The 72089-nt window shown below is 43.2% G+C and overlaps 1 protein-coding gene across 1 annotated transcript; it reads left to right on the forward strand.

Moving 5' to 3' along the window:
• The first annotated feature begins 1004 nt into the window (after nucleotides 1-1004).
• LOC121579946 (SWI/SNF-related matrix-associated actin-dependent regulator of chromatin subfamily A member 5) lies at nucleotides 1005-36644 on the forward strand. Its single transcript, XM_041894956.1, has 24 exons — nucleotides 1005-1145; nucleotides 2021-2110; nucleotides 2537-2703; nucleotides 2883-2983; nucleotides 3192-3292; nucleotides 13819-13998; nucleotides 14123-14278; nucleotides 14413-14544; nucleotides 15110-15178; nucleotides 15901-16010; nucleotides 16129-16355; nucleotides 16888-17009; nucleotides 17297-17449; nucleotides 27033-27165; nucleotides 28320-28465; nucleotides 30764-30892; nucleotides 31315-31425; nucleotides 33110-33223; nucleotides 33846-33968; nucleotides 34115-34247; nucleotides 34424-34542; nucleotides 34797-35009; nucleotides 35652-35762; nucleotides 35960-36644. The coding sequence occupies exons 1-24, from the start codon at nucleotides 1089-1091 to the stop codon at nucleotides 36026-36028; spliced, it is 3066 nt and encodes a 1021-aa protein (XP_041750890.1). The 5' UTR covers nucleotides 1005-1088; the 3' UTR covers nucleotides 36029-36644.
• Nucleotides 36645-72089: the final 35445 nt, after the last annotated feature.

Consider the following 72089-nt stretch of genomic DNA (forward strand, 5'->3'; position numbering starts at 1 on the left):
TCCTACACCATCCACTGACACCTCCTCCTCCCTCAGGCCTACTGTGCATACTATGGGGTAAAGATCACTCCCTACATCGACGACTCCCAAACATTCCACTCACAGATTCTTGCCATCATACTAAATACCAGAGTGTGGTCCAAGACAGAATCATTCCCTGTGGCTACATTAATCCTGGTCCCTCAGCCATCATTCAGGCACACCAGCTCTTTCACTTCTATGAAAGTGGCCCATGTGCCCCCACCAGAGTGTGTTGTGGGCATTAAAATCGCCACACCACATCTATCTTATATCCTCCCCAAATAGCTGTATTGTGCTATCATAGAGAACTTTGAAAATTTTAAAAATTGTCAGAGGTGGAAGTAGATTTCTGCTGAAAAAAATAGCCTAATGACACAAACTTTGATGGTATAACACTGGATCCTATTAGTAGTGTCTGAGGATTCCAAATCACCCCCTTTATTGGAGACAACTTGTATAGTTCCAATAGTACAGTAACAAATAGCTGTATAGTGCTGTAATGAAAAGACGGTTTTGGTAACAGTTGACAGTAGGTTTTCCTCAAAGAAACTTTCGAATGACGCAAATCTAGCCGTGAAAATGATCAATACTTTGTAGTTATATACCTTTTGTAATGTTGTTTTATTTTCCCTTCTTTTTTTTCTCCGTCTGAGTGGCAGCCCACAGGTACAATGTATGAAATAATGAATTGAAAATATATGGAATATTAAATGATATTAATTGACATATTGTATGAAATAATGAATTGAAAATATATGGAATATGAAACGATATTAATTGACATATTGTACACCCCCCAACGAAGAAAAGGACGAAATATATATATTTTTTACATGTTTAAGTCACTTTAAACTGTAACCGTTGTGATTTTAAATCAGAAAAACGTACTGCAAGTTTGGTAAAAAAAATTCAGGGGGACTTTTATTATGGAATTTAGCCGTTTGATCATGTGACCTTAATATCGCTAGGTTCACAATGCTCTATCTAATGACGTACAAAGCCTATTTGCTGTATAATAACTTACACAGTCTGGTCTAAAAACTCATGATAAAAACAAAGTCCACAGAATGTCAGATGAAGAGATTCCTTCAACTTCCAGTGAGCCTTTACCCGAGGATGAAGAGGTGAGCATTTGAAAGCTGACATTTTATTTTCTAGAAATATGAGATAGAGTGTTAGTAGCTAGCTAGAAGTTTGCAGTATTGTTGATTTGGGGGGGAACATGGCGGGAAGGAGGCTTGCACATCTGCATAGCTCTCTACAGATGTTAGCTAGCTAGCTAGCTAGCTAGCTACCAAGATACCACCAGGTCAAACGCTGGCCAGAAAACATTAGCTACAATGCTTGTCGTCGTGCAGTTCAGAGAAATGTAGCCAATATTCCCGTAGACTTTTAAATGCTGCCAATTTCAGCCTGACAAGCCTTGGAGTCCCAGAGCAACCCAACTGACTGTATCTGTAGCTTGTTGTCTGTTTCACTTATCCCAGGCAGCCCACAACACGGAACAGTCGCATGCAGCCTAGAGCAAATCAGCTGTCTCCTTTCAACACTAGCTGCTGGGGACTGTCAAGTTTGGCTACAGTAGCTAGCAATTTAATGTATACGAAGAACAGGCGTGGTGAGGTGTACCTAACTGCTTGAACTTGAACTTCAGTTCAATTGAAGGCATAACTTTTTGCACATTTTATAATCAATAATATGTGAACGTGCTCAAAATGTATTATAATTGATTGTGCAACAAGCATCACATGAAGCAAACTTTCTCGACCTCCAACCATAAATCTATATTGATTAAACATATATAATAATGTTGCATGAATTCAGAGGAAATTATAAATTAAATACACAACACATTCCCTGTATATGACCACTGAAATAGCCATATAAAATGGTTTTAAATTGCACATTACATTGATTGAATGTTACTGAATCATATGCCAAATAAAAATGTACAATTCATTGAGCATGTCATAAAGTAGTCTACTGTGTTTGTGCTCAGGCAAAAGACCCCCCATTTCAGCTGAAGCCACCTCCGAAGGCTTTGCCCAAGGCGGAGGGTGAGGTGGATCCAGAGTATGAAGAGAAAAGGGTGAGACAAATTGCTTTGTCACAAACTCTCTCTATGGATATCTAAATAGGATTCACTTTTTTTAAATGCAATTGCAAGTTGAAAGATTACAATAGGGAGTATCACATGACACAGAGTAGTCACAGCATTGGTTGAATTCTGTGCCAGATATTTGAGAAAAACATCTCATTTTTTCCCAACTTTTGCAATGAGCTCCCCGCTGTGGTAAATGTGGGGAATTGCAGTGTGTAGTGAGACTAGTGAGACTGCAGAGTTTAGTGAGACTGCAGGGTGTAGTGAGACTGCAGTGTGTAGTGAGACTGCAGTGTGTAGTGAGAATGTAAATGGCAAAATTACAGTTAAGCATAACATTGATCTCATATCCTTACTAGTCAATAACAACTTTTTGGTGTATTTTTGTATTTTCCCCCTGTCTTTTTACGATAGAAAACAGATAGAGCAAACCGGTTTGAGTTTCTGCTCAAGCAAACAGAACTCTTTGCCCACTTCATCCAGCCTGCGTCTCAGAAGTCTCCTACTTCACCCCTGAAAGTGAAACTTGGACGACCTCGCGTTAAACAGGACGAGAAACAAAATCTCCTCTCTGTTGGCGAGTATGTGGCTGCTGACTTGTTTTAAGAGTCTTGCCTTTATTTACAATTTTCTAAATGACAGGTCTATGTTATTGTAAATAAACAAGCTATATTGGTGAATAAACCAGGAATAATAAACAATACAATCTGTTTACCATTGTAGCAAGACATACTATTTGTCTGCCACCTGTGTTTTACAGTAACCGCCACCGACGCACAGAACAAGAAGAAGATGAGGAGTTGTTATCTGAGAGCAGGAAGGCAGCTAACGTCTTGGTTCGCTTTGAAGAGTCCCCATCCTGTACGATGTTTTCATATAGCTTTTAAATGCTCATTTTAATGCTCAGCCCTCCATGTAAATTAACTGTAGCAGGTGTAACTCAGTGTTGTATTCTAGCAGGTGTATACCTTAAATCCTAATTAGCTCCCATTTGAGAACTGCTGACGATTGATAAGAGTATAATTACATTTTTTTCTCCATTAATTACAAAAAGTTTTTTCTTTTACAGATGTAAAAAATGGAGAGCTGAGAGATTATCAAATCAGAGGTCTCAACTGGATGATCTCCCTTTATGAAAACGGCATTAATGGAATCTTGGCTGATGAAATGGTAATAATGACTGTACCTTAAACATAGAATTAACAATAGTTGCTGTTTACTTGCCTACATTAAGTGCCAGAGCCTTATATTGATATCCAAGTGTAAAGGGCCATCCACACCAAGGACGATAATGATAAACTATACATAACTATAAAACTTTGGCAAGCATCCACACTAGAGGAAGGTTTATCATTCTGCAGCAGGGGATGGCAAACTTTATGGCTTGAGGGCCACATCGGGATTTTGAAATTCAACGGAGGGCCAGAAAAAGCAGTTATTTGAAAATATATAGGTCCACTATAATTTCTACATACTTTCTATCTAGTTTTAGATGTTCAAGTGTGGCCTGGAGTAAATTTTTTACCCAAAATAATAATTTCCCAACTCATCATTTTTACTCAAACCTCCCGCCCGCGGGCCGTAGTTTGCCCACCCCGTTCTACAGTCTAGGCTACACCTGTCAATCAACTGATCAATGCATCCTACTGCACGCCGTAGGCTTATTAATAAGGTGGTAACACAGACCATTCATTGCTTTCAGGGTGTGTTCATTTTCAAAGTGACAACTGCAATTAATACTTTAATGTAGATAATAATATAGAAACACATATTTAAATGTAGCAATTCAACAACAAACGCTGTTTAGCCTGTGCACCTTCATGTCATGCTTGCCTCGTTGCTCTAGTGGTTTGCAACTGATTTCAATTTTTCTAATAGTTGCCAATTCATTTGGATCTTCTTTTTCACTGTGCTCATCTGTCTGTCCTGTGCACCATTTGCAATGCATCAATGCAACAATGTTATCATCACCAGCTAAAGTAATCACACCAACACTCTTTCTCCTCAACTTTTTTTACATTCAGCAATTAGCAAGAGCAAGCTTGCTTCTCTCCTCGAATAGGCTGTTAGGCCTACTATAAAAAATGCAAAAAATAAATGTCATATAGGTTTTGTAGCCTATAGCTTTTCCTGGGATTGCGCACGGTAACAGCTGGAAGAGAGAGGCTAGTAGAGATGTGTCAAATCAAATCAAATCATCAAATCAAATTGTATTTGTCACATGCACCGAATACAGCCAGTGTAGACCTTACCGTGAAATGCTTACTTACAAGCCCTAACTTACAATGCAGATTTTTTTGTTGTTGAAGTAAGTAAGAAGATATTTGATACTTTTTTTCTTACTTTAGTTTATTTTTATTTTAAAAAATAACACAATAAAATAACAATAACAAGGCTTTATAGAACGGGTGGGTCTAATCCTGAATGCTGATTGGTTAAAACCGCAGTCCAGCCGGTGTCTATTCCACAAGTTACTACCATTTACTCTGTTCCACCTGACTGCGCAATCCATTGTCTCATCAGCCCAGCCAGGTAATTTATAAACTTGATCTCCACTATAAAAAGCATCTAGACATTATCTCACATTTCTTTTAGACTAAATAAATAAACCTTGCTGTCTGTCTCTCCGACATTTGCAACATTGTTTCAAAATTCAAATTCGATCTCCAGCTGTCCCATAGTAATGAACGTGTTGGGATGAGACAGACAGGCAGCGTTTCTCAGCCAGTCTAAATCATGAATCAGCTGGCATAATTTTTATGGACGTATACAAAGCAATGTCAATTGAAAAAAGGTCAAATGAAACGAAGTGCAGCTAGTTTGCAGTCTTTCCAGCTTCAGTTCGAAGTGATTGTGTTAGATCTGTTGTTGGCTAGCTCCTCTGAATAACAGTGTCCTGACGAGAGAGCACATTTTCTATGCCAGGCGAAATCACGCCTCATTGTTATGGATGTATCCAAATAAATGTCACTAGAAAACAGCTTAAACAAATGCACATGCAGCTACTGTTGTTATTCTGGCTGCACGGTTTGACATGACTGTAAATTCGCTGTAGGGATAAGAACGTTGCCAGCCAGTATAGCAATGGAACATTTAGAATGAACGACTGGGTCGCGTCCATCGATACAGAACAAAAAGACTGGGTTGCGTCTCTGGCAACCGAACCGATAGAACGAACGACCAGCCGGCTTGGGTAGCAACCCTAGATTTGTGTCGGGGCTATATCTTGTGGAATGATGAGATAGTATTAATAAATTCATCAAAATAATGTTTTTAATGAAAATATGTCAATAATTATTTGAAAATGTTGGTAACCCGTTCTATAAAAGTGATAATGTCTCGGGCCTAACAACAGCCGTGCCGATATATCCTCCAAACACCGGCTTCTTGGGCATTATCACTTAAATATACAGGGGGTACCGGTACCGAGTCAGTGTGCGGGGTACAGGTTAATCGAGGTAATTGAGGCTATATGTACATGTAGGTAGGAGTAAAGTGACTATGCATAGAAAATAAACAGCGAGTAGCAGCAGCGTAAAAAAGGGGGTCAATGCAAATACAGTAGGGGTAGCCATTTCATTAACTGTTTAGCAGTCTTATGGCTTGGGGGAAGAAGCTGTTAAGGAGCCTTTTGGACCTAGACTTGGCGTTCCGTTACCGCTTGCCGTGCGGTAGCAGAGAGAACAGTCGATGACTAGGGTGGCTGGAGTCTTTGACCATTTTTTGGGCCTTCCTCTGACATCGCCTGGTATAGAGGTCCTGGATGGCAGGGAGCTAGGCCCCGGTGATGTACTGGGCCGTATGCACTACCCTCTGTAGCTCCTTGCGGTCAGATGTGTAGCCGAAATAAGAGGCTAGATATTAGGCCATTCATTACAGGTGTAGGATCTTAATTTGAGCCAGTTTGCTACAGCAGTAAAATAATCCTGCAGAAACAGGAAATGTGGACTATAATGAATGGACATTTTTGTAGGGGTTGATGCATTATTTATAAGGGAAAATCAAGTCTGACATTTCAGAGTGGAAATTGCAAACTTCTGAAGCCTTTTTAAACCTCAAATACACTAGAAGTTTTACATTTCGAAAGTTCTCCTGCAACAGGGTGATCAAATTAAGATCCTAAATCTTTAGCAAAATATTAGGGCTATAAATATGAATGCCTACCTGTCAAAGAGCAAGAAAAAAGTTTATAGATTATGAAATGGCAGATCTGTGCATTTCTCCAGGCTGCGCTCTGCAGTCCCTTGGCACGTAAAGCTCCATAATTGATTAGGCATACGTTTTTAGACATGAAAGTTATTCTACCTAGGCTACAACAACACAGTACGATGAGGAATTTATTATTCTTATAAAGTGAGTACACTATTGTCTAGGCTGTAAACTGCAGTGATGTAGGCTAATTTGAATAACCGCTCAAACGTCCTATTTTGGGTGCATGTTTTATGCTGAAATAACTGCCCTAGGCCTGATTATGCAACCATTTGGATCAGTTATGGGTCTGTTCTCTACAGTTTACAAGGTCCAGAAAGGTAGCAGGCCATTTACAGTTGATGTCGGAAGCTTACATACACCTTAGCCAAATACATTTAAACTCAGTTTTTCACAATTCCTGACATTCAATCCTAGTAAAAAATTCCCTGTTTTAGGTCAGTTAGGATCACCACTTTATTTGAAATGTCAGAATAATAGTAGAGATAATTTTTTATTTCAGCTATTATTTCTTTCATCACATTCCCAGTGGGTCAGAAGTTTACATACACTCAATTAGTATATGGTAGCATTGCCTTTAAATTGTTTAACTTGGGTCAAACGTTTCGGGTAGCCTTCCACAAGCTTCCCACAATAAGTTGGGTGAATTTTGGCCCATTCCTCCTGACAGAGCTGGTGTAACTGGGTCAGGTTTGTAGGCCTCCTTGCTCGCACACATTTTTCAGTTCTGCCCACCAATTTTCTATAGGATTGAGGTCAGGGCTTTGTGATGGCCACTCCAATACCTTGACTTTGTTGTCCTTAAGCCATTTTGCCACAACTTTGGAAGTATGCTTGGGGTCATTGTCCATTTGGAAGACCCATTTGCGACCAAGCTTTAACTTCCTGACTGATGTCTTGAGATGTTGCTTCAATATATCCACATAATTTTCCTTCCTCATGATGCCATCTATTTTGTGAAGTGCACCAGTCCCTCCTGCAGCAAAGCACCCCCACAGCATGATGCTGCCACCCCGTGCTTCATGGTTGGGATGGTGTTCTTCGGCTTGCAAGCCCCCCTTTTTCCTCCAAACATAACGATGGTCATTATGGCCAAACAGTTCTATTTTTGTTTCATCAGACCAGAGGACATTTCTCCAAAAAGTACGATCTTTGTCCCCATGTGCAGTTGCAAACCGTAGTCAGGCTTTTTTATGGCGGTTTTGGAGCAGTGGCTTCTTCCTTGCTGAGCGGCCTTTCAGGTTAGGTCGATATAGGACTCGTTTTACTGTGGATATAGATACTTTTGTACCTGTTTCCTACAGCATCTTCACATGGTCCTTTGCTGTTATTCTGTAAATTGATTTGCACTTTTCGCACCAAAGTACGTTCATCTCTAGGAGACAGAACGAGTCTCCTTCCTGAGCGGTATGACGGCTGCGTGGTCCCATGGTGTTTATACTTGTGTACTATTGTTTGTACAGATGAACGTGGTACCTTCAGGCGTTTGGAAATTGCTCCCAATGATGAACCAGACTTCAACTGTATATGGTGTATTTTGTCAGGCTGTAGGCCTATCGGCGTTAACAGATACACTACAGTATGTGAACACCTGCTCGTCTAAACGTCTCATTCCAAAATCATGGGCATTAATATGGATTTGGTCCCCCCTTTGCTGTTATAACAGCCTCCACTCTTCTGGGAAGACTTTCCACTAGATGTTGGAACATTGCTGCAGGGACTTGCTTACATTCAGCCACAAGAGCATTGGTTAAGTCGGGCACTGATGTTGGGCGATTAGGCCAGGCTTGCAGTCGGCGTTCCAATTCATCCCAAAGCTGTTCGATGGGGTTGAGGTCAGGGCTCTGTGCAGGCCAGTTAAGTTATTCTACATCGATCTCGACAAACCATTTCTGTATGGACCTCTCTTTGTGCATGGGGGCATTGTCATGTTGAAACAGGAAAGTGCCTTCCCCAAACTGTTGCCACAAAATTGGAAGCACAGAATCGTTTAAAATGTCATTGTATGCGGTAGCGTTAAGGTTTCCCTTCACTGGAACTAAGGTGCCTAGCCCGAACCATGAAAAACAGCCCCAGACCATTATTCCTCCTCCACCAAACTTTACAGTTCGCACTATGCATTGGGGCAGGTAGCGTTCTCCTGGCATCTGCCAAACCCAGATTCATCCGTCAGACTGCCAGATGGTGAATCGTGATTCAACACTCCAGAGAACACGGATCCACTGCTCCAGAGTCCAATGGCGGCAAGCTTTACACCACTCCAGCCGACACTTGGCATTGCGCATGGTGATCTTAGGCTTGTGTTCGGCTGCTCGGCCATGGAAACCCATTTCATAAAGCTCCCGACGAACAGTTCTTGTGCTGACGTTGCTTCAAGAGGCAGTTTGGAACTTGGTAGTGAGTGTTGCAACTGAGGACAGACGATTTTTACGTGCTTCAGCACTCAGCGGTTCCATTCTTTGCGCTTGTGTGGCCTACCACTTCACGGCTGAGCCGTTGTTGCTCCTAGACATTTCCACTTCACAATAACAGCACTTACAGTTGACCGGGGCAGCTCTAGCAGGACAGAAATTTGACAAACTGACTTGTTGGAAAGGTGGAATCCTATGCTCTTCATTAAGGCCATTCTACTGCCAGTGATTGCCTATGGAAATCTTATGGCTGTGCTCGATTTTATACACCTGTCAGCAACTGCTGTGGCTGAAATAGCCGAATCCACAAATTTGAAGGGGTGTCCACATACTTTTGTATATATAGTGTACATAGGAAAATATGGGCTTCTTCTGACACTGAGTTGCGCTGTCAGTCGTGTATCATCAGTCTTCCAAGTCTTCCTATAATTCATGTGGCCACCAATATGCTCACATGACCAGTTATTCAGGAAAGCTCACCGCACGCTCTGCCTCTTCGATCGGCTATTCCTTGCGCACCTAGAACGCTTCAATAGAACACATTTTGGATTGGTTTTTGACGTTGTACTGTTGGGGAGACAGGGATTAAATCGCTCAGAAAGTGATCCTGTCAGGTTCGAGCGTGGATGTGGTGTGGAATCAAGCGCAGGACAACAGAGGCTTCGTTCAACAGTCTTTAGTGAAGACACGAAAAACAAGACACAAGGCTAAATCCAAGCCGGAAGGCAAGCGAACATTACGCACACTGAGTACAGTTCAAAATACAAAACAAAATGCGCACACTGTGCGAACACTCTCTCCAAACAAATCACGAGAGAGAGAAGTACTAGCAGCCCTTGCTGACATAAGAAACAATTACACACAACACATGACAAAACCCAAGAGAACTAATAGGACACATAATTAACACTAACAATGAACAGGTGTACAAAACAGACCAAACCAAGCAAACATCGAAACATAGAACGGTGGCAGCTAGTACTCCGGAGACGACGACCGCCGAAGCCTGCCCGAACAAGGAGGAGGAGCAGCCTCGGCCGAAACCGTGACAGTACCCCCCCCTTGACGTGCGGCTCCAGCCGTGCGCCGACCCCGGCCTCGAGGACGACCAGGAGGACGCGGAGCAGGGCGCGTGGGATGACCACGATGGAACTCGGTCAGAAGAGACGGGTCTAAGATGTCCCTCCTCGGCACCCAGCACCGCTCCTCCGGGCCGTACCCCTCCCACTCCACGAGATATTGGAGACCCCCCATCCGGCGTCTCAAATCCAGGATGGACCGAACAGTGTACGCCGGAGCCCCCTCGATGTCCAGCGCGGGCGGAGGAGTCTCTTCTATCTCATAGTCCTGGAGTGGACCAGCTACCACCGGCCTGAGGAGAGACACATGAAACGAGGGGTGAATATTCTTGTAATCAATAGGCAGTTGTAACCTGTAACACACCTCGTTCAACCTCCTCAGGACTTTAAAAGGCCCCACAAACCGCCGACCCAGCTTCCGGCAGGGCAGGCGGAGGGGCAGGTTTCTGGTCGAGAGCCAGACTCGATCTCCCGGTGCGTACACCGGCCCCTCACTGCGGTGGAGATCGGCGCTTGTCTTATGTCGACGGATGGCCCGCTGCAGATGGACGTGTGCAGCGTTCCACGTCTCCTCCGAGCGCCGCACCCACTCATCCACCGCAGGGGCCTCGATCTGGCTCTGATGCCAAGGTTTCAGAGCCGGCTGGTACCCTAACACACACTGGAAAGGAGTTAGTTTAGTGGAGGAGTGGCGGAGAGAGTTCTGTGCCATCTCGGCCCAGGGAACATACCTCGCCCACTCCTCCGGCCGGCCCTGGCAATACGACCTCAGAAACCTACCCACATCCTGGTTTACACGTTCGACCTGCCCATTGCTCTCCGGATGGTACCCCGAGGTAAGGCTCACCGAAACCCCCAAGCGCTCCATGAACGCTCTCCAGACTCTGGAGGTAAACTGGGGGCCTCGATCAGACACTATATCCTCGGGTACCCGTAATGCCGGGAAGACGTGGGTGAATAGTGCCTCAGCGGTCTGTAGGGCAGTAGGGAGACCCGGCATGGGAAGGAGACGACAGGCCTTCGAGAACCGATCCACAATGACCAGGATGGTGGTATTCCCCTGTGAGGGGGGAAGGTCTGTAACAAAATCCACCGAGAGGTGAGACCAGGGTCGTTGTGGAACGGGCAGGGGTTGTAACTTTGCCCTGGGCAAGTGTCTGGGCGCCTTACACTGGGCACACACCGAGCAGGAGGAGACATAAACCCTCACATCCCTGGCTAACGTTGGCCACCAGTACTTTGTGCTAAGGCAGTGCACTGTCCGGCCAATACCTGGATGTCCAGAGGAGGGTGACGTGTGAGCCCAATAAATGAGTCGATCCCGAACCTCGAGCGGAACGTACGTCCGACCCACAGGACACTGTGGAGGGCTAGGGTCGGTGCATGAACGCCCGCTCGATTTCAGTATCGACCTCCCACACCACCGGTGCCACCAGACAAGACTTCGGTAGTATGGGAGTGGGCTCAACTGACCTCTCCTCTGTGTCATACCGCCGAGACAGGGCGTCTGCCTTTCCGTTCTGGGACCCAGGGATGTACGTGATCTTAAAGACGAACCGGGCTAGAAACATGGTCCACCGAGCCTGGCGAGGATTCAGTCTCCTAGCTGGCCGAATGTATTCCAGGTTACGGTGGTCAGTCAAAATGAGGAAAGGGTGTTGAGCCCCCTCAAGCCAATGCCTCCACACCTTTAGGGCCTGTACCACGGCTAACAGCTCCCTGTCCCCTACGTCATAATTTCGCTCCGCCGGACTGAGCTTCTTCGAGTAAACAGCACAGGGGCGGAGTTTAGGTGGCGTGCCGGACCGTTGCGAGAGAACGGCCCCTCACTCCTCTTGAGACAAAGGATACACATGGCTCCGCGGGAGCGCAGCTCCTGCCTGGAGGTCTATCGCACAATCCCCCTGTCTATGAGGTGGCAATCGCGCCGCCCTCGCCTTGCTAAACACGAGTGCTAAATCCTCATACTCGGGGGGAACGTGCAGTGCGGGCACTTGGTTTGGACTCTCCACCGAGGTCGCCCCCACGGAAACACCCAGACATCGCCCCACACACCGGGCAGACCACTCCTTAAGAGCCCTCTCTCGCCACGAAATAGTGGGATCATGAGTAATCAACCAGGGAAGCCCCAGTACCACCGGATACGCAAGGAGAGTCGATCAGATATAGCTGAATCGTCTCCTCATGACCCCCCTGCGTCTCCATCCTAAGTGGCGCTGTGACCTCCCTAATCACCGATCCCAACGGACGGCTATCTAGGGCATGTACAGGGAAGGGATTTTTAACAGGAAGGAGAGGAATCCCTAACTCTATACAAAATTTTCGATCTACAAAATTCCCAGCTGCGCCTGAATCTACTAGCGCCTTATGCTGGGAACGAGGTGCAACCTGTGAAAAACAAACAGGTATGGTTAGGTGCACGACAGAGAGATCTGGGTAAGTGGGGCGCCTACTCACCAGTGGACTCCCCAGTGCGTGGCCTGCCGTCTCGTCCCCCTGGAGACCCCTCCCCAGCACCTAGCCGCAGTGTGTCCTCCACGGCCACAGTTGGTGCAGGGGACGGCCCCCCTCGGACTCCTTCTCCTCCGTTCTCTAGCGCCAGCACCCCCGAGCTCCATAGGACTCGGCTCGGAGGTGCTGGAGGATGGAATGGGCGACCCCCACCCAGGACGTCCGCGGGTAGCCAGCAGGGTGTCTAGACGAATGGCCATGTCAACCAATTGGTCAAACGTGAGAGTGGTGTCCCTGCAAGCCAACTCTCTACGGACGTCCTCCCGGAGGCTGCAGCGGAAGTGGTCTATGAGGGCCCGCTCATTCCACCCTGCATCTGCCGCTAGAGTCCGGAACTCCAGTGCAAACTCTTGGGCGCTCCTCATCCCCTGCCGGAGGTAGAATAGACGCTCCCCCGTCTATTCTCCGCATATGTGATCGTTGCGGCGTCTATCCTCCTCCATTAGGCGTTGGCCCACTCCAACGCCTTGCCGGTGAGACAGGAGATGAGGGCGGAAACGCTCTCGTGTCCCGAGGGCACCGGGTGTACGGTGGCTAGGTAGAGTTCGACTTGTAAAAGGAAACCCTGACAGCGGTGCCATCATACGCCCTCGGGAGCGAGAATCCCACTGGGTTCCGGAGAGTGGACAGGTGGACTGACCAGAGGTGGTGTGGTAGGTGGAGGCGTGGGTACCCCGCTGGTCTCCCATCCACGGAGGGTATTCATCACTTCATCGAGAGCGTTCCCGATCCGGTTGATTCTGGCCTCCTGTCCACGAAGGCGCTCCTCGATTACCTCGGCGGGCGAGGCTGCTCCTGCTGATTCCATGGAATGGTGTGTAATTCTGTCAGGTTCGAGCGTGGATGTGGTGTGGAATCAAGCGCAGGACAACAGAGGCTTCGTTCAACAGTCTTTAGTGAAGACACGAAAAACAAGACACACGGCTAAATCCAAGCCGGAAGGCAAGCGAACATTACGCACACTGAGTACAGTTCAAAATACAAAACAAAATGCGCACACTGTGCGAACACTCTCTCCAAACAAATCACGAGAGAGAGAAGTACTAGCAGCCCTTGCTGACATAAGAAACAATTACACACAACACATGACAAAACCCAAGAGAACTTATAGGACACATAATTAACACTAACAATGAACAGGTGTACAAAACAGACCAAACCAAACAAACATCGAAACATAGAACGGTGGCAGCTAGTACTCCGGAGACGACGACCGCCGAAGCCTGCCCGAACAAGGAAGAGGAGCAGCCTCGGCCGAAACCGTGACAGATCCCATGATGGCTATTGTTATCGTTCTCCACTGTTTTTATAGTTATTGTTGTAGACGCTGTTGTTCACTTGAATTAGAACAACTTTTATTTTTGGATTGTTATAGTTATCGTCCTTGGTGTGGATTGCCCTTAAGATTCTGGTAAGTGCTACTAGTTGTGAGTCAAGCTTATGTGCTGTATGTATGACAAGTTGTTTATTTGTTTATTGACCACAGGGCTTGGGGAAGACCCTCCAAACCATTGCATTGCTGGGATACCTGAAGCATTACAGGAACATTCCTGGCCCCCACATGGTTCTGGTTCCCAAATCAACACTACACAACTGGATGAATGAGTTCAAACGCTGGGTACCAACCCTTAAGGCAGTCTGTCTCATCGGGGACAAGGATGCAAGAGTATGTCCTGTTTTTTCTCTTGATTGACACTGATTAAACATGCCCTTTCATAACACATGATCTGGTGGGGAGGTAGCCAAGACCTCTAATGACTCCTTTGACAAATGTTCTCCTTATTCACCAGGCGGCTTTCATCCGTGATGTCATGATGCCAGGGGAATGGGATGTTTGTGTCACATCCTATGAGATGGTCATCAGAGAGAAATCTGTCTTCAAGAAGTTCAACTGGAGATACCTTGTCATTGACGAAGCTCATAGGATCAAAAATGAGAAGTCCAAGGTATGAACTCAAATGAAAATAATTTAGGGCTAAAACAAGTTTTTCTTTCTACTTTTCAATTAAAGAAACTTGGCCTATACACAATTATTTTAAATGATTTTTATGTAATCTTTACATCAATCCTGTGTTGTCAGCTCTCAGAGATTGTCCGTGAGTTTAAAACCACCAACCGTCTCCTCCTGACTGGAACGCCTCTGCAGAACAACCTCCATGAGCTGTGGTCACTCCTCAACTTCCTGCTACCTGATGTCTTCAACTCTGCCAACGTGAGTCCTGCCTCTGTTTGTTCTCTCCATTTATTCCTCTTGTAGTGATATTCCTCTCCTTTAGATGAATGTGACTGGAATACCAAATCGAGGAAGAAAATACATTCATATATCGCTCCAGGCAAAATGAACTGCATTCTTTTGTTGTTTTGTATCAAAAGACCCTCCAGCAGTATCTTTATGTTTTTTGTTGTTCCATTTATATCACCTAGTTTCAATGCGCTTCAGTCAATCACTGAGCTCCTCAGCCCCACCTGACATGCTTCTTGTCTTTCCATGATGTGTCAGAGAGGGAAAGGTAGCCCCGAGCATAGGCTTCCCCCCTCAGGCACTGCTCTGTTCTGTTGTCAGTTCCTCCCAGTTTGTCTGGGATCCCTCTCCCCCACTCACCCCCAGAGGCTGTAACTGATCATATGTGTCCTTTTCTCTAACACAATCCCCTCTACAACTGAAGCCAAAGCAGAATAATCTTTACTGAAAAAAAATGTATTCTCTAAAATAACTTTTGTACTTTCATGGAAAATCTGTGTTAAAAACAAAAGGAACATTTTTCTTTCATTCTCAGGACTTTGATTCTTGGTTTGACACCAACAACTGTCTGGGGGACCAGAAGCTGGTGGAGCGTCTGCATGCGGTAAGCTGTGTTTCACACTTCCATTACGTTCAGAGTTCACTGCAGAATCCTTCTTATCTATATTTATTTTTATTATACATACTACATAATATACATTGAGTTTACAAAACATTAAGAACACCTTCCTAATATTGAGCGGCACCCCCTTTTGCCCTCAGAACAGCCTCAATTCGTCGGGGCATGGACTCTACAAGAAAGCGTTCCACAGGGATGCTGGCCCATGTTGACTCCAATTCTTCCCACAGTTGTGTCAAGTTGGCTGGATGACCTTTGGGTGGTGGACCATTCTTGATACACACGAGAAACTGTTGAGCGTGAAAAACCCAGCAGCGTTGCAGTTCTTGACACACTCAAACCAGTGTGCCTGGCACCTTCTACCATACCCTGTTCAAAGACGCTTAAATCTTTGGTCTTGCCCATTCACCCTCTGAATGGCACACATACATACACAATCCATGTCTCAATTGTCTCAAGGCTTAAAAATCCTTCTTTAACCGGTCTCCTCCCCTTCATCTACACTGATTTGAAGTGGATTTAGAAAGTGACATCAATAAGGGATCATAGCTTTCACCTGGATTCACCTGGTCAATCTATTTAATGTAAAGAGCAGGTGTTCTTAATGTTTTGTTCACTCAGTGTATGTAAAGAAATACATGTAATACATGGTTAAAAAAAATAGATTAATAAAAGCATTTGCCTTGTGTAATGTGCTGTTTGTTCAGGTGCTTAGACCTTTCCTTCTGCGTCGCATTAAAGCTGAAGTGGAGAAAAACCTGCCTCCCAAAAAAGAGGTGAAGATTTACCTTGGACTGAGTAAGATGCAGCGAGAATGGTATGTATTTGGTTCAAATACTTAGTCCTTCCCAGTGTTGGCCATAGCTTTTGTTGGTTTAATGTTTCTATCAATGAAATTCAAATGAAACAATGTTTTGTTGTTCTATTTTTGTTAGGTACACACGGATTCTGATGAAGGACATTGACATACTCAATTCTTCTGGAAAAACAGACAAGATGCGTCTGTTGAACATCCTGATGCAGCTGCGGAAGTGCTGCAACCACCCATACCTGTTTGACGGGGCCGAGCCTGGACCCCCCTACACCACCGACACTCACCTGGTAACCAACAGCGGCAAGATGGTGGCCCTGGACAAGCTGCTGCCCAAAGTCCAGGAGCAAGGTGCTACACTCTCTCTGATCATTCAATGCTTTTACTGTAGTTTATCCCAAAAAATAATCAGGGGGGTTAAACAAAGAATATATTATTAATGTACATTTGATGTCTTAATCTCAAAGAGCTTTGATCTGTGGTTGTTACTGTACATTTGCAGTTGTAACAGACTATGCAATAAGTTGTCTATACAAACTCTGATCGATTGAAGTACATAATGGTCCTTTAAAAGTGCAAGGACAACCTCAGAGGATGCAGGCTCAAAGGTTTGCATTTTATTGAAGAATATCAGGATTCACATGTAGAATTTCAAATGTTCTCATGAAGCTTTCATGATGAGAAGTTAATTTGACAATCAAATCAGCCATGCTCATGTAGAATTAATCAAACCTTCCTGCCATGCAAGAAACCACATGAATCATTTTCTGCCATGTTTTTTCCCTTTGTGGAGATTGCATTTGAACTAGAGAAATGTGACTTGATAGTGAATGCTGTTCTGTTCCCTAATGGAATGACTGTGTTTTGTCTCATTGGTTGCCAGGGTCTAGAGTCCTCATCTTCAGCCAGATGACCAGGGTCCTTGACATTCTTGAGGACTACTGCATGTGGAGAGGTTATGAGTACTGCCGTCTAGATGGGAACACTCCACACGAAGCAAGACAGGTACGGGGCATGACTTCAGCTGATGAGGCCTCATTGACCACAATCACAGGCTCCCATGGAAACCATTAGGAACTGTAGTGGAACAGTTCAATCACAGTTCAATCAAACCTACCATGGTCGTGTTTTTGCAGTATCTTTACTTCAAGCCACTTTACTTTGCCTACTGTGCTCGTACTGACTGTGCTTGTAATATTTGTGTAAAGTGTATTTACTTTAACTACATGAAACAGAACTGATATTTTAAACATTGTCTAACTAATGCGTTAGCTTTATGGCCATGTTTCTAGGAAGCCATAGAGGCCTACAATGCTGAAAACAGCATCAAGTTCATTTTCATGTTGAGCACCAGAGCTGGAGGTCTGGGCATTAACCTGGCAACTGCAGACGTCGTTATCCTGTATGACTCCGACTGGAACCCTCAAGTGGACCTGCAAGCAATGGTTAGAAACATTTCAGTTGTGGCTTCCTTGGAAACGTACTTCTATATCTATATATACAGTTGAAGTCGGAAATGTACATACACTTAGGTTGGAGTCATTAAAACTCATTTTTCAACCACTCTACACATTTCTTGTTAACAAACTATACATTTGGCAAGTCGGTTAGGACAGCTACTTTGAGCATGACACAAGTCATTTTTCCAACAATTGTTTGCAGACATATTATTTAATTTATAATTCACTGTATCACAATTCCAGTGGGTCAGAAGTTTACATACACTAAGTTGACTGTGCCTTTAAACAGCTTGGAAAATTCCAGAAAAGTATGTCATGGCTTTAGAAGCTGACATCATTTGAGTCAGTTGGAGGTGTACCTGTGGATGTATTTCAAGGCCTACCTTCAAACTCAGTGCCTCTTTGCTTGACAACATGGGAAAATCAAAAGAAATCAGCCAACACCTCAGAAAAGAAATTGTAGACTTCCACAAGTCTGGTTCTTCCTTGGGAGCAATTTCCAAACGCCTGAAGGTACCACATTCATCTGTACAAACAATAGTACGCAAGTATAAACACCATGGGACCACGCAGCCGTCATACCGCTCAGGAAGGAGACGCGTTCTGTCTCATAGAGATTAACGTACTTTGGTGCGAAAAGTGCAAATCAATCCCAGAACAACAGCAAAGGACCTTGTGAAGATGCTGGAGGAAACAGGTACTAAAGTATCTATATCCACAGTAAAACAAGTCCTATAATCGACATAACCTGAAAGGCCGCTCAGCAAGGAAGAAGCCACTGCTCCAAAACCGCCATAGAAAAAGCCAGACTACGGTTTGCAACTGCACATGGGGACAAAGATCGTACTTTTTGGAGAAATGTCCTCTGGTCTGATGAAACAAAAATAGAACTGTTTGGCCATAATGACCATCGTTATGTTTGGAGGAAAAAGGGGGTCGCTTGCAAGCCGAAGAACACCATCCCAACCGTGAAGCACGGGGGTGGCAGCACCATGCTGTGAGGTGCTTTGCTGCAGGAGGGACTGGTGCACTTCACAAAATAGATGGCATCATGAGGAAGGAAAATGATGTGGATATATTGAAGCAACATCTCAAGACATCAGTCAGGAAGTTAAAGCTTGGTCGCAAATGGGTCTTCCAAAGTACGTTCATCTCTAGGAGACAGAACGTGTCTCCTTCCTGAGCGGTATGACGGCTGCGTGGTCCCATGGTGTTTATACTTGCGTACTATTGTTTGTACAGATGAACGTGGTACCTTCAGGCGTTTGGAAATTGCTCCCAAGCATGAACCAGACTTGTGGAGGTCTACAATCTTTTTTCTGAGGTCGGCTGATTTTCTTTTCATTTTCCCATGATGTCAAGCAAAGAGGCACTGAGTTTGAAGGTAGGCCTTGAAATACATCCACAGGTACACCTCCAATTGACTCAAATGATGTCAATTAGCCTATCAGAAGCTTCTAAAGCCATGACATAATTTTCTGGAATTTTCCAAGCTGTTTAAAGGTACAGTCAACTTAGTGTATGTAAACTTCTGACCCACTGGAATTGTGATACAGTGAATTATAAATTAAAAAATATGTCTGTAAACAATTGTTGGAAAAATGACTTGTGTCATGCTCAAAGTAGCTGTCCTAACCGACTTGCCAAATGTATAGTTTGTTAACAAGAAATTTGTGGAGTGAAAGAAAAACGAGTTTTAATGACTCCAACCTAAGTGTATGTAAACTTCCGACTTCAACTGTATATATATATATATATATATACAGTGAGGGAAAAAAGTATTTGATCCCCTGCTGATTTTGTACGTTTGCCCACTGACAAATAAATAATCAGTCTATAAATTTAATGGTAGGTTTATTTGAAAAGTGAGAGACAGAATAACAACAAAAAAATCCTAAAAAACGCATGTCAGAAATGTTATGAATTGATTTCCATTTTAATGAGGGAAATAAGTATTTGACCCCTCTGCAAAACATAACTTAGTACTTGGTGGCAAAACCCTTGTTGGCAATCACAGAGGTCAGACGTTTCTTGTAGTTGGCCACCAGGTTTGCACACATCTCAGGAGGGATTTTGTCCCACTCCTCTTTGCAGATCTTCTCCAAGTCATTAAGGTTTCGAGGCTGACGTTTGGCAACTCGAACTTTCAGCTCCCTCCACAGATTTAATGTGCTTCTTCTTGAGCCACTCCTTTGTTGCTTTGGCCATGTGTTTTGGGTCATTGTCATGCTGGAATACCCATCCACGACCCATTTTCAATGCCCTGGCTGAGGGAAGGAGGTTCTCACCCAAGATTTGACGGTACATGGCCCTGTCCATCGTCTCTTTGATGCGGTGAAGTTGTCCTGTCCCCTTAGCAGAAAAACACCCCCAAAGCAAAATGTTACCACCTCCATGTTTGACGGTGGGGATGGTGTTCTTGGGGTCATAGGCAGCATTCCTCCTCCTCAAACATGGCGAGTTGAGTTGATGCCAAAGAGCTCCATTTTGGTCTCATCTGACCACAACACTTTCACCCAGTTCTCCTCTGAATCATTCAGATGTTCATTGGCAAACTTCAGACGGGCATGTATATGTGCTTTCTTGAGCAGGGGGACCTTGCGGGCGCTGCAGGATTTCAGTCCTTCACAGCGTAGTGTGTTACCAATTGTTTTCTTGGTGACTATGGTCCAAGCTGCCTTGAGATCATTGACAAGATCCTCCCGTGTAGTTCTGGGCTGATTCCTCACCGTTTTCATGATCATTGCAACTCCACGAGGTGAGATCTTGCATGGAGCCCCAGGCCGAGGGAGATTGACAGTTATTTTATGTTTCTTCCATTTGCGAATAATCGCACCAACTGTTGTCACCTTCTTACCAAGCTGCTTGGCGATGGTCTTGTAGCCCATTCCAGCCTTGTGTAGGTCTACAATCTTGTATTTTTATACAGGTAACAAGCTGAGATTAGGAGCACTCCCTTTAAGAGTGTGCTCCTAATCTCAGCTCGTTACCTGTATAAAAATACACCTGTCCACAGAAGCAATCAATCAATCAGATTCCAAAATCTCCATCAGGGCCAAGACCAAAGAGCTTTCCAAGAATGCCAGGGACAAGATTGTAGACCTACACAAGGCTGGAATGGGCTACAAGACCATCGCCAAGCAGCTTGGTAAGAAGGTGACAACAGTTGGTGCGATTATTCGCAAATGGAAGAAACATAAAATAACTGTCAATCTCCCTCGGCCTGGGGCTCCATGCAAGATCTCACCTCGTGGAGTTGCAATGATCATGAAAACGGTGAGGAATCAGCCCAGAACTACACGGGAGGATCTTGTCAATGATCTCAAGGCAGCTTGGACCATAGTCACCAAGAAAACAATTGGTAACACACTACGCTGTGAAGGACTGAAATCCTGCAGCGCCCGCAAGGTCCCCCTGCTCAAGAAAGCACATATACATGCCCGTCTGAAGTTTGCCAATGAACATCTGAATGAGAGGGGGTCAAATACTTATTTGCCAATGAACTTTCTGATTGAGAGGGGGTCAAATACTTATTTCCCTCATTAAAATGCAAATCAATTTATAACATTTTTGACATGCGTTTTTCTGGATATTTTTGTTGTTATTCTGTCTCTCACTGTTAAAATAAACCTACCATTAAAATTATAGACTGATCATTTCTTTGTCAGTGGACAAACGTAGAAAATCAGCAGGGGATCAAATACTTTTGTCCCTCACTATATATATATATATATATATACACACACTGCTCAAAAAAATAAAGGGAACACTTAAACAACACAATGTAACTCCAAGTCAATCACACTTCTGTGAAATCAAACTGTCCACTTAGGAAGCAACACTGATTGGCAATACATTTCACATGCTGTTGTGCAAATGGAATAGACAACAGGTGGAAATAATAGGCAATTAGCAAGACACCCCCAATAAAGAAGTGGTTCTGCAGGTGGTGACCACAGACCACTTCTCAGTTCCTATGCTTCCTGGCTGATGTTTTGGTCACTTTTGAATGCTGGCGGTGCTTTCACTCTAGTGGTAGCATGAGACGGAGTCTACAACCCACACAAGTGGCTCAGGTAGTGCAGCTCATCCAGGATGGCACATCAATGCGAGCTGTGGCAAGAAGGTTTGCTGTGTCTGTCAGCATAGTGTCCAGAGCATGGAGGCGCTACCAGGAGACAGGCCAGTACATCAGGAGACGTGGAGGAGGCCGTAGGAGGGCAACAACCCAGCAGCAGGACCGCTACCTCCGCCTTTGTGCAAGGAGGAGCAGGAGGAGCACTGCCAGAGCCCTGCAAAATGACCTCCAGCAGGCCACAAATGTGCATGTGTCTGCTCAAACGGTCAGAAACAGACTCCATGAGGGTGGTATGAGGGCCCGACGTCCACAGGTGGGGGGTTGTGCTTACAGCCCAACACCGTGCAGGACGTTTGGCATTTGCCAGAGAACACCAAGATTGGCAAATTCGCCACTGGCGCCCTGTGCTCTTCACAGATGAAAGCAGGTTCACACTGAGCACATGTGACAGACGTGACAGAGTCTGGAGACGCCGTGGAGAACGTTCTGCTGCCTGCAACATCCTCCAGCATGACCGGTTTGGCGGCGGGTCAGTCATGGTGTGGGGTGGCATTTCTTTGGGGGGCCGCACAGCCCTCTATGTGCTTGCCAGAGGTAGCCTGACTGCCATTAGGTACCGAGATGAGATCCTCAGACCCCTTGTGAGACCATATGCTGGTGCGGTTGGCCCTGGGTTCCTCCTAATGCAAGACAATGCTAGACCTCATGTGACTGGAGTGTGTCAGCAGTTCCTGCAAGAGGAAGGCATTGATGCTATGGACTGGCCTGCCCGTTCCCCAGACCTGAATCCAATTGAGCACATCTGGGACATCATGTCTCGCTCCATCCACCAACGCCACGTTGCACCACAGACTGTCCAGGAGTTGGCGGATGCTTTAGTCCAGGTCTGGGAGGAGATCCCTCAGGAGACCATCCGCCACCTCAGCAGAAGCATGCCCAGGCGTTGTAGGGAGGCCATACAGGCACGTGGAGGCCACACACACTACTGAGCCTCATTTTGACTTGTTTTAAGGACATTACATCAAAGTTGGATCAGCCTGTAGTGTGGTTTTCCACTTTAATTTTGAGGGTGACTCCAAATCCAGACCTCCATGGGTTGATACATTTGATTTCCATTGATAATTTTTGTGTGATTTTGTTGTCAGCACATTCAACTATGTAAAGAAAAAAGTATTTAATAAGATTATTTCATTCATTCAGATCTAGGATGTGTTGTTTAAGTGTTCCCTTAATTTTTTTGAGCAGTGTATATATATGTATATATATATATATATACACAGTGCATTCGGAAAGTATTCACACCCCTTCACGTTATGTTACAGCCTTATTATAAAATGTATTAAAGACTTTTTTTTGCTTGTCAATCTACACACAACACCCCATAAGAAATATTTGCAAATGTATTACAAATAAAAGTTTAAAATGATATTTACATTAGTATTCAGACCCTTTACTCAGTACTTTGTTGAAGCACCTTTGGCAGCGATTACAGCCTCAAGTCTTCTTGGGTATGACGCTACAAGCATGGCACACCTGTATTTGGGGAGTTTCTCCCATTCTTCTCTGCAGATCTTCTCAAGCTCTGTCAGGTTGAATGGGGAGCGTCGCTGCACAGCTATTTTCAGGTCTCTCCAGAGATGTTCGATCGGGTTCAAGTTCGGGCTCTGGCTGGGCCACTCAAGTACATTCAGAGAATTGTCCCGAAGCCATTCCTGCGTTGTCTTGGCTGTGTGCTTAGGGTTGTTGTCCTGTTGGAAGGTGAACCTTCGCCCCAGTCTGAGGTCCTGAGCGCTCTGGAGCAGGTTTTCATCAAAGATCTATCGGTAGTTTTATCTGGTGATCTTTCCCTCGATCCTGACTAGTCAGTCCCTGCCACTTAAAAACATCCCCACAGCATGATGCTGCCACCACCATGCTTCACTGTAGGGATGGTGCCAAGTTTCCTCCAGATGTGACGCTCGGCATTCAGGCCAAAGAGTTCAATCTTGGTTTCATCAGACCAGAGAATCTTGTTTCTCATTGTCTGAGAGTCCTTTGGGTGCCTTTTGGCAAACTCCAAGCGGGCTGTCATGTGCCTTTTACTGAGGAGTGGCTTCCGTCTGGCCACTCTACCATAACAGTCTGATTGGTGAAGTGCTGCAAAGATGGTTGTCCTTCTGGAAGGTTCTCCCATCTCCACAGAGGAACTCTGGAGCTCTGTCAGAGTGACCATCGGGTTCTTCGTCACCTCTTTGACCAAGGACCTTCTGCCCCGATTGCTCAGTTTGGCCGGCCGGCCAGCTCTAGGAAGTGTGTTGGTGGTTCCAAACTTCTTCCATTTAAGAATGATAGAGGCCAATGTGTTCTTGGGGACCTTCAATGCTGCAGAAATTTTTTGGTACCCTTCCCCAGATCTGTGCTTCGACACAATCCTGTCTCGGAGCTCTACGGACAATTCCTTCGACATCATGGCTTGGTTTTTGCTCTGACATGCACTGTCAACTGTGAGACCTTATATAGACAGGTGTGTGCCTTTCCAAATCATGTCCAATCAATTGAATTTACCACAGGTGAACTCCAATTAAGTTATAGAAACAGCTCAAGGATGATCAATGGAAACAGGATGCACCTCAGCTCAATTTCGAGTCTCATAGGAACGGGTCTGAATACTTATGTAAATAAGGTATTTCTGTTTTTTAGTTTTTATACATGGGGGATACAATCTTCCCAGCTCTGCAGATTTTGCTGCGAAGAGACAAAATCATTAGATCATTTGTTTTGGTACAGTTGAAAAATATATGGCAAATAGAAATCCAATATGGATGGTGTTACGAGATAGATGGGAGGTGTTGAATGGAGCTGAAGGATGGGACTAATAACAACAACTAATAACAACAAGATAACTAATGTAAAGCATACTGTGTCCATAATAAGTATATAGGTTATAGGTTTAGAGCTTTTGTGAAAGAGCACAGTTAGAAAAATATGGCATATAGAAGCAAACCAGATGGACATCATGAAAATGATTGGGGGAAGTTCAGGAGTAAAAACAAACAAATATAATTATTGTAGAATTTGACTGTGTCCATAAAATGTAAATAGTATGTATGGGCTGGAAGTAGAGGCCTAAGCGTTGTTGTTCACTAGTTTACTCCAATTGGGGAAGGGGTGGTGGGGTTGGAAAGTAATGAAGGGAAATATAATTTAAAAAAGGATATGTGTGTGTGTATGGATGTATGTATATATGTATGTATGTAAATAGATATGTGTGTGTGTGTGTGTGTGTGTGTGTATATATGTATGTATGTAAATAGATGTGTGTGTGTGTGTGTGTGTGTGTGTGTGTGTGTGTGTGTGTGTGTGTGTGTGTGTGTGTGTGTGTGTGTTATGTATATGTATATACAGTGGGGAGAACAAGTATTTGATACACTGCCGATTTTGCAGGTTTTCCTACTTACAAAGCATGTAGAGGTCTGTAATTTTTGTCATAGGTACACTTCAACTGTGAGAGACGGAATCTAAAACAAAAATCCAGAAAATCACATTGTATGATTTTTAAGTAATTAATTTGCATTTTATTGCATGACATAAGTATTTGATACATCAGAAAAGCAGAACTTAATATTTGGTACAGAAACCTTTGTTTGCAATTACAGAGATCATACGTTTCCTGTAGGTCTTGACCAGGTTTGCACACACTGCAGCAGGGATTTTGGCCCACTCCTCCATACAGACCTTCTCCAGACCCTTCAGGTTTCGGGGCTGTCGCTGTGCAATACAGACTTTCAGCTCCATCCAAAGATGTTCTATTGGGTTCAGGTCTGGAGACTGGCTAGGCCACTCCAGGACCTTGAGATGCTTCTTACGGAGCCACTCCTTAGTTGCCCTGGCTGTGTGTTTCGGGTCGTTGTCATGCTGGAAGACCCAGCCACGACCCATCTTCAATGCTCTTACTGAGGGAAGGAGGTTGTTGGCCAAGATCTCGCGATACATGGCCCCATCCATCCTCCCTCAATACGGTGCAGTCGTCCTGTCCCCTTTGCAGAAAAGCATCCCCAAAGAATGATGTTTCCACCTCCATGCTTCACGGTTGGGATGGTGTTCTTGGGGTTGTACTCATCCTTCTTCTTCCTCCAAACACGGCGAGTAGAGTTTAGACCAAAAAGCTCAATTTTTGTCTCATCAGACCACATGACCTTCTCCCATTCCTCCTCTGGATCATCCAGATGGTCATTGGCAAACTTCAGACGGGCCTGGACATGCGCTGGCTTAAGCAGGGGGACCATGCGTGCGCTGCAGGATTTTAATCCATGACGGCGTAGTGTGTTAGTAATGGTTTTCTTTGAGACTGTGGTCCCAGCTCTCTTCAGGTCATTGACCAGGTCCTGCCGTGCAGTTCTGGGCTGATCCCTCACCTTCCTCATGATCATTGATGCCCCACGAGGTGAGATCTTGCATGGAGCCCCAGACCGAGGGTGATTGACCGTCATCTTGAACTTCTTCCATTTTCTAATAATTGCGCCAACAGTTGTTGCCTTCTCACCAAGCTGCTTGCCTATTGTCCTGTAGCCCATCCCAGCCTTGTGCAGGTCTACAATTTTATCCCTGATGTTCTTACACAGCTCTCTGGTCTTGGCCATTGTGGAGAGGTTGGAGTCTGTTTGATTGAGTGTGTGGACAGGTGTCTTTTATACAGGTAACGAGTTCAAACAGGTGCAGTTAATACAGGCAATGAGTGGAGAACAGGAGGGCTTCTTAAAGAAAAACTAACAGGTCTGTGAGAGCCGGAATTCTTACTGGTTGGTAGGTGATCAAATACTTATGTCATGCAATAAAATGCAAATTAATTACTTAAAAATCATACAATGTGATTTTCTGGATTTTTGTTTTAGATTCCGTCTCTCACAGTTGAAGTGTACCTATGATAAAAATTACAGACCTCTACATGCTTTGTAAGTAGGAAAACCTGCAAAATCGGCAGTGTATCAAATACTTGTTCTCCCCACTGTATGTATGTGTGTGTGTGTATATATATATATATATTTGCGAGAAGAAAAACATATGGGGGATTGGAATTGATGCAGACAATTACATTGATGGAAGTTACAATCTATCTGAAATATTAAAGCTGATCTACCCCCTAAAAAATAAAAAGGGTCTGAATACTTATGTAAATAAGGTATTTCTGTTTTTTTGTTTTTATACATTTTCAAAAATGTCCAAACTTCTTTTTTCTTTGTCATTATGGGGTATTGTATGTAGATTGAGGATATATATATATATTTTTATTCATTTTAGAATAAGGCTGTAACATAACAAAATGTGGAAAAAGGGAAGGGGTCTGAATACTTTCCAAAGGCACTTAGATGTCATGCATACAAAAATACTAGTAATGTTAGTTTACAACACTGGCTTGTATCTTGTCTTGTACTTATAAAAAGTGTCTTGTTTCAAAGAAATAGACACCTCAAACACTGAGGCAATCAGTGTGTTTTGTTTTTGCCTCTCTAGGACAGGGCTCATAGAATTGGTCAGAAGAAACCTGTGCGAGTGTTCCGCCTCATCACTGATAATACAGTCGAAGAGAGGATTGTAGAGAGAGCTGAGATGAAGTTGAGGCTAGACTCCATTGTTATACAACAAGGTATTCAGCATGGTTTTAATTTGCGACTTCGTGGTTTGTCATTACATGGCTTTCAAATCCATATAGATCATATTACATTACTAGAGGGGTTATGTCATAAACCCTCAAAGTTCCATAATGGTGCGAAAATGGCAGCCATCTTGGTCAGGGAGAAATTCAAAACCAGTCTAATTGGAATTAATGGCAGTAGAGGCATAGGTGATGCATTTCCTGCTTTTACTTACACAGGAAAATAAAAGTAAGGCATGTGATGTATCAGAAATTATGTAATGGAATTATAGTCAACCTAAAATATTGTCATATAATAAATACAGTATGGCTTTTATACACATTTTCTGAACAAACAGCATCTAAAATATATGTAAACAGACCATAAATGTCTCAGATTTTGTTTTCTTGGAAAGCTGGGTGCTATTATATGATACAATAGCAGTACTTGTTGCATTTATAACTTGTCCAAGTCCTATTCAGTGCCTTGGGTGTGAGAAAAGAGCTTTACAAATTAAATTAATTATTAATATTATTATTATTATTATTATTATTATTATCATTAACTGATCTGAGCCAGTGTATGGCTGTGGATTGACTGCATTGTTTGAATGGAATGTTGGCATAGTGGCAGTTAATTCCTCTTAAACTGCCTGGCTAGCTAGCTAACACACATACAGTGCAGATTCATTCTTCACATTCATTGTTTTTACACAATATCTTATCACAGCACTGGCAAACTGTGGTTGACCAACTCCCTGACCAACATGACTGACCTTTGGACCATCATAAGAAGGTTCATGTCCATTCTAGCATTCTAATTCCTAATTCTATGTTCAAATCCCTTAAATGTGGCCTTACCTTTGTTTAAAAAAAAATTGGTCTGACTCATAGCAGACAGTAAATCAGACTTGAATTTGTAATGTGGCCCATATCATTAAAGTGTTGTTTAGCAATGGTCCTTGGGACAGGCAAGACAGACCTTGGTTAGGCTTGAGACAAAATTAGACCACACATATATGCTGTACATGCATGCATGTATACAGATACTTTAGTAGTTTATAGAATGATCTAGACCCTGAGACATGGCTGTAAGTGCCTGCTGCAGGGTCTTGTACATTCAGTCCCACACCCCAACTACTTCTCACATCTTTTCAACTTTCCAGGGAGGCTGATGGAGCAGTCCAACAAGCTGGGGAAAGATGAGATGCTGCAGATGATCAGGCATGGGGCCACTCACGTCTTCGCCTCCAAAGACAATGAGCTCACGGACGAAGACATCAACACCATCTTAGAGAGGGGGGCAAAGAAGGTGAGTGAGCACCATGTGAAGGATCAGTACACAGTGTTTGGTTGACAGACTGGCTGCTTGGTTCTCTGTGCTCACCTGTCCTTTTGACAGTGGTGGAAAAAGTACCCAATTGTCATACTTGAGTAAAAGTAAAGATACCTTAATAGAAAATGACTCAAGTGAAAGTCACCCAGTAAAATACAAAACATTTTTGGTTTAAAAATACTTAAGTATCAAAAGTAAATGTAATTGCGAAAATATACTTAAGTATCAAAAGCAAAAGTATAAATCATTTCACATTCCTTATTTTAAGCAAACCAGACGGCACGATTTTCTTGTTTTTTTTATTTACGGATAGCCAGGGGTACACTCCAACACTCAGACATAATTTACAAACTAAACATTTGTGTTTAGGGAGTCCACCAGATCAGAGGTAGTAGGGATGACCAGGGATGTTCTCTTGATAAGTGCATGAATTGGACCATTTTCCTGTCTTGCTAAGCATTCGAAATGTAACGAGTACTTTTGGGTGTCAGGGAAAATGTATGGGAAAATAAGTACATTATTTCCTTTAGGAATGTAGTGGAGTAAAAGTAGTCAAATATATGTATGTATGTACAGTGGGGAGAACAAGTATTTGATACACTGCCGATTTTGCAGGTTTTCCTACTTACAAAGCATGTAGAGGTCTGTAATTTTTATCATAGGTACACTTCAACTGTGAGAGACAAAATCACATTGTATGATTTTTAAGTAATTAATTTGCATTTTATTGCATGACATAAGTATTTGATATATCAGAAAAGCAGAACTTAATATTTGGTACAGAAACCTTTATTATGTTTCCTGTAGGTCTTGACCAGGTTTGCACACACTGCAGCAGGGATTTTGACCCACTCCTCCATACAGACCTTCTCCAGATCCTTCAGGTTTCGGGGCTGTTGCTGGGCAATACGGACTTTCAGCTCCCTCCAAAGATTTTCTATTGGGTTCAGGTCTGGAGACTGGCTAGGCCACTCCAGGACCTTGAGATGCTTCTTACGGAGTAACTTCTTAGTTGCTCTGGCTGTGTGTTTCGGGTCGTTGTCATGCTGGAAGACCCAGCCACGACCCATCTTCAATGCTCTTACTGAGGGAAGGAGTTTGTTGGCCAAGATCTCGCAATACATGGCCCCATCCATCCTCCCCTCAATACAGTGCAGTCGTCCTGTCCCCTTTGCAGAAAAGCATCCCCAAAGAATGATGTTTCCACCTCCATGCTTCACGGTTGGGATGGTGTTCTTGGGGTTGTACTCATCCTTCTTCTTCCTCAAAAAAGCTATATTTTTGTCTCATCAGACCACATGACCTTCTCCCATTCCTCCTCTGGATCATCCAGATGGTCATTGGCAAACTTCAGACGGGCCTGGACATGCGCTGGCTTGAGCAGGGGGACCTTGCGTGCGCTGCAGGATTTTAATCCATGACGGCGTAGTGTGTTACTAATGGTTTTCTTTGAGACTGTGGTCCCAGCTCTCTTCAGGTCATTGACCAGGTCCTGCCGTGTAGTTCTGGGCTGATCCCTCACCTTCCTCATGATCATTGATGCCCCACGAGGTGAGATCTTGCATGGAGCCCCAGACCGAGGGTGATTGACCGTCATCTTGAACTTCTTCCATTTTCTAATAATTGCGCCAACAGTTGTTGCCTTCTCACCAAGCTGCTTGCCTATTGTCCTGTAGCCCATCCCTACAATTTTATCCCTGATGTCCTTACACAGCTCTCTGGTCTTGGCCATTGTGGAGAGGTTGGAGTCTGTTTGATTGAGTGTGTGGATAGGTGTCTTTTATACAGGTAACGAGTTCAAACAGGTGCAGTTAATACAGGTAATGAGTGGAGAACAGGAGGGCTTCTTAAAGAAAAACTAACAGGTCTGTGAGAGCCGGAATTCTTACTGGTTGGTAGGTGATCAAATACTTATGTCATGCTATAAAATGCAAATTAATTACTTAAAAATCATACAATGTGATTTTCTGGATTTTTGTTTTAGATTCTGTCTCTCACAGTTGAAGTGTACCTATGATAAAAATTACAGACCTCTACATGCTTTGTATGTTGGAAAATCTGCAGTGTATCAAATACTTGCTCTCCCCACTGTGTGTGTGTGTGTGTGTGTATGTGTATATATATATATATATATATATATATATATATATATATATATATATATATATATATATATATATATATATATATAGTAAAGTACAGATACCCAAAAAAACTACTTAAGTAGTACTTTTACTTAAGTACTTTACACCACTGCCTTTTGACTTATCCTAGACGGCTGAGATGAACGAGCGCATGGAGGGTCTGGGAGAGAGCTCCCTCAGGAACTTCACTGTGGATACCGGAGGAGCAGAGACCAGCCTCTACAATTTTGAAGGGGAGGACTACAGAGAGAAGCAAAAGGTATCAAATTACTACATGCTTTGTCATAGCATCAAAGAGCATTTTGCATTGACATTTTATTCATTTAGCAGACTATCTTATCTAGAGCGACTTACAGTAGTGAGTGCATACTTTTTCGTTCTGGTCCACCGTGGGAATCGAACCCACAACCCTGGCATTGCAAGCGCCATGCTCAACCAACTGAGCAGCTTGATATGGTACTGTACTTTGATTAGCTAGTTCCCTTGTTGAATTTCATCTTAGTTATTGAACTTTGTGAATACTGTGTGATAGAGGTAGAGATGACATACAGAGTATACTATTCATAGATGCTTATGAAATAAACTTAATGAAACCACAGTAACCATGAAATGAGGTGTACATCATATACCGTATACTGAGTTGATTCACCTTGTGAGGGATGGACTGGTCTTTTTTTGTAGCTGAGTATGATGGAATGGATCGAGCCTCCTAAAAGAGAAAGGAAAGCCAACTATGCGGTGGATGCCTACTTCAGAGAGGCCCTGCGTGTCAGTGAACCTCGAGCCCCCAAGGTAACGCCCACTCACAGATCAATCACACAGAAACTTCAGGGGCTGCCACCTTGCTTTGCATCCCTGCTTATAAATTACATGCTTATTCAAGTGCTGTCCCCATCAAGGTTATTATACTAAACGAAAACTGAAACTAAAATAAAAACAAAATTGGAAAAACAATTTAGTAAACTGAAATAAAAATTTTACGAAAAACATTTGAAAAACTAAAACTATACTGAAGCTATTATATTTGACTACAAAACCAAAAATTGTTTATAATAATAACATCAAATTATGTTTAGTTTTTTTCTTCTAAACTTTGGACAAAAATGGGTCTTTCAAGCTTTATCTTCTAATGGGGTTTTCAAGCTTCTGAATCTAGCGGGTATATGCTGCTAGTCGATGCCGATGTTTCAAATAGGCCTAGCTTGTGCATCACTATCATGAACTATCACTAGCTAACAGGGAAGAAATCCAAAGGCGAGCACGGAGTATGACTGGGTCAAGCTAGAACTTCTTGTGAAGTTGCTGGAGCCGTTTACAACCTTCACCGACCAACTTCAAACTGACAGCCACTTGCTGTCTGATGTGGTGCCGTGCCTTCTCAACCTTAAGGCACACTTGCAGTTAACTACTGTTACAAAACAGTTGGCACAGGTCCTCCTGAAGTCACTGTGTGAGCGCTTCGCATGCATACTGAATCCTCTGGCAACCAACTTCGATCCAACCCCTGCAGCAGCTTGCCTGATGGACCGAAGTGTCTCTCTGGCACTTCGCTCCACAGAGATGGAGCCACTGATGAGTGAAGCAGAGTCTTTTGTACTTCAGCAAATCAGAGAGTACAGCCGTGGGGCAGGAGTACCCCATGAAGGTGCAAGCAAGTTAAATCCAGCAAGCATCTCAACCACAGTGCTTTCAGAAATATAGCTTCCTCGCATCAAGGATTGTGTCAGAGGTCACTGTCCAGCCGGAGAGTCAACCTGGCTGGGCATTAAGTGCCCCGTGTGAGCTGCGGAAATACCTGGAAGAAGTGAAGGGGGGCATGTTTACAGAGTCACCTCTCCAGTTCTGGCAGGCAAAGATGGCTGTTTATCCAAAGCTGTACCCTGTGGCACTGGATCTGGTTTCTGCCCTGCATCCCAAGTGTTCGTGGAGAGAATATTCTCTGTCTGTGGAAGAGTTGCTAGTCAGTAGTCAACCATTTGTAGGGTTGCAAAGTAACTACCATAAATTTGGTAACGTTCAAACTTTGGTAACTTCCAAACTGGTGGCAGTTGTGAAAAAAAGTCAATACTTGGAAGAGTTGCGGAGTTAATTTAAAATAATTCCTTTGTTGATTAGATACTTTCAACATTAATTAGGCTATTTTCTCTTTAACCATATGGTCTATCCACTAGAAACTCATGGGCAATATGGACACAGATATAATAAATTAATATGAATACATTTTTTAATAAGTATTTAAAGTATAAATTATCTAAATTACATTAGATTGCCATAGATTACCTGTTCATTACCAAAATTATAGAAGATACTGGTAACTTTGGTATATTACCGGTAGCTTTGCAACCCTAATCATTCCTCTTGTTTCCCACATCTTCCAAATAATGATGGTCAAGAAGTCAGAATGATGTCCATGTAAGGGGTGTACATGTTAATCTTGCTCACAAGAACATGATTAATAATGATGAATGTATTTCAGGCCCCACGTCCCCCCAAACAGCCTAACATCCAGGACTTCCAGTTCTTTCCCCCTCGCCTGTTTGAGCTGCTAGAGATGGAGATCCTTTTCTACAGGAAGACAATAGGCTACAAGGTAAGACAGCTGTAGTTAAGTTCATTGTCTGATGGATAAATAAAGTGTGCCCATGTTGACATAGGTAGCTTTAAGCTTAGCCATTTATAGTCATGTATTCTTGTTTCCTGCACATGGTAGTGTGACTTGAATGTCCCTTCTGACTGGTTCTACTTTACTGAAACAATTTACAAAGTTGAATATTTAAAAACAATATTTTGGAATCTGTTAGCTTGGGCTTTCACAGAGCCAACATATTACTTGTGGGATGGGGAATAGAGCCCATAGAAGTGTGTCTCAACTCTGACATTTGTTAGCAGCATCCCAAGTGCTTAACTGTGCCAAGGCAGACTGCTGAAGTGAGACAGATTGGAGCTTTTACTCCTCCATGGTGCCAGAACCACAGAACACACACACACACACACACACACACACATTCCCCCTATGCCACCTGATCCCAGGGTACATCTGCTCAGTTCTGCCCAGTTAGCCTGGTTCCCCAACAGGCCTGTCTATCGCTTCACCCAGCCTTAGGGGTCTCTCGCCCAGCCTCATAGCGAGAGACAGAGCCGTTCGGTGTTATGTCTCATCAGAGCTGTCTCTAATATGAGCTATGTCTGTCCTCTCCTTTGTGCTGCTGCAGGTGCCCAGGAGCCCTGACATTCCCAACTCTGCTCAGGTGCAGAAGGAGGAGCAGAGGAAGATCGACGAGGCGGGGCCCCTCAGTCCTGAGGAGACTGAGGAGAAGGAGAAGCTTCTTACACAGGTACTGGAGGGCGCTAGGCTAGACACAACTGTCTAGATTCCTAAATTATTTGAGTAAGATCCCTGTAGTGTTTGTCACAAAAGTGCCACATTATTAGACATTCTAAAGCTTGTAGTGCTGTGTTTATAGTGAATGTTGTTACTCAGGGGTTCACAAGTTGGAACAAGCGAGATTTCAATCAGTTCATTAAAGCCAATGAGAAATATGGCCGTGATGACATCGACAACATCGCTCGGGAAGTCGAGGGGAAAAACCCTGAAGAAGTCATTGAATATTCTGGTAAGATACCGGAGGTCCTCATCATCGTCATAATCATCCTCATCTATTATTCCATTACAGTTGTTTACTAGAGACCCTTTCTTGTATCTGTTTCAAATAACCATGGTTATTACAGTTTATTATTACTTTTTATATGCTCCACACTAGTCTTTTCATACTCTTTTTTTATTTTCAAGCCATTTTCTGGGAGCGGTGCAATGAACTCCAGGATATTGAGAAAATCATGGCCCAGATCGAGCGTGGTGAGGCCCGCATCCAGAGGAGGATCAGCATTAAGAAGGCACTGGATGCTAAGGTGAACTACTTTACAGAAGTTGTTTTGATTTTCTAAATAAGTGCTCAAGTGTGTTGGATAGTGGCTGATAAGTATTTTTGTATTGATCTTTAAAATGCAATGATTGCCTCTCTAAAACATATTTTCCCTTGTAAGCACTGTGGAAATTACATATTTGAATTTGCTAGTAGCAACCTTTATTTTGAGTATGCTCCAAGATAAATTATTATTTTCAAATTGACTAAATGGAAAATGTTGTTTTTGATTCATTTCAGATTGCGAGATACAAGGCCCCATTCCACCAGTTGAGGATTCAGTATGGCACCAATAAAGGGAAGAACTACACGGAGGAGGAGGACAGGTTCCTGATCTGTATGCTCCACAAGATGGGCTTTGACAAGGAGAATGTTTATGAGGAACTCCGACAGTGTGTCCGGAACGCCCCCCAGTTCAGATTTGACTGGTTCATCAAGTCCCGAACTGCCATGGTATAGTATGCCCTGAACAGTTTTACTATGTTATAGCTGTTAGAAGGTTTAGGTGAGCAAACATGGGGACACTTATTTGATATGACACCTGGACTGCCTCTGGGATAGTCAATAAACCCAGTTACAGTGTCTTAGTGTCCCTACTTCTTTACTTTCTCTGGATCCATCATAAAAACGTGTTTTATTACTTTTATTATAGACTATAGTACATTTCTAGTGAATTCAGAGACCATCTTGTTAGCTTTCCTCTCACATTTATAGTAGGTATGGCGGAATATAGAATTGAATTTGTTTCAATGTGTTCCTCCTTTACAAGTTGAGATGGATGAGAATTCATGGGACGAAAGGCTATCCTATAGATTCAGTTTCATGCATCACCAGTATACAGACACACTTACCTCTCTGGGGTTATATTCCATCACTTTGTGCATTTGACAAAGTGGTATGTAACATGAACGGTTTTGGTTATTGAAATGTCAATATTATGAACAAAAACTGTAATAACCACAAGAGGAGCATATTGAATGAATATAAAAAAAAATGTTTGCTTCAAACAGACTGGCTAACATAGATAGAACAGCAGACATCCATTGTACTATTGTTTTCTTGTTCTCTGCTAACAGCTGTCTCTTGTTCCCCCAGGAACTCCAGCGGCGCTGTAACACTCTCATCTCTCTCATTGAAAAAGAAAATATGGAGATTGAGGAAAAGGAGCGTGCTGAAAAAAAGAAAAGAACCCCAAAAAGCCAGACGGTAATTGATCTTACGAATTATATATTTTTTGGGAAGAAATAGGCATATTGGTTGACCATCTTGAGAATTCTGAACCATGTTACCATGACAAATGGATCAATACTCATGTGTTAGAATATTCATATTTCATACGTACATTGTAACATTTACACATAGACATGCAATTGATTTGATTCTAATGTCATTTTTATTCTAAGACTCACAAAAGGAAGGCAGATGCATCATCAGAAGCCACAGGACGCAAAGAGAAGAAAGCGAGAGCCTGAAGATGTCATGTAATTAATGTAGCTCCCACCAGGCCCAATCCTAACTTGAAAGATAAGTAATTTGATCATTTGATTTACACACACAGTTCTCAAGTTAGGATTTGGCCCATCAACAACAAACAGCATTAATCACCCACACAAAAAATACAAACACAACCTTCAATAGCTGTAGTAGTTTCTGTGGAAGTGAGTTGCTTCTCATTTTTAAGACATTTTGTATTACTATTTTTTGCAATTATTTGATGCCCTTTGAAACTCAACATGCTATATGTATCTACGGATGTGTTTTGATTGTTGTTTCATGTCTTGTGTAGTTGGCATGGTGGTGAAATAACAACCTTTGTATGTTTGTTTTTCCTCCATTTTGTGCATGGCTGTTTTTGAAGCTATGTGTTTGACACATTGTTATTATGTTACATCAAGAGGTTCCCTGTATGCACCTTATATAACCCATTGCTTTGCACATATCCTAAGCTCTTTTTATATTGAGTTTAATTTCATTGATCCTTTTAAGCTATTTTAAGTGTTGGTATTTGAACAAAAAGTTACTGTTGTATTTAGCTTTTCCTGTTAATTTTTTTAAATGTATGAGTTCATTAAACAAAATCCAACCTTAGTTATACAGTACTTGACCTTTTTTGCGAGTAACTTTTATGTCACACAAAATCCTCATATACATTATATTAAACTCATCAAACTAAAGTAAAGAAAGCTGTGAACCCAACAGTAGCAGATAGTATTACATAAGATAAGGACCATGAGTATTAGGCACTAACTACTATATACAAAAGTATGTGGACACCCCTTCAAATGAGTGGATTCGGCTATTTCAGCTGCAGCAGTTGCTGACAGGTGTATAAAATTGAGCACACAGTCATGCAATCTCCATAGACAAACATTGGCAGTAGAATGGCCTTACCAAAGAGCTCAGTGACTTTTTCAACGTGGCAACGTCATAGGATGCCACCTTTCCAACAAGACAGTTCGTCAAATTTCTGCACTGCTAGAGCTGCCCCAGTCAACTGTAAGTGCTGTTATTGTGAAGTGGAAACGGCTAGGCACAACAACGGCTCAGCCGCAAAGTTGTAGGCCTCACAAGCTCACAGAACGGGACCGCCGAGTGCTGAAGCATAAAAATCGTCAGTCCTCGGTTGCAACACAACACTCACTACCAAGTTCCAAACTGCCTCTGGATGCAACATCAGCACAAGAAGAGCTTCATGAAATGGGTTTCCATGGCCGAGCAGCCACACACAAGCCAAGTGTCGGCTGGAGTGGTGTAAAGCTCGCCGCCATTGGACGCGTTCTTTGGAGGGATGAATCCCGCTTCACCATCTGGCGAATCTGGGTTTGGCGGATACCAGGAGAACGCTACCTGTCCCAATGCATAGTGCCAACTGTAAAGTTTGGTGGAGGAGGAATAATGGTCTGGGGTTGTTTTTCATGGTTCGGGCTAGGCCCCTTAGTTCCAGTGAAGGGAAATCTCAATGCTACAGCATAAAATGAAATTCTAGACCATTCTGTGCTTCCAACTTTGTGGCAACAGTTTGGGGAAGGCCCTTTCCTGTTTCAGCATGACAATGCCCCTGTGCACAAAGCGAGGTCCATACAGAAATGGTTTGTCGAGATCGGTGTGGAAGACCTTGACTGGCCTGCACAGAGCCCTGACCTTAACTCCATCGAACACCTTTGGGATTAATTGGAATGCAGACTGCGAGCCAGGCCTAATCGCCCAACATCAGTGCCCGACCTCACTAATGCTCTTGTGGCTGAATGGAAGCAAGACCCCGCAGCAATGTTCCAACATCTAGTGGAAAGCCTTCCCAGAAGAGTGGAGCCTGTTATAGCAGCAAAGGGGGGACCAACTCCATATTAATGCCCATGATTATGGAATGAGATATTCGACGAGCAGGTGTCCACATACTTTTGGTCATGCGGTATATATTGTATTGATACTGACTGCTACAACATGTTGGACCCCCAATGTGTGTGGTTCCCCTTTTACAAATTATTGAGCAGTAATAAGCTTCACTTAGCAATGATGAATCTAAGCTGCTCACATATTATTGGGAGGGAACTCTTCGTGCCTTCATGGGGGATGAAGTTACACTATATGTCCACATGGGGGCATTTTAACGCTGTCCTAGAATAAGAGGCAGCGTCACCAGTGTTGAAGCAGGTGACAAGTCTGAGAATATACTATAGTATATTCATCATGCCATTTATAACCTGTTAAGAAACCAAAGATATTGCAAACCACCCTTCAGTATGTGGATATTTGCCTTAACCAACTCAACTTGTTTTTTATTATGTTTTCAAAAAGCTGTAATTCAAATCACACATACTTTACCTTTAATCCAATTGAAATAGAATTGCTGCTTCAGAGAGTGTGTAAACTGTGAGACTGTGTTAGCATGATCTGATGGAGACTGTGATATTAGGCCCTGCAATTTATACTGTAACTAACACTTACAAACAACTGTAGCTCTGTAGCTCAGCTGGTAGAGCATGGCGCTTGTAACGCCAAGGTAGTGGGTTCGATCCCCGGGACCACCCATACACAAAGAATGTATGCACGCATGTAAGTCGCTTTGGATAAAAGCGTCTGCTAAATGGCATATTTAATTTATTTTATATTTAGAAAAACTAAGTGAATCTTGGGAGCATGCAGATCTTTAAGGTGTTTTCTGCCTTAGCTTTAAAAGTCTGTGGAGCTACATGCAGCCTAGTTCTAATTAACACATACAGTATCTCAATCAAATTCAATCAATCAAATTGTATTTATAAAGCCCTTTTTACATCAGCAGATGTCACAAAGTGCTATACAGAAACCCAGCCCAAAAACCCAAACAGCAAGCAATGCAGATGTAGATGCATGGTGGCTAGGAAAAACTCCCTAGAAAGGCAGAAACCTAGGAAGAAACCTCTTCTGGCTGTGCCGGGTGGAGATTATAACAGTACATGGCCATTAAGGCCAGATTTTTCTCCAAGATGTTCAAACGTTCATAGATGACCAGCAGGGTCAAATAATAATCACAGTGGTTGTAGATGTTGCAACAGGTCAGTACATCAGGAGTAAATGTCACTTGGCTTTTCATAGCCGGGCATTTAGAGGTTGAAATAGCAGGTGCAGTGGAGAGAGAGAGTTGAAAACAGCAGGTCTGGGACAATGTAGCACGTCCGGTAAACAGGTCAGGGTTCCATAGCCGCAGGCAGAAGAGTGGAAACTGGAGCAGCAGCACGACCAGGTGGACTGTGGACAGCAAGGAGTCATCAGGCCAGGTAGTCCTGAGGCATGGTCCTAGGGCTCAGGTCCTCAGGGATGGGAGGGAGAGAGAGAATTAGAGGGGGCATACTTAAATTCACACAGGACACCGGATAAGACAGGAGAATAACACCAGATATAACAGACTGACCCTAGACCCCTGGCACATAGACTATTGCAGCACAGATACTGGAGGCTGAGACGGGGGGTCGGGAGACACTGTGGCCCCGTCCGACGATAACCCTTGACAGTGCCAACCAGGCAGGATATAACCACCCACTTTGCCAAAGCACAGCCCCCACACCACCAGAGGGATATCAACAGACCACCAACCTACTACCCTGAGACAAGGCTGAGTATAGCCCACGAAGATCTCCTCCACTGCACGAGCCCGAGGGAGCGACAAACCGGATCTGTGATGATCACTCAGGTGTGATAAATGTTAACAACATTACTTCCTTCCTAATGCATGGATTATCTAATTATGAGTTAATAGGAATGTTCTCATTTGTCGCTTTTCAAATAGTCATTTTTTTTAAATGATGCATCTTGCACTAATTGGTGTGAATCACTAGGAGCTTTAGTTTGTGTCGCTTAGTTGTATACACAATTTAAATTGTGACTGGGGACAACAGTAACCCTATTTATCAGACTAAACTACATACGATGCATAATGCATAATTAAAATATTGTTAGATGTATTATGTTTGTGTACATTGTCAATCAGGAACATCTTATACTGTGGGCTACTGCATCATCTGAAAGACAACATTGTGTGATACACTGACACTGTCAAATAGTTTTTTCTTTGTGCTGATGAATATGATTCCCTTACTTTAAGAGTGAGAGTCATTCCATTGTCCTCCTAGAGAATATCCCAAGGTGAACTGTTGTCTTATAAATGCTCAGTGAGAAGAAGGGAGCCATGATGCATGACAGCCCTCATAAAACTCTGGTCCCAAGTCGTAGAGCCAACCTATCTATAATTAAGAAATAATGAGGCCCTCAGAGATTGCCATCAATTGATTAGAGGAAAGAAAGGAGGAAAAACTAAAAGAAATGAAAGCAAAAACAGCCTCTCACAGGTTTCCCTCCATTCAATGTGTTTGCCTTTGATTTTCAAGTGATCTCAGTCCCAGGTGAGACAGGGCCGATGAAACACGACTTAAGACAAGTTAGAAAGGTGATGTTTTCAAGTTTACTTGTTTCTTGTCCCTGTAGATGGTACACAGAGATAATTCTCAGTCGCAAAGATAATTTGTCTGTTGACATTAACACAAAATTGACTCTGTAATAGAGTTTGTAATCGATTTCTCCAAAGATAGTCTTAGTTTATTTCATTTAATTTATATCTTCTCCTTGTGATATTGCTGGAAACTATGGTGTATCAGTGTGAACTTTCATCTGAAATTACTCAATAGAAAGTAAATTGTGTGAAATGGCCAAATTTGAATTGGAGTTGCCTTTTGGTGGTTTTAGAACAATTTAAATTATGGGTGAAGAGATTACATCTCTCATTGTACCTGTACCAACTGTTTAGATACATTTCTTGATTCACAACACTGATGTGAAAAATCCATATGTCCTTGTAATTGTATTTTTAAATCATCACTGTATGTCAAATAAATCAATGTGTGTTATTTAATGAAAATAACTCCGAAATTTCCCTGAGAATCCTTTGGCCCTTGAAATGCTCAGTCTGATCGTGTTGGCGTTAGGAAACAAATTTGAAGATATCTACATACACAGCCCTGATTGGCTGATAGGATGGTCTAGAGCCCACCCCCTTACCCAGATTAAAAGGCATTGGTCTATTATAATCATTTACATTTTAGTCATTTAGCAGACGCTCTTATCCAGAGCAACTTACAGTTAGTGAGTGCATACATTTTTCATACTGTCCCCCCATGGGAATCAAACCCACAACCCTGGCATTGCAAAGCGCCATGCTCTACCAACTGAGCTACAGGAGGCCTACAAAGATCACCTTGTGACTTCATGATGTGGGCTAAAAGTTCCATCTCACCTGAATAGGCTGAATTATTTATTTTTTTAAACAGCTCTTACACAAAAAGGGCATTATCATCATTGTCACAATTTCATTGTGTTATTTCAACTTCATAGTGTGGAAAAATCATACAAAAAAATGAAGAAAAAAACATGTTTTTAACTGCACTGCCCCTCTAACACTATTTTCTCAGTTTATATATGTGAAGTCAAAATGGCATCAGCTCTGTCTGTGAGGAAGACACAATGTTGCCCCTGAGACTCTATTTGGCCAACTAAACACCCTGTGAACAGTACATGATAATAGCTGCTATTCTCGCTGTCAGGCCCAGCAATAGAGGGGTGAGGAAACCTTGGCCTGTCTCCAAGTAATTTTCCATCGCTTGACGGCTGCCAGTCAGGTTATGAGAGATGACACCCTGCACATTTACAGCACTAACTGCTGTCTGGTGAGAGAGCAATGTTCTACATATGGCAAGATGACTATTCTGTCTTACAAATTAATTAACAATGCTAATGATGGGGTGTTTCATGATTTGTCTTATCTTCCAGTAAGTACCAGTGTTTTCTGCAGAACCTGTTCAGGACTAAAGTGACCTACTTGTTGGACCAAATCACCTCACCAATCACTCTAAATGAACAACAATCACAATTTTTTTATGAGTATTGTTTATATTTGTAATTATGCACCTCATTAGGTTGCTGTAAGAAGAGCTATATGCAGTCCACAATATCGGTATGACCTCCCAGTCTAATATCACTTCTGGTTGACAGATTTACAGATTTACATTCACACATGACCCAAGCACAATGCCCCAAGGCGACAGGCTGTTTATTCCTTGTGAGAAAAAGAAAACCATTGTGCACAGCTCTGTGTAGGCCTACTCTAACCAAGGTGCTGGTTGTGGCAAGAACGGTATGGCATGTGCAGTGCTAACATAATCACTTGATTTCCAAGTTGTTTATTCTTTTTTTTTTTTTTTTACTGTGTATTGTTTCTATGTATATCACTATCACTAGCCTATCATACGTATAATTCATATAATTTCCACAGGTGACATCAACATGACAGCAAGCCAGCTGAACTACATATAGTGTTCAATGACAGTCAACATACATCATAAAGAAGGAGAGTCTCACTTTTAAAGCCTGTAATTAATTCAGCTTACCATTCCTCCTACTCTTGACACCCAGTCCTAATATCCTGTGGCCTCCTCTGCTGCTGGCTTGTCTCCCAGTGCCTTGCCACTATGCCTTAGTGTAACTGTTAGTTCTGCTGTCAGAACTGCCTGCTGCTGCCTTTCTATTGTATTGTTCAGCCAATGCCAAGTACTTTTTCATAATCTCCATCTGCTTTCCCACCCACCCATGTGCCATTCTTCCATACCCTCCTGCATCTTGTGATTCATCTGTTCCCTGAATAGAAATAGCACGTACAGCCCGTACTGTCTTTTATCAAGCACAGCAGGTCATTCTAACAGTACACCTGTTGACCAGCTCCCAAAGCCCAGACCTTCAATAAGCCCCCCGCTGTCCTCCTGCGTCCACGCACATCTGGCCACTGCTGCTGATTTTAAATCAATATGGCTTCATGAGACCTGTGGATGTTTCACCTCTCGTACGCTGTTAAAAAGTCAGACAAGCGCTCCTGGACCTCTTACAAAAGGCACACTTACAAAAAAAAGTGGAAAGAACACCTGTGAAAAACATGATATTTTCACAAGTCACACACGTGGTTTTCGGACACGTGTGACACTTCACATGGATTTTTCACATGTATGTTTTTCACATGACTCAGACACGTGGTTTCCCAACATTTCACATGTGATATTATATGTTTGCTTATAACTGCCGGGATTAGAACCGGGGTCTCAGCCAACATCTTCACCATTAGACCAAGAGGTTCAACACTAATTTTGAAGTCATGAGCAACCATGACTGACTCATGTCCACTACACTTTCACATGTGCATTTTCATATTTTAAAGTCAACTTGGGCTGTCAAACAATTCAACAATGTAATCGAGTATATCGCAGGATTGAGCTGTAATTTCAGATTTTTTTTAGACAAAAAGCATTACAAGAATATTGACATCTTGACTTTGTCCAAAGTAACGATTAGCAAAATCAGGTAAATTGATAAACATACTTTCTTTAACCTCAAAGTCTATTTGTTTTGACATTGCATTGTTGTTTTAAACTGTATAGATTATGCATTTTGGACGTTTTCAGTGTATTTTGAACGCTTTCAGACAGTGCAATAAAAAAGACAAATTGCAATAAAATTGCAAAAAGTTAACTGATTAATAACTCTGACAGTGCTAATTTTAACATGTTAAACAGGATAAATAAGGAGACACGTAGCGCTAGCGTCTCTGTTATTTTCGCCAGGCTTCTTCCAACGGTCACTAACCAAGGTATGAAGAGAGGCGTGTGCCTGCAACAGTAACATTCCGAATGGATGGCTCAGAAATAAGAGATCATCATTTTTTATGGAGTTGAATTATTATACTCAGGTAGGCTTTTACAGAATGGCGTTACAGAATTTGCAATTCCATATGTGGAAACATTGCTACTGCGACATGTTAACACCACCTTTTCAGATGTGAGGAGAATAACATTATTTCCACCCTGGAAATGTTTCTGCAAATTAGATTTTCACATATGATTGTTTTTGACATGGGGAACTTGCAATTCCACATATGAAAGTGAGATTTGCATATCCGATTTTCACGTGAAAGTTTTTAAAATTCACATGTGAGGTGAAAGCATGTATTTTTTCTCAGATGTGAAAATATGGTTTCACGTGAAATTTAAGCTCAACATGTGCAAACAGGTATTTCACTTGTGGAAATGCTATTTCACATTTGAAAATGTGATTTTCACGTGTGGAAATACAAATTTGACGTGTTTTTTTTGTAAGGGCAAACTGTGTCACCTGTCACTTTATTTAAAAGAGAGAGCCCTGCATCCAATCTCACAGCAGATGTGTTCTGATCTGAGGAAAGGGACCTGTAGAGGTGCTTGAATAAACCTCTGTATTCAGTCACACAGTGATTCCACTACCCGGGACAGGACATGGCCCAGATTACTCATTACAATCTGAATTACTCCCAGTCCAAGAGCCAGAATGCCATTCACACTTTTTCTGCCTGTTAAATGAGCTGGAAATCCAATCTCACAATGTCTTTTTGAGGTGGGAGGAAGAATGTAGCATAACTCAATGTTCAATTTATTCTACAAAGAAAATATGACAGAAAATCAAAGTATATCAATATACGATAGAAATAAAATTATCTTTGATTTTCAGTTTTATGTAGAAATACAAACCCATGGGCAGTCATTTCTCAGTGTTATGAATAATGTGTGTTTTTTACCTTTACCACTACTTCACTGTTTGCTTGTAATGATCTAGCCTGGCTGACGCGACATGTGGTTAGGGTTGCACAATTCCTGGAACTTTCAATAAATTCCCTTGTTTTCCAGAAATCCTGGTTGGAGGATTCTGGTTTTTCTGCTTATTCTCTCCTGATTCCGGAAACCTCCAACCGGATTTTGTGAAAACCAGGGAATTTATTGAAAGTTCCCAGAATTTTGCAACCCTACATGTGGTACAATTAGTCTCCCGAGTGGCGCAGTGGTCTAAGGCACTGCAGCGCAGTGCTAGCTGTGCCACTAGAGATCCTGGTTCGAATCCAGGCTCTGTCGTAGCCGGCGCGACCGGGAGACCCATGGGGCGGCGCGCAATTGGCCCAGGGTAGGGGAGGGAATGTCCGGCAGGGATGTAGCTCAGTTGATAGAGCATGGCGTTTGTAACGCCAGGGTTGTGGGTTCGATTCCCACAGGGGGTAGGAAAAAATAAAAATAAATTATGCATTCACTAACTGTAAGTCGCTCTGGATAAGAGCGTCTGCTAAATGACTAAAAATGTACACAGCGAGGGAGAGCTATGACACACTGGTCTGGACAGGCGAGCAGTATTCATTGTTAGTGTGGTATTCACGCAGAAGTTGAGGCTTAAGCTTTGATTGGTTCTCTCAACAACAACAAAATACATCTGGGGGGTTGAGACCTCCAGTTGTTTGGATTTGAAAATCCAACAGTTGTATTGGAATGGGGCGGCGCTCAAGGCCTGTGTGTGGGTGTTTGAGTGAGAAAGACATACACAAAAAATAATAATTATGCACGCATGACTGTAAGTCGCTTTGGATAAAAGCATCTGCTAAATGGCATATTATATTATATTATTATTTATTATTAAAGACACAGAGGAGAACCAATCAGTAAAAAAGCACAGCCCCCTTCATTATCAACGCATCTTTCCTACAACATCATGGAGCCTTTCCAGACTAGTAATGATCAGTATTTTTGTAAACTATTTAAAATGTGTATTCATGGACTCTAAAGTGGTTTGTCTCAGAGTAGTTGTGGAAGACACACACCCCAAAAACTGATAGACAATGTAGATACATTTTATTATACACCCTTTGTATTTCAGTGATAGAACCAACGTTTTGGCACACTAAATTTACTTCAGGGTGAATGTGCAACTTTCCTCCTCTCTTAAAGTGGTTGATCTGCCCAACCAACCCTGGGGGGGTATAGTCATATTCTTTTGTAGTCCCCCTTTAATATCATGCAAATGCAAAGAAATGGATCCCAATTTGATATTCATGAGAAAGTGCTTTGTATTGAATTTCATTTTCAACACCCTACATTGTTTCATTAATGCAGCCCAATACAAGGTTTATAATAATGTTTAGTAAAAATGTCACTTTTGATTTCAGTTTTCCGATTCTCTTTGTGAATGGTCATTGGCAGATGAAAGGCACATTGTCTAGTTGTCTTGATTCTAACAGAAACATCTAGACTAGAGCTTGAAATTGTTCAGTGGTCCTATTATTTGAGATTAAAAGTAAATATCAAGCTTGTTTTATTCTCAATTGTATTGTATTTGATCTATTTGGACACACCATTTCTATTTTGTTTTAAATGTGGCATCCATAATAATCATCGTCATATAAATCAAGATCTGTGTGTGGGCTGGTTTTTCTCTGTCAGTCTAGTATATGCCTCATTGGATTTGACAGCAGTAAGTATTCTGGCATGCACTGCTGCACATTTTGTTTCTTAGCAACAGGTCTCCAAATAATACTGTACAAGAGTGATTTGTGATGGCTAGTTTTAGGCAAGGTGATTGAAATAATAATATTTCAAAAAAAAATGCTTAGGAATAATAGATTATTATATTTTCTTATCCGAAAACACTAGAATGTTATTACACTATAACAATCTAACCCTTTCAACTAAAAAAGATTACCCCTCTGACTTAAAATGTAAAGTATCAACTAATGTTACATTTTGTTAACTCAACTTAATCTAGTTAATTGACCAAGCATTTAAATCACAGGGGTAACATAATAAAGTGAAAAACAGTAGCTAGTTGTGATACATGACTTTGAGCAGTGCAAATCTATATGTCTAGAAATTGTTTTCCTTCAGATTATTGCAAATTTCAAATCGCCATAGAGAGGAAGTGCTGTGGCTCAAATTAGAACACCCCACTGGTATCTCTTTAGCATGCAGGCTGGTCTGGCCTGACGAACAGTCAAACTGAAAATTGGTGAGAAAATTATCCCAGCTCAGCTTCTCCAGAACCATTAGTGAGCTGTAACTACTGCATGAAAGCGGGAAATACCAGGCATTAAGAAATATGAAGGCAGTGACATTTCAGGCTTAAGGGTACTACCCAAAGTAACACTTTCTATGCCTAATGGGAGCTTTATGTATTTCTCTAGGTCAATAAGTTATAGTAGACCTCTAAAATGATACAATGGAATTAATATAACTATTTAAGTCCATCCAGGGATGAGAATACTTTGACGCCTTCTAGGCTGCTATGTACAGACTGGAAGCAGTCAAAACCAACCACACTTGAGGTGAAATTATTGACATGGCTGGTAATAAAAGGATGGCCTGTTGTAAATATCAACAGCAATACTTCAGCCATGATAAACGGTGGCCACGGCAATAGATCATACTACAATGCACAGAGCTTATTTGGGGAGAAACTCGGGAGTAAGAAAGTCCATATTTTCTCAGCTGACAATGGTCCTTTGCCAAGGCGCAAGGCACTTCTTTTAAGCAAAGCCATATTTTGCATCCATCATTCTGTCCATTTGATTTTTTAAGGGAAATTTCAATGAAAGACGACCATGCCCCAATCCCTACTGAGTAGGATTCCCTATCTGTGGGGTAATAAAATCTATCTATCTTTAAAAAATGGTGTAGATACAATATGTACTGTATGGTTATACTGCATATGGGAAACCATACAACAATTTATATTCATGCAATAGATTTCAGAGAATGATACAAAGTTTACATGTAAATTCTATACCATATTCTAATATTAAAAAATATATATATATACAAAATAAGTAACATGCAGTATTTCTTTGTGCAAAAGTGTCAATGTCAATGTCATCCTGGTGTCACGAATACTGCCGAGGCTGCTCCTCCTCCTTGTTCGGGCAGGCTTCGGCGTTCGTCGTCCCCGGAGTACTAGCTGCCACCATTTGATGTTTCGATGTTTGTTTGGTCATGTCTAGTTTAGTGCACCTGTTTCGTATTCTGTCCTGATTATGTCACCTATAAGTTTCCCTGTGTTATGTTTTGGAGTTGTGTGTTATTGTGCATTGCCGTTTGTCTTTTTTCGGTATATGTTGTGCTTAGTGTAGTTTACGCGTTGCGCGTATTCTTTGCCTCCTGTGTGTTCGAGGCCATTTATTTTGGATTGTCTTTGAGTCTCAGTAAAGTCGTTTTGACTTATCCGCTGTGTCCTGCGCCTGACTTCACCACCACATCCACAAATATACCGTGACAGAATAACACACCTTTACAATGGAGTCAGCAGGAGCAGCGGCGGGAACCGAGTCGCTGGAGGATCGGGTCAGCTACCAGGACGCCAGGATCCAGCAACTCGGATCCGCCATGCAGGAGGTCATGGACACCCTGCGCCGATGGGAGAGAGGAGGTTTGCCCACACCTCCTCCTACCTTACCACCAACATCGGCCAGCCCCACCATACCAGCTCCGGAGTCCAGTGGCATTCGGCTCTCGCTCCAGAGGGCATATGATGGCACCGCAGCCGGGTGTCAGGGGTTCCTCCTTCAAGTGGAGCTCTACCTGGCAACCATACACCCGGCGCCCTCGGGATACGAGAGCGTTTCCGCCCTCATCTCCTGTCTCTCCGGCAAGGCGTTGGAATGGGCCAATGCCGAATGGAGGGGAATAGACGCCGCCACCATCAGCTACGCGGAGTTCTCCCGCCACTTCAGGGCTGTGTTCGATCATCCCCCTGAGGGTAAAGCGGCGGGAGAGCGTCTGTTCCACCTTCGACAGGGGAAGAGGCGCGCACAGGAGTTTGCCCTGGATTTCCGGCCTCTAGCGGCGGATGCGGGGTGGAATGAGAGGGCCCTCATCGACCACTATCGGTGTAGCCTGCGTGAGGACGTTTGACGAGAGTTGGCCTGCAGGGACACCAATCTCACCTTCGACCAGCTGGTGGACATGTCAATCCGTCTGGATACCCTGCTGGCCACCCGCGGACGTCCAGAGTTGGGGCCGTCCATTCCATCCCCCAGCACCTCCGAGCCGAGCCCTATGGAGCTCGGGGGTGCTGGCGCTAGAGAGAGGAGGAGGGAGATACCGAGGGAGGCCGTCCCCTGCACCAACTGTGGCCGTAGAGAGGACACACTGCGGCTAGGTGCTGGGGGAGGGTCTCCAGGGGTTCGAGGCAGCAGGTCGCGCACTGGGGAGTCATTCCAGGTGAGTAGGCGCCCACCTCACCCAGAGCTCTCTGTTGTTCACTTTTGTATACCTGTAGTATTTCCTCAGGTTGCATCTCAGTCCCAGCATAAGGCGCTAGTCGATTCAGGCATAGCTGGGAATTTCATTGATCGTAATTTTTGTGTGAAGTTAGGGATTTCCCTCCTGCCCGTTGATGCACCCTTCCCTATCCATGCCCTAGATAGCCATCCGTTGGGATCTGGGTTGATTAGGGAGGTCACAGCGCCACTTAAGATGAGGACGCAGGGGGGTCATGAAGAGATTATTCAGTTGTATCTGATCGACTCTCCTGCGTATCCTGTGGTACTGGGGCTTCCTTGGTTAATCGCCCATGATCCCACCATTTCGTGGCAACAGAGGGCTCTCAAGGAGTGGTCTAACCAGTGTGTCGGGCGATGTTTAGGTGTTTCCGTAGGGGCGACCACGGTGGAGAGTCCGAACCAGGTGCCCGCAATGCACATTCCCCCCGAGTATGAGGATTTGGCACTCGTGTTCAGCAAAACTAGGGCGACGCGTTTGCCACCTCATAGACGGGGGGATTGTGCGATAGATCTCCTGGCGGGTGTGGCACTTCCGCGGAGCCATGTGTATCCCTTGTCTCAAGAGGAGACGGCGGCTATGGAGACATACATAGCCGAGTCTCTGAGACAGGGATACATACGGCCCTCCACTTCCCCTGTGTCCTCAAGTTTATTTTTTGTGAAGAAAAAGGATGGAGGGTTGCGCCCGTGTATTGATTACCGTAATCTCAATCAGATCACAGTTAAATACAGTTATCCTCTTCCTCTGATTGCGAGTATGACGGAATCATTACGCGGAGCGCGTTTCTTCACAAAACTGGATCTCAGGAGCGCTTACAACTTGGTGCGCATTAGGGAGGGAGATGAATGGAAGACAGCATTTAGTACCACCTCGGGTCATTATGAGTATCTCGTCATGCCATATGGGTTAATGAATGCTCCTTCAGTCTTGCAATCCTTTGTGGACGAGATCTTCCGGGACTTGCATGGGCAGGGTGTGGTCGTGTATATTGACGACATTCTAGTGTACTCGTCTACACGAGCCGAGCATGTAGCCCTGGTACGCCGAGTGTTGAGTAAGCTGTTGGAGCATGACTTGTATGTCAAGGCAGAGAAATGTCTGTTTTTCCAGGAGTCCATCTCCTTCTTGGGTCATCGGTTGTCCGCGTCAGGGATGGAGATGGAGATTGTCCGTGTGTCAGCCGTGCGTAATTGGCAGACTCCAACCACTGTTAAAGAGGTGCAACGGTTTTTGGGTTTTGCCAATTACTACCGGAGGTTTATCCGGGGTTTTGGACAGGTGGCAGCTCCCATCACTTCCCTGCTGAAGGGGGGCCCGGTGCGTTTGCAGTGGTCGGCTGAGGCGGACAGGGCGTTTGATAAACTGAAGAACCTGTTCACCTCGGCTCCGGTGCTGGCGCATCCAGACCCTGCTTTAGCGTTCCAAGTGGAGGTGGATGCGTCAGAGGCCGGTATTGGGGCAGTATTATCTCAACGCTCAGGCACGCCTCCTAAACTCCGGCCCTGCGCTTTTTATTCTAAAAAGCTCAGCCCGGCGGAACGAAATTATGACGTAGGGGACAGGGAGCTGCTAGCCGTAGTTCAGGTCCTAAAGGTGTGGAGGCATTGGCTTGAGGGGGCTCAACACCCTTTTCTCATTCTGACTGACCATCGTAACCTGGAGTACATCCGGGCAGCTAGGAGACTGAACCCTCGTCAGGCTAGGTGGAACATGTTTCTGACCCGGTTTGTCTTTAAGCTTACATACATCCCAGGGTCCCAGAACGGTAAGGCAGATGCCCTGTCCCGGCGGTATGACACAGAGGAGAGGTCCATTGAGCCCACTCCCATACTGCCGGAGTCTTGTCTGGTGGCACCGGTGGTGTGGGAGATCGATGAGGAAATCGAGCGGGCGTTACGCACCGACCCTACTCCTCCGGAGTGTCCAGTGGGGCGGACGTACGTGCCGCTCGAGATCCGTGATCGTCTCATATATTGGGCTCACACGTCACCCTCCTCTGGACATCCAGGTATTGGCCGGACAGTGCACTGCCTTAGTGTTAAGTACTGGTGGCCAACATTGGCTAGGGACGTGAGGGTTTATGTCTCCTCCTGCTCAGTGTGCGCCCAGTGTAAGGCGCCTAGACACCTGCCCAGGGGGAAGTTACAGCCCCTGCCCGTTCCACAACGGCCGTGGTCTCACCTCTCGGTAGACTTTGTCACTGACCTACCTCCCTCCCAGGGGAATACCACCATTCTGGTCATTGTGGATCGGTTCTCTAAGGCCTGTCGTCTCATCCCAATGCCGGGTCTCCCTACTGCCATACAGACCGCAGAGGCTTTGTTTACCCACGTCTTCCGGCACTACGGGGTTCCCGAGGATATAGTGTCCGATCGAGGTCCCCAATTCACCTCTAGAGTCTGGAGGGCTTTCATGGAACGTTTGGGGGTCTCGGTTAGCCTTACCTCGGGTTTTCACCCTGAGAGTAATGGGCAGGTGGAGAGAGTGAACCAGGATGTGGGCAGGTTTCTGAGATCGTATTGCCAGGACCGGCAGGAGGAGTGGTCGGGTTATATCCCTTGGGCAGAGATTGCCCAGAACTCTCTTCGCCACTCCTCTACTAACCTGACCCCTTTCCAGTGTGTGTTAGGGTATCAGCCGGTTCTGGCACCTTGGCATCAGAGCCAGATCGAGGCTCCTGCGGTGGATGAGTGGTTTCGGCGCTCGGAGGAGACGTGGAACGCTGCACACGTCCATCTGCAGCGGGCTATCCGTAGACAGAAGGCGAGCGCCGATCTCCACCGCAGTGAGGGTCCAGTATACGCCCCTGGAGATCGAGTCTGGCTCTCGACTCGAAACCTGCCCCTTCGCCTGCCCTGCCGGAAGCTGGATCAGCGGTTTGTGGGGCCATTTAAAGTCCTGAGGAGATTGAACGAGGTATGCTACAAGTTACAACTGCCTAATGATTATCACATTAACCCCTCATTCCATGTGTCTCTCCTCAGGCCGGTGGTAGCTGGTCCACTACAGGACAGTGAGATAAGAGAGACTCCTCCGCCCCCACTGGACATCGAGGGGGCTCCGGCGTACTCAGTCCGGTCCATCGTGGATTCGAGACGTCGGATGGGGGGTCTACAATATCTCGTGGAGTGGGAGGTGTACGGTCCGGAGGAACGGTGCTGGGTGCCTAGGAGGGATATCTTAGATCCCTCCCTCCTGACGGAGTTCCATCGTAACCATCCCACGCGCCCTGCTCCGCGTCCTCCTGGCCGTCCCCGAGGCCGGGGTCGGCGCACGGCTGGGTCGGCGTGTCAAGGGGGGGGTACTGTCACGAATACTGCCGAGGCTGCTCCTCCTCCTTGTTCGGGCAGGCTACGGCGTTCGTCGTCCCCGGAGTACTAGCTGCCACCGTTTGATGTTTCGATGTTTGTTTGGTCATGTCTAGTTTAGTGCACCTGTTTCGTATTCTGTCCTGATTATGTCACCTATAAGTTTCCCTGTGTTATGTTTTGGAGTTGTGTGTTATTGTCCGCATTGCCGTTTGTCTTTTTTCGGTATATGTTGTGCTTAGTGTAGTTTACGCGTTGCGCGTATTCTTTGCCTCCTGTGTGTTCGAGGCCATTTATTTTGGATTGTCTTTGAGTCTCAGTAAAGTCGTTTTGACTTATCCGCTGTGTCCTGCGCCTGACTTCACCACCACATCCACAAATATACCGTGACACTTGGGGTGAATAGTGTTGAGTGAACATTGATGTATCATGGGAGATTATATCCATGTATGTATCTTATGCCTATTGTACTTCATCTAATTTCTGACACGGTAATGTGTATCACCATGATACAGTATGTGATCTTGGGAGGTCACTTTGTGCTAACAACACATATTTTTTCAGTTTTACCCCGATCATGGTGAGCAGCAGGAAATTAAATGATAAATAATGATAAACACATAATTTGGATAAATAAAACAATTGAAGGCATATTGCTGTTGACTTTCTTCAGGACTGAATTTGTCTTTATTAGGATTCTGCCCAGATGATGTATTCAGGATGTCAGGTCTTTTTTTATCTGCCTGTTGATGAAATTATTTGATTTGCTAACTTCCCTTTTTTCTCAGGGTGTGGACTTGACAGAGGGTCAGCGAAGACTGGCAGAAGAGAGAATAATCTGTCCATACAAGATGGAAATGGAGATAAGAGCAAGATACATCTTTAGTGAGCCATGGAGACTTTCAGTGTGTCCATCATGCCGCTTTTCAGCATTGTGTGGTTGTTGATTTGTGGTAGGTCTACTATGAGCTAGTACATAGTACTGACACAGAAAGTACATTTATTGTGAAAGAACATTATTATTGCATTTAAAATATTATTATTATTAGGCAGTGTGTTGCCAGTTTGAGCCCAAATAACAACAAATTTGGCACAGTCTTTTGTCCATTCATTTGTTGAAGACTTCATCAGGATAGTGTTGTTGAGAATTATTGAGACTCTTAAACCCTTACCTAAATTCAAGAGTGAATTTCTGAATAAATATGCGATCATTTCAACTGTCTAGCACCACAACAAGAAGATCTGACATCTCAAATGAGCTTCAGAAACAGCTAATCAAGGCTACCTATATGCATGCTTTACAAGGCATCAGGAAAAGTACATCTCTTTCATCCCTTGTGAGCATAGGTTTGAAATCAACTACAAAGAGATCAACACTTCAAATTTTTTTAAAGGTATGAAAGGTAAAGGCCTGGATTTGAAAGGATATCCGACTTGTTTTTAACTGTCATATTTTTTAAAGAAATAAAACAAGAATTTTCGCAAGAATATAACTAAATCATGCAGTACGGTTATATTACATTCTCTGCACATAAACTTTTCTTTCTGTTCAGTTTCCTACCTTCCGTCAGTGTATGTACAGTAGCTATAATAATATGGTTAATAAAGTTGTCTGGAAGCAGGGAGCAGTCACTAACTAAGCGTCTAGGAAATAAAATGCATACATCAATAAAAGGGAGGGTCTTCGAAAACTAAGTACACTAATAACACTTCAAGTTTTATACAAAATCTACTTTTCTCAGCCGACTTTGCTCATGTTAATATAGCTAATTGAAAATGAGCACGGTGGCCTCAACAGAGCATTTCATTTATGGATTTCTGTTTTGTCCGATTTTAATGTATTTATTACATTCACTCACATATTTTGTTGGGTACAATGAATGTTGCTGGTTAAAAAATACTGATTTCAAGGCAAACCTATTTTTGCTAGTTAATGTTAAATGGCTTGACCTTATTAAGTAATTGATAGTGGAGATTAAGGTATGAACCAGAACATCCCACCTGCCCTTCTGGGTTGTAATTGATAGAATGGTGCTAGACAAATACACCAGTCTCTTAGGACTCCTCTAGTGATAGATTGAATTAGCACTACTCTCTGTAATTTGAGCACAAACATGTGCACTCATATAATGCTGATGCAACAAAATACAACCTTGTTCAAGTATTAGCTTGATTAAAGGAGAGGAGAAAGGCCAGAAAGACAATGTCTAATCAAGTTTTTCTGTAGCTATCTTTTCATTTAGATGGGATTGAGGCATATAGCTGGATCTACACAACAGATACCACGGGACATGAAATCATCTCGACATAACAACACTTTTGATGTCTAAAAACATCTGACAAATATGGTTTTAGAGTGAGCTATCACTTTAAATGTTAACTGCACCAGAGATTTAGAACTTATTGAGTAATTATAAATAATTTAAAATGAGGTTCTCATCGCTGCGTCTTGGTAATAATTTAATTAGAGATAGTTAACTGTATAGTATTTCTACATAGTGTACCTATGGTGAATAAGCACAGTAAAAATAAGCGTGACCTGCAAGAAGCTTGTGATTTATATTTTATTATTGGAAAATAAACAGGAGACAGCTTGTTTAGATATTGGTGATGACAAAAGGCCAATGACAGTTTCTCAGTTCAGAGGCTGGGGCAGCTGTGTTATACAGCCTTTATCTGGCCCAGCAGGCCTGTAGATCGAACTATTACAGGTCTCTATATATCTGATCAGACATGTAGCACTAACTGACCCAATTGCAATTAACAGTCCCTGGATTTTACAGGTTTCTCCCCAGCAGTTTACTCACTCACTTTACAGCTCCCTCAAGGTAACATGTTTTATTTTCTGACATCAAAATGTTTGTGAGGATAAAAGCCAGTGACATGTTTGCATTAGGGACTGAAAAATAGCAGCTGGGGTGATGATTCATATCGAAATGTCATATCAATTTCCTTTCATACTTTCGCAGGAAAACCAAACCATTTATATTGTGTGGGACATGCGGACTTAAACAGCCTCAATATTCATGGTGTTGTATAAAGAAATGCCACCAGAAGCCCAATGATAGACACAGCAAGCACCCAGTGACCTTAAAGGAGCAATAGAAAAGCAACAATGTGAAGGTGCCAGAGAAATGCCAGGGCAAAACACACTTCTGTTCCCTGTACTTCTGTGACCCATTCCTCCACAAAACCCCCTTCAGATCATGGGGTCAGATGCAGGTCGTCCGTTTTTGGAACCAGCAGATAATGGAATCCAAAAATTTAATGAAATACTCTTGGTAAAAATGTGACAGAAATATGAAATTCTCTGGGGAATTGGGAGGAACCAAATATTGATAAAAAGCTATAAAATGTGTTCTGTACTTGCATTGTAACCTCATGAGTCAACTGAAATATTGAGTTCACCTCAGCTAGTTGTGCTCAGTATAAACAACCTTTACCTATAGACCTCTTCCCAGGTAGGTAGACCATTAATTCATCATGATAGCATAGTGATCCACCCCTTCACTATGCTTTACCAACAGATGCAGCACAAAATATGCAATGAAGGAAATCCAAAAGCCCTGTCTCTTCTTAATTCTTACTTTAAATCAGGAGTCTAACAGGATGCAGTATTGGTTTTCTTAATCTATTTAGGCATTCGATGTGGTTCAAGAATAATCTTTCTAAGCCTTGGACGTGACATAGCAGAATATCAGCCTTATTTGTATTGGGGGATTAGGGCATGCATTACCTGACTGCATGACAGTAATATGCGACTGACTTGCCTGTTTGGGCACAAGGCTTTGCATCACATTCACCCTTTAAACAAAAGTTGAAATAGCCTTTAGTTTATTGTTTCTCAACAATTCCCTTAAATAGAACATTGTTGTGAGGTCAAGACTATTACTATTTTCCTCTGAATAAAAGATAACTGCCACCCTTCATCCCTCTGAAGTTAAGCAGGGTGGGGCCTTTTCTAAACCTGGATGGGAGACCATAAGATTCGGGAAGGGTGCTGTTGTTCGGATGGGATGCTAAATGGACTTTGTGACTCTCAATGGTCATTCAAAGATCGTAAAGCACTTGTCGCAAGACAATGGGTGTTAACCCCAGTGTCCTGTCTAAATTCCCAATCTGACTGCCCATGCTACCATGACCACCTGAACACCCCAGCCTCAGATTGGCTCATTCAACCCTTCACCTCTCCTCTGCAACTCTTCCCTGGGTCATTGTTGAAAAAGAGAATGTGCTCTCAACTTCTTCATCAACTTACCTGGTCAAATAAAGGTAAATAATAGTCATTTTAAATACATTCTATGTATAAATTCAACAAATCTTTCCAAGTGTGAAAAAATGATATTACTAAACATATTCTATCCTATGCAAAGAGGTGGACGGGCTGTCCATCAGCCTCTTGTCCATAGAAATGTTTAGATTAGCTTTAAGTGATAAGGGAGTGTTGGAATAATTATTGGTTGGCGGTAATCCTGAAGGGATACATAAAAATCCTTTGTTTGTCTTCTTGAGGGCAGAGAGGTCTTTGGAGACACACTGTGGAAAGTGTGGATTACTGTGGAGGTAAGGTCTGCATACAGATAGTATATGATGTCAAGGACTTTGCCGCAGACTCTTTTAATAGTAAGAGCAAACCTACAATGCTCATGAGGTCACAGAGTTAACTTATAACGTCATACTCATCAAGAGCTGTAAACACTTCTAACATTATAAATGACAGGAAAGTAAAAAGAGAAAATCTGCATAAATTCAGACAAAATTCAAACCTTTCATCTTTTTATGTTCTATAAAATCTGTAGGGGAGAGCGGGGCTGGTTCTCACATGTTTTTATATTACTCAGCAATGATTTTAAACAATAACAACAAGACATTACATTTTTTATTTTGGTTGTGAAAAACACCCTCCAGGTTTTTAGTTATGAGCACCGTGACAAGAAACAACAGTGTGAGAACCAGATGCATTCTCCTCTTCTACTAGGTGGTGCCTCGCTCTTCACGGCTCTGTATACATTATTCATTTTTCATTTTATGATCGTCACATCATCTTACAATCTAGTACCATTTTCAGTTCTGTGACTGTACCTGACTGATGATTAGGGCTGCAGGTTAATGTCAACCAAATACAATTCTTACAGTGCAACTTTCCCTGCTACCACACTATGACATGTTGAGGGTAGCCTATGGTCACAAAGTGAAAAAAGATCACCCCACCTTTTAAAACACCCTAACTGGTTTGACACTCCTAATTAGAAGTTTCCAGAGTGAATTTACCCCCAGCTGGGGTGACATGACTTAGTAAGAGTTTTACAACCACCTTCATTGATTTGCAGATTATCTCACACACTGGAGCCTGTCCTCCCTTTGGGAATAAATGTGGGAAAGAGGCTGGAAATATCCCTGTCCTCTCCAGGGTGTGAGAGATCAAGAAGGAGAAGTAAGTAGACTGGAGCCAGCCCCTGACTCTTCTCTTTGTTACTCTCTTAACCCTTTGCTATTCTGTCTTCCACAGTGATTCTGTACTCATTGTTATAGCTTATGGAGATCCACTGGAGCACGTCTGCAGTCATAATACAACCACACCCTATGATATTTTGACCCGGCTATAAAATAATTAAGGTAGAGGAAGTATGTAATAGGATTATTGGACAATGTTTTTGTGACCACATCTTTTTTTATTTTGTAATTTTCTTTGTTAGGGGAGTTTACAGGTACAATAGATACATTCTGTGGGCTGCCACTCAAAAAAGGTAGAGGAGTACAAAGTATTGAATCATTTCACTTTGGAAACAAATCATCCACACCCAACCTCCCATCCCATCCCATCCCATTCCCCCAACCCCACCCATCCAACATGTCTCCATTTAACCACATCCACCCACCACCCTTCCCTCCCCTCTACCCACCTAAACATCCAATGTTGCTTGTCAACCGAGGATGCTTTTACATCCCCCCCCAAGGTACTATACTGACCAAAAATATAAACACAACATGTAAAGTGTTGGTCCCATGTTTCATGAGCTGAAATAAAAGATTCCAGAAATTTTCCATACACATAGAAGCTTATTTCTCTCAAATGTTGTGCACAAATTTGTTTACATCCCTGTTGGTGAGCATTCCTCTTTTGCCAAGATAATCCATCCACCTGACAGGTGTGGCATATCAAGAAGCTGATTAAACAGCATGATTATAACACAGGTGCACCTTGTGATGGGGACAATAAAAGGCCACTCTAAAATGTGCAGTTTTGTCACACAACACAATGCCATAGATGTCTCAAGTTTTGAGGGATCGTGCAATTGGTATGCTGACTGCACAAATGTCCACCAGAGCTGTTGCCAGAGAATGTAATGTTCATTTCTCTACCATAAGCCGCCTTCAACATTTAGAGAATTTGGCAGTACGTCCAACTGGCCTCACAACCCCAGACCACATGTAACCACGCCAGTCCATGACCTCCACATCCGGCTTCTTCACCTGCGGAATCATCTGAGACCAGCCACCCGGACAGCTGATGAAACAGAGGAGTATTTTTGTCTGAAATAAAGCCCTTTTGCCATTCTGATTGGCTGGGCCTGGCTTCTCAGTGGGTGGGCCTGGCTCCCAAGTGGGTGGGCCTATGCCCTCCCAGACCCACCCATGACTGCGCCCCTGCCCAGTCATGTGAAATCCATAGATTAGGGCCAATTAATTTATTTCAATTGACTGATTTCCTTATAAGAACTGTAACTCAGTAAAATCGTTGAAATTGTTGCATGTTGTGAGTATACAAAACATTAAGGACACCTATTTCCATTACAGAGTGACTGACCAGGTGACTGACCAGGTGAATTGCTACTCAATATTAGGAAGGTGTTCCTAATGTTTAGTATACTCACATACGATACATATATATTGTATGTGTTGGGCTTTATAGATTGTTTATTTGTATGTGTTGGGCTTTAGATTAGATTATTCTTAACAGAGTCAAGTGTATTTGTCCGGGCCTCAATTGTTCCTTGACTAGTACCATTCATTCTCGCTGTCGATCATTCTAATGTTATAACTTCTAATAGTAACTGTATCCACTGGCGAATTGGGAGAGAGTGAGGTGACTGTCATCTGAAAGCCAACATATTTTTTGTGGCAGCGCTGCCTGCCAGCAGTAATCGTCTCTGATTGATTGAGAGATTCAAGGAGCTATTATCGTTAAGTTACATAATAGATGCAAAGCACTGAATATTTACATTCATACAATTCAAAATGAATTTTGTAACTTTGTCTCAGAATCATTTAACTGCAGGGCACTACCACATCACATGAAGTAATGTGCATACCTGATTTAGGGGACACAGTGAACAGTTGGGAGTTGGGGCCAATTTCATGGATTATTAGACTATTGAAAGTTTGCAAGCGGGATGAATTCCTCTTGGATTTTGGTCTTCCCTTACCACTTACCAGTGATGCAATGGTGATAAAATGTGAGGAAACATCCTGAAAAATTGATGCAGCAGTTCCAGTCTGTCATACTAATGGGTTCTGAGTCTGAACCTGCTGGTTCAGTCATACCTTGGGAGAGAGATCTTTATCTTCATTTACTTTTCTGACACACAACTGGGTTACACCTTATTTTGCAATCTGCTACATATCAGATATTAAATTAATTCAAATTAAATGGTAACAACCTTACTATTATATTATTGTTGTATTCTTTAAAACAAGGAACTTTAAGTATCATTTGGTAGCAAGTAGCATTACTTAAAGTAAGTACCAGAAAGTACACATTGTACAGTATCAGTCAGAAGTTTGGACACACCTACTCATTCAAGGGTTTTTCTTTATTTTTTACTATTTTCTACATTGTAGAATAATATAATAATAATAATAATAATATGCCATTTAGCAGACGCTTTTATCCAAAGCGACTTACAGTCGTGGAATAATAGTGAAGACATCAAATTTATGAAATAACACATATGGAATCATGTAGTAACCAGTATATTTGAGATTCTTCAAAGTAGCCACCCTTTGCCTTAATGACAGCTTTGCACACTCTTGGCATTCTCTCAACCAGCTTCATGAGGTAGTCCCCTGGAATGTATTTCAATTAACAGGTGTGCCTTCTTAAAAGTTAACTTGTGGAATGTATTTCCTTCTTAATGCGTTTGAGCCAATCAGTTGTGTTGTGACAAGGTAGGACCAAGTCCATATTATGGCAAGAACAGCTCAAATAAGCAAAGAGAAACGACAGTCCATCATTACTTTAAGACATTAAGGTCAGTCAATGGGAACATTTCAAGAACTTTGAAAGTTTCTTCAAGTGCAGTCGCAAAAACCATCAAGAGCTATGATGAAACTGGGTCTCATGAGGACCGCCACAGGAAAGGAAGACCCAGAGTTACCTCTGCTGCAGAGGATAAGTTCATTAGAGTTACCAGCCTCAGAAATTGCAGCCCAAATAAATGCTTAACAGAGTTCAAGTAACAGACACATCTCAACATCAACTGTTCAGAGGAGACTGCGTGAATCAGGACTTCATGGTCGAATTGCTGCAAAGAAACCACTACTAAAGGACACCAATAATAATAAGAGACTTGCTTGGGCCAAGAAACACGAGCAATGGACATTAGACCGGTGGAAATCTGTCCTTTGGTCTGATGAGTCCAAATTTGAGATTTTTGGTTCCAACCGCCGTGTCTTTGTGAGACGCAGAGTAGGTGAACGGATGATCTCCACGTGTGGTTCCCACCGTGAAGCATGGAGGAGGAGGTGTGATGGTGTGGGGGTGCTTTGCTGGTGACACTGTCTGTGATTTAATTTAGAATTTAAGGCACACTTAACCAGCATGGCTACCACAGCATTCTGCAGCGATACGCCATCCCATCTGGTTTGCGCTTAGTGGGACTATCATTTGTTTTTCAACAGGACAATGACCCAACATACCTCCAGGCTGTGTAAGGGCTATTTTACCAAGAAGGAGAGTGATGGAGTGCTGCATCAGATGGCCTGGCCTCCACAATCACCTGACCTCAACCCAATTGAGATTGTTTGGGTTGAGTTGAACCGCAAAGTGAAGGAAAAGCAGCCAACAAGTGCTCAGCATATGTGGGAACTCCTTCAAGACTGTTGGAAAAGCATTCCAGGAGAAGCTGATTGAGAGAATGCCAAGAGTGTGCAAAGCTGTCATCAAGGCAAAGGGTGTGCTACTTAGAAGAATAGAAAATAGAAAATATATTTTGATTTGTTTAACACTTTTTTGGTTACTACATGATTCCATATGTGTTTTTTAATAGTTTTGATGTCTTCGCTATTATTCTACAATGTAGAAAATAGTAAAAAATTAAGAAAAACCCTGCAATGAGTAGGTGTGTCCACTTTTTACTGGTACTGTATGTGTTACCATATTTTATTGTGGTATTCTTACAGTACATTACCGGTCAAAAGTTTTAGAGCACCTACTTATTCGAGGGTTTTTCTTTATTTTTACTATTTTCTAAATTGTAGAATAATAGTGAAGACATCAAAACTACTAAAAAACACATATGGAATCATGCTAGATTATTGTACTCACAGCAGGACTGTTGTTACAGTGGGGAAAAAAAGTATTTAGTCAGCCAACAATTGTGCAAGTTCTCCCACTTAAAAAGATGAGAGAGGCCTGTCATTTTCATCATAGGTACACGTCAACTATGACAGACAAAATGAGATTTTTTTTCTCCAGAAAATCACATTGTAGGATTTTTTATGAATTTATTTGCAAATTATGGTGGAAAATAAGTATTTGGTCAATAACAAAAGTTTCTCCATACTTTGTTATATACCCTTTGTTGGCAATGACACAGGTCAAACGTTTTCTGTAAGTCTTCACAAGGTTTTCACACACTGTTGCTGGTATTTTGGCCCATTCCTCCATGCAGATCTCCTCTAGAGCAGTGATGTTTTGGGGCTGTCGCTGGGCAACACGGACTTTCAACTCCCTCCAAAGATTTTCTATGGGGTTGAGATCTGGAGACTGGCTAGGCCACTCCAGGACCTTGAAATGCTTCTTACGAAGCCACTCCTTCGTTGCCCGGGCGGTGTGTTTGGGATCATTGTCATGCTGAAAGACCCAGCTACGTTTCATCTTCAATGCCCTTGCTGATGGAAGGAGGTTTTCACTCAAAATCTCACGATACATGGCCCCATTCATTATTTCCTTTACACGGATCAGTCGTCCTGGTCCCTTTGCAGTAAAACAGCCCCAAAGCATGATGTTTCCACCCCCATGCTTCACAGTAGGTATGGTGTTCTTTGGATGCAACTCAGCATTCTTTGTCCTCCAAACACGACGAGTTGAGTTTTTACCAAAACGTTATATTTTGGTTTCATCTGACCATATGACATTCTCCCAATCCTCTTCTGGATCATCCAAATGCACTCTAGCAAACTTCAGACGGGCCTGGACATGTACTGGCTTAAGCAGGGGGACACGTCTGGCACTGCAGGATTTGAGTCCCTGGCGGCGTAGTGTGTTACTGATGGTAGGCTTTGTTACTTTGGTCCCAGCTCTCTGCAGGTCATTCACTAGGTCCCCCCGTGTGGTTCTGGGATTTTTGCTCACAGTTCTTGTGATCATTTTGACCCCACGGGGTGAGATCTTGCGTGGAGCTCCAGATCGAGGGAGATTATCAGTGGTCTTGTATGTCTTCCATTTCCTAATAATTGCTCCCACAGTTGATTTCTTCAAACCAAGCTGCTTACCTATTGCAGATTCAGTCTTCCCAGCCTGGTGCAGGTCTACAATTTTGATTCTGGTGTCCTTTGACAGCTCTTTGGTCTTGGCCATAGTGGAGTTTGGAGTGCGACTGTTTGAGGTTGTGGACAGGTGTCTTTTATACTGATAACAAGTTCAAACAGGTGCCATTAATACAGGTAACGAGTGGAGGACAGAGGAGCCTCTCAAAGAAGAAGTTACAGGTCTGTGAGAGCCAGAAATCTTGCTTGTTTGTAGGTGACCAAATACTTATTTTCCACCATAATTTGCAAATAAATTCATAAAAAATCCTACAATGTGATTTTCTGGATCTTTTCTCTCTCAATTTGTCTGTCATAGTTGACGTGTACCTATGATGAAAATTACAGGCCTCTCTAATCTTTTTAAGTGGGAGAACTTGCACAATTGGTGGCTGACAAAATACTTTTTTCCCCCACTGTATTTATTTAGGTGGTGGTACGTTGTGGGGATATGACAAGAGAAAAGACCCAAAACACAAAAAATTTCCAGTTGTGCTGATGATTACAATGTTTCTATTAGGTTGAAAAAGAAATTGGCTGATGTTGCAAGAACATTCCCGAGAACACATTTGTTATGTTCAATAAAAGTTCTGAACAATTTTTTTTTAGGTTGTGGGAACATTGTGGGGATATGACAAGAAGTAGGTTCCCAAAACACAACATCTGTCCAGTTGTGATGACATTCTTACAATGTTTGTCCACTGCACCACTGGGATGGGACTAACACAAATATAAAGCTGTTTACACCTTTACTCTGACTTCCAGGTTGTGGTCTTTGTCTTTGCAAAAGAGAGGATAACTAAATCTAGAAAAATAAGTATCCTCTATTATTTCTTACTCTACCAATCTTCTTTATATACTGTAAAGTTGGGATGTTTTGACTTTTATTTTCCCTACAGATTGTGATGAGGTGTACAGTCGTGGTCAAAAGTTTTGAGAATGAAACAAGTATTGGTCTTCACAAAGTTCGCTGCTTCAGTGTTATGATATATTTTTGTCAGATGTTACTATGGTATACTGAAGTATAATTACAAGCATTCCATATGTGTCAAAGGCTTTTATTGACAATTACATTAAGTTTATGCAAAGAGTCAATATTTGCAGTTTTGACCCTTCTTTTTCAAGACCTCTGCAATCCGCCCTGGCATGCTGTCAATTAACTTCTGGGCCACATCCTGACTGATGGCAGCCCATTCTTGCATAATCAATGCTTGGAGTTTGTCAGAATTTGTGGGTTTTTGTTTGTCTACCCGCCACTTGAGGATCGACCACAAGTTCTCAATGGGATTAATGTCTGGGGAGTTTCCTGGCCATGGACCCAAAATGTTGATGTTTTGTTTCCCGAGCCACTTAGTTATCACTTTTGCCTTATGGCAAGGTGCTCCATCATGCTGGAAAAGGCATTGGTCATCACCAAACTGTTCTTGGATGGTTGGGAGAAGTTGCTCTCGGAGGATGTGTTGGTACCATTCTTTATTCATGACTGTGTTCTTAGGCAAAATTGTGAGTGAGTCCACTCCCTTGGCTGAGAAGCAACCCCAGACATGAATGGTCTCAGGATGCTTTACTGTTGGCATGACACAGGACCGATGGTAGCGCTCACCTTGTCTTCTCCGGACAAGGTGTTTTCCGGATGCCCCAAACAATCGGAAAGGGGAATCATCAGAGAAAATGACTTTACCCCAGTCCTCAGCAGTCCAATCCCTGTACCTTTTGCAGAATATCAGTCTGTCCCTGATGTTATTCCTGGAGAGAAGTGGCTTCTTTGCTGCCCTTCTTGACACCAGGCTATCCTCCAAAAGTATTCGCCTCACTGTGCGTGCAGATGCACTCACACCTGCCTGTTGCCTTTCCTGAGCAAGCTCTGCACTGCTGGTGCCCCGATCCCGCAGCTGAATCAACTTTAGGAGACAGTCCTGGCGCTTGCTGGACTTTCTTGGGCGCCCTGATGCCTTCTTCACAACAATTGAACCTCTCTCCTTGAAGTTCTTGATGATCCGATATATGGTGGATTTAGGTGCAATCTTACTAGCAGCAATATCCTTGCCTGTGAAGCCCTTTTTGTGCAAAGCAATGATGACAGCACGTGTTTCCTTGCAGGTAACCATGGTTAACAGAGGAAGAACAATGATTTCAAGCACCACCCTCCTTTTAAAGCTTCCAGTCTGTTATTCTAACTCAATCAACATGACAGAGTGATCTCCTGCCTTGTCCTCGTCAACACTCTCACCTGTGTTAACGAGAGAATCACTGACATGATGGCAGCTGGTCCTTTTGTGGCAGGTCTGAAATGCAGTGGAAATGTTTTTTGGGGATTAAGTTCATTTTCATGGCAAAGAGGGACCTTGCAATTAATTGCAATTCATCTGATCACTCTTCATGACATTCTGGAGTATATGCAAATTGCCATCATCAAAACTGAGGCAGCAGACTTTGTGAAAATTTATATTTGTGTAATTCTCAAAACTTTTGACCAGATGTGCATATTATGTTCTACAGTGGAGGCAGCTGAGGGGAGAACGGCTCATAATAATGGCTGGAACAGAACGAATGGAATGGCATCAAACACATGGAAACCATGTGTTTGATGTATTTGATACCATTCCACTCCAGCCTTTACCATAAGCCTGTCCTCCCCAATTAAGGTGCCACCAACCTCCTGTGATGTACTAAGAAATACTGTATAGCCATAGTTTGGATCATAATTTAAGGATTTCAGTCCAAAGGAAAATCCACTAGAGCCATTAGGATCCTGGTGGCGCAGCATACTAAGTAGCCTACATGGCTTGAAAATGGGAGGTTGCAGGTTCAAATCTACTTAATTCAAATTATTAAAAAAGCTATAGCTACGTTTGAACAATACCCTATTTAAATATAGGAATGTAAGAAGATTGAAATGCCATTTCTTTAAAAGTTTGGCAGCTTCATATAATAATGTTACATTACATATCAATATTAGCAAAACATTGCAGCAATGTTTTTAGAACTACTTCCATTATCGTTCCAATTCTGATTCATCATGTCATAACCTTACAGAAATGGCAGGAATGTTTTTTATTTGTTGTTATAGGTGTTAGTAGTAATATCTCCATCAACATTAGCAGAATATTCCATGAATGTATTTTTAGAACAACTTCTATTGCTCCAACTTTTTATTGCTGAAGTATGTTCAGCAAACATTATTAGAACCATCATGTCATAATATCATACTATAACTTCATGTGACCATCGTAGGAATATTCCCTGCATGTTGTTATGTGTGTTTTGAATAACATATCCATCAACAATGTAATGTTTCCTCAGAACCACTTCTGTTGCTCACACATTTTGTTGCGGAAGTATGTTCTAAGAACATTACCGGAACATTGTGTTATTACATTTTCTGGCAACCTAATGAGAACCTTAGGGGAATGTTTTGTGGTAGTTTTTACAGATGTTGCGAACAACATTTTAGTGAATGATAGGAGAACATTCTAAGGATATTTATTTTCAAACATTGACTTCCCCAAAAATATTTTGTGATAATAAACTTGACTAATGGATATAGTCTAGTCTAAAAAAAGGTTTTGGAACCTCAGTGCGTCACAACAAGTTAGGGAAGGTTGGGTTTGGATTACAATTATGTCAACAAATCATGCTCCCTTTTGCCAAGCTCCACGTGCAAATCGCCCCTCTGTTCACCTCTTTTGACCTCACCCTCTCACCGTCCCCCCCTACTCACAAGGCAGGCAATACGCTTGACTTCATCTTTACTAGATGTTGCTCTTCTACTAATCTCACTGCAACTCCCCTCCATGTCTCCGACCACTACTTTGTATCCTTTTCTCTCTCGCTCTCCTCCAACACTACTCACTCTGCCCCTACACAGATGGTAACGTGCCGCCGCAACCTTCGCTCTCTCTCTCCCACTACTCTCTCCTCTTCCATCCTATCATCTCTTCCCTCTGCTCAAGCCTTCTCCCTCCAATCTCCTGATTCTGCCTCCTCAACCCTCCTCTCCTCCCTTTCTGCATCCTTTGACTCCCTGTGTCCCCTATCCTCCCGGCCAGCTCGGTCCTCCCCTCCTGCTCCGTGGCTTGATGACTCATTGCGAGCTCACAGAACAGAGCTCCGGGCAGCTGAGCGGCAATGGAAGAAAACTAAACTCCCTGACCTGGCATCTTTTCACTCCCTCCTCTCTACATTTTCTTCATATGTTTCTGCTGCTAAGGCCACTTTCTACCACTCTAAATTCCAAGCATCTGCCTCTAACCCTAGGAAGCTCTTTGCCACATTCTCCTCACTGCTGAATCCCCCCTCTCTGTGGATGACTTCGTCAACCACTTTGAAAAGAAGGTTGACGACATCCGATCCTCGTTTGTTAAGTCTAATGACACTGCTGGTCCTGCTCACACTGCCCTACCCTATGCTTTGACTTCTTTCTCCCCTCTCTCTCCAGATAAAATCTTGCGACTAGTGACTGCAGGCCGCCCAACAACCTGCCCGCTTGACCCCATCCCCTCCTCTCTTCTCCAGACCATCTCCGGTGACCTTCTCCCCTACCTCACCTCGCTGATCAACTCATCCTTGACCGCTGGCTATGTCCCTTCCGTCTTCAAGAGAGCGAGAGTTGCACCCCTTCTCAAAAAACCAACACTCGATCCCACTGATGTCAACAACTACAGACCAGTATCCCTTCTTTCTTTTCTTTCCAAAACTATTGAGCGTGCCGTCTTTAGCCAACTCTCTTGCTATCTCTCTCAGAATGACCTTCTTGATCCAAACCAGTCAGGTTTCAGGACTGGTCATTCAACTGAGACTGCTCTTCTCTGTGTCACGGAGGCTCTCCGCACTGCTAAAGCTAACTCTCTCTCCTCTGCTCTTGTCCTTCTAGACCTGTCTGCTGCCTTTGATACTGTGAACCATCAGATCCTCCTCTCCACCCTCTCCGAGCTGGGCATCTCCGGCGCGGCTCACTCCTGGATTGCGTCCTACCTGACCGGTCGCTCCTACCAAGTGGCGTGGCGAGAAGCTGTCTCCGCATCACGTGCTCTCACCACTGGTGTCCCCCAGGGCTCAGTTCTAGGCCCTCTCCTTTTCTCCCTATACACCAAGTCACTTGGCTCTGTCATATCCTCACATGGCCTCTCCTATCATTGCTACGCTGACGATACACAACTAATCTTCTCCTTTCCCCCCTTCTGATAACCAGGTGGCGAATCGCATCTCTGCATGTCTGGCAGACATATCAGTATGGATGACGGATCACCACCTCAAGCTGAACCCTGGCAAGACGGAGCTGCTCTTCCTCCCGGGGAAGGACTGCCCGTTCCATGATCTCGCCATCACGGTTGACAACTCCGTTGTGTCCTCCTCCCAGAGTGCGAAGAGCCTTGGCGTGACCCTGGACAACACCCTGTCGTTTTCCGCTAACATCAAGGCGGTGACCCGATCCTGCAGGTTCATGCTCTACAACATTCGGAGAGTACGACCCTGCCTTACACAGGAAGCGGCACAGGTCCTAATCCAGGCACTTGTCATCTCCCGTCTGGATTACTGCAACTCGCTGTTGGCTGGGCTCCCTGCCTGTGCCATTAAACCCCTACAACTCATCCAGAATGCCGCAGCCCGTCTGGTGTTCAACCTTCCCAAGTTCTCTCACGTCACCCCCCTCCTCCGCACACTCCACTGGCTTCCAGTTGAAGCTCGCATCCGTTACAAGACCATGGTGCTTGCCTATGGAGCAGTGAGGGGAACGGCACCTCCGTACCTTCAGGCTCTGATCAGTCCCTACACCCAAACGAGGGCATTGCGTTCATCCACCTCTGGCCTGCTGGCTACCCTTCCTCTGCGGAAGCATAGTTCCCACTCAGCCCAGTCAAAACTGTTCGCTGCTCTGGCACCCCAATGGTGGAACAAGCTCCCTCACAACGCCAGGACAGCGGAGTCACTCACCACCTTCCGGAGACATTTGAAACCCCACCTCTTTAAGGAATACCTGGGATAGGATAAAGTAATCCTTCTACCCCCCCCAAAAAATAAAATTTTTTTTATTAAAAAATAAAAATTAATATAAAAAAATTAATAAAAATAAAAATATAAATATAAAAACGATAAAAAATAAAATAGAAAACATTTTTTTTTGTAAAGTGGTTATCCCACTGGCTATAGGGTGAATGCACCAATTTGTAAGTTGCTCTGGATAAGAGCGTCTGCTAAATGACGTAAATGTGCCCTTGAGCAAGGCACTTAACCCTAATTGCTCCTGTAAGTCGCTCTGGATAAGAGCGTCTGCTAAATGACTAAAATGTAAAATGTAAAAATGTTCACTTCGCTTCCCTTCATTGAATGGGGCTCCGTTGTTTCATCGCCCCCAACCAATGCTTTCAAATTATCATGGACGTTTGAGACTGAAAAGCCCTATATGGATTGACAATGCAATACCTGCTTCCAACAGGATGGACAACCAAAAACTATGGTTTGCATGCCCTGCTGAAGGACCCTATCATCATGCGGAATAGGTGGTTGGAGTTCGTTGGTCCCCAGTGGTAGTGAGTATACCGGTAGCTAGACCATAGACTGCTGGTTATGTATCTGGTTATGCATATTTTGATAAGCATTATCACTATCATTGCTAGCATAGCTGACGTTAGCTACCAACTAGATAGCTAGCTAACGTTAGCCTACCTCAATACAACTCGGATTTGGCTTGGAAACAAGATAACATTTCAAAAGAAGGCAAATAATTAGTAGGAAAACATTTTGTCATGATTGTGATGTGCAGCTTGACTTTATATGCAGTATAACTTCAGTCAGCTAACTAAAATTGAGGGAACCACTGTATTTTGGCTAGCTAACATTAGCATTACTAGCAATTTTTGACAAACTTTGCTAGTAACAGTATTGCCATCTCTCTAAAGTAAATGTGATGACATCATAATGTGGCAAAGTTGTTTACTACTAATAATTTGCCTACTTTAGCAATGTCATCGTATTTCCATGCCACTCTAATTTAGACAAAACAGTCACTAGCCTCCAAAGTGCAACCCATGTCTAGGGCACAAAAAAATATTGGATGCAGCTATGGTGGTACTAGCTAACTCATGTCTGACTACAACAGTGTACTAACTAGCACCAACAAACTCAAACCAACCCAGGGCCATAGCAAAACATGTCACAGTTGGTTGCATAGAGTAACGGCGTCACTGGCCTGAATCTAATCAAATCTGGAGCCAGTCAGTCTACATCTGTAAAGCATAGAATTAGCTTCCAAATGAGAATACACTATTTCTTGAGCTATCTTTATAATTGAGGGATGATGACAATCATTGACCCTGTTTTTCTGTTAGACAAAGTGCATAGTTGGGTGCCAGACTGATCCCCTGGTCATGAACGGATGGCGGGGCTTTCCAGAAGGAGAAAAGGTGGGTATCATGTCCAGCAATGTGATTGCAATGGTTTAGCGACCTCCAAAAATGATTTCATTCACTGGTCACTTGCAGTTTTCACAGCTTGTCAGGCAAGACCTCAGAATAAAAGTGTGTCATGCGACACAAGTACCCTTGTGACACCTCCTCCATTGTTGCCAGTCTCCCTCGACTCCTATGAAAAGGACACGCCATCATGAGGCCTCTGATAGTGACCCGAGTTACTGCCTTGATGACACAGACGGCTTCATCAACAACAACAGGTAATGTGTGTTATGTGAAAAGTTTGTATTCAAAAATACCCGGCTTGATAAAATAGTAGACCAATTCCCCAGCCAGGTCATTTTGGTTGTGAAGTGCATTAGCAAAAAGCTGTCCAGTTTGCAGCTGAACATTCAGCATAGAGAAGACCAGCAGTGGGGCCCTCATTAGCATCATGCAGACATGCCCTCGCTGTGAGCATTCCTATGAATGGAACAGTCAGCCACATGTTGGCAAGTATCCGGCTAGCAACCTTTACCTGTCAGCGTCAAACAGCGTTCACAGGCTCATCACTTGTACAAATACAGAAGGTAACCCACTTCATTACCTTGATACATTTGATAACCCAATTGTGAAACATTATTTATGTAAACTGATATTATTAGTTGTTTATTTTCTATTTCTTAGATGCATATAATGTCCAGGGCATAACCTAGCCTGGTGGAACCAGCCTGATCGCTGTGTTCACCATTCTATTTCACTTCACATTTATGATATTGTATTGTCTTTTGAATTGAATGGTATCAGTCAATATGGGGAGGTAGAACCCTGTTGTATTCTGCACCAGGATAAGGGAACTATACGGGACACCACACAAGAAGGTATGACCACTCTGACATGTTTGCCAAGGTAGCCCCATTACCACCAGACAAAATGCAGATAGGCACAGTATCTGTATCGGCTGGGAATAACAATTATATTAGCAGAACACTGCTTCTATGGTATTATGTAAAGGGTTGTTTATTTACATGGACATATTACTATATTTGAAAGTTATTCGAAGCACTTAGTTTGGAATATCTACATAAATTCAGCAATTGCATTCTTCTCATATTACTCTGTAGGCTAATGACCTACTCAAAGCTTCCTCCGGCATCTCACTATACATCTGCCTGTAGTTATTGAACGCAATCTGCAGGAGGTTTGTTTGTTGTGATTGAGTGGGGGGAAACACTGCGGGCAAGGATCTGACAGATGGGTGTGTCTTGGTGGTGGCAAGGACACACCCAAGAAACACCCACATCAAACCACACCCCCAAGCCAACTCACGTTTGCTTCTGTCATGAGGAGCAAGCCAAAAAACGAGGCAAAATCAGCAGGTACAGTTCCACTTTAATGGGAATGTAATGTTCTGGGAATGTTTCCGGTTTGCTGGGCTGTTTGTTGTTATCA

Source organism: Coregonus clupeaformis, chromosome 13, assembly GCF_020615455.1.
Source record: "Coregonus clupeaformis isolate EN_2021a chromosome 13, ASM2061545v1, whole genome shotgun sequence".
In the NCBI taxonomy this organism is placed as follows: Eukaryota; Metazoa; Chordata; class Actinopteri; order Salmoniformes; family Salmonidae; genus Coregonus; species Coregonus clupeaformis.

Coding starts and splice junctions, on each gene's coding strand:
- LOC121579946 (XM_041894956.1), top strand. CDS start 1,089: ATGTCAGATGAAGAGATTCCTTCAACTTCCAGTGAGCCTTTACCCGAG. Junction 30,893..31,314: donor ACTACAGAGAGAAGCAAAAG/GTATCAAATTAC, acceptor CTTTTTTTGTAG/CTGAGTATGATGGAATGGAT. Junction 33,969..34,114: donor AGGAGAAGCTTCTTACACAG/GTACTGGAGGGC, acceptor GTTGTTACTCAG/GGGTTCACAAGTTGGAACAA.